We start from the raw sequence: 72,089 nt of genomic DNA on the forward strand, positions 1-72,089 counted from the left end.
TTTTGTATTATTTTATACTTTTTCGAACTTAAGGTATTATATGATGAAAAAGGATTGTTGGAGTTTTCTTTACGTCCCTTTTCAGACTCTCTAAAATTGAAAAGGACCGAGTTATCTTTGTCGTTAAACTCGTTAAAACCAAATAGCGACAAACTTGTCCATACAAACAAGAACGAGTTTCACTATCGCTAGGCTCGTTAAAACATAGCGATAGGTTTGCCTGAAGGGAAAATTATAGAACAAGCATATGTTATCCTCCTCAAGCTTGAAAAAATAAAGAGGTACTGGTCAGCAATGACTGGGGAAAATTGGGAAGAAAACTTGAAGAAACTTTATTGGTGGCAAGTCGCTCTTGAACATGACGCTTTCACTCCGCATCCGAGTCAGGTTGGGTTGTTCCGTTCACTGGTCATATCACCATTGGTCCATCACACCATCCACATTTGGGGTTAACGCTACCAATCCATCATGTCAGTGTCACCGATATGTTCAAGAGAAGTCGCTCAGAGAATTCACCTGTGTCTCATCCACTGCAATACATTCACGCTCCATTCTTTCATGACCACCACCCTGAACCCTGTATCATCAGATCGTTTTCACCTCCAAAATCATTTACTCTGTTCTGTGCCGTAGATGTGGGATTCATTAAGGCCCTCCTACGGCGGGTCGCTTCTTGTCGACATCAGCTCATTATCCAAGAAGTCGACTTAGGGACAACCCTTTCAGTACTTTGAAGCTTGCATGCCTCAATGGCAAGTTTCTCACTTCCGGCGACAGGTTTACATCAATGGCCTTCGACCGAAAGATTTTGCATGGTGTTCGATGCCAAGTCCCTTATTCACACCACCTGAATTGTATTGTAGTACCTTGAGGGTCATCATCATTATCGGTGATTCCTCTCGCGCTTGTTAACAGCTTACATCATCGACTGGTAATCAGGTGACGTCTTTCCATGTTCGACTCCAGAACATCTCTCACATGGATCGACTTGTACTTTGAGTGAAGATCGAACGAGATTGAAGACCTCGGATCTAGTTTCATCCATCCGGGCTGCGATATATATTCAGGAAAATAAAGACATCAAATGTACATCATTGCTGCACAGTTAATCATCCAACCTAAGGGATGATGGCTCTACCAGAATCATCAGTCTGCACGCAGACGATTGTCTATCTTATGTACATGAAAATAAATTTATAAAGCTGAGCATGGGAATGCCCACCTCAGCTAGATCATGAAAATATTATGAAGATAATGTATTTTATTGTATCTTATTACAGGTCGCCTTCCAGCTCGAAAAGATTTCAGATCTTCATGATAAATCATTTCACCTGACATCAAAAGATTAACAACCTCATGCTTTAGGGGGCAACTGTTATATACATTTTGAGCACTGCAACCCCAATCAAACATGTCCATAAACCAAGGGCTCCTAATTCCCTAAAAGTGTTGTTCCATCCCCTAAAAGAACAAGGTCAGCTGATTACATCATCTCCCAGAAGTTCTCCATGAAAAACTACTCATAACTGGTCAAAACTGGACCATCTCACCTGCTCCATGGTCAAAGTGCACTGCATCCCACCTAAATGCACACGGGAGGTGCGATGCATACTGAAAATCCCTTCTATGGGGTGCGATGGGCGAGAGTGGACAAATGGCAGAGTCAATTTGTGAGGTGGATGATCATGGAATCTTCCAGAAACTTCTCCTGTAACACTTGCCTCTCTACATTCACCCAGGGATGAGTAAGAGATCATCAATCTCCAAGTGGAATCAAGAACTATCAGAGAGAGGACACTAATCAAATCTCAGAAGCTGACTCACCCCCCTTACAAACATCTATATATGGATCGCTCATCCCAGAGATCCAAGAGGCTAGAATTTTGTATCTTGTAAGGAAGTGTTGCTGGTTTCTTGGTGTAACATCATAGTGTTGGGTGATCTAAGCTTTTCATGAGGTGAAGAAGGGCTTTCTTGCTGAGAGGATGACACTGGGTCAGAACAATTGGTGGTAATCCTCTTTGCTTTTCTTGATATTAATAAAGCTATTCAAGTTTTCCTCCACATTCTTGTATCATTGATGATATATGCATTTGTGTGGTCAATATATATCTGGTCCTATATTGTTTATGATAGTAGATCTCTGTTCTTGGATAGTGTTATGCTGCTTTGATTCCACAGGTGCTCTTTGAAGCTGGATAGACAAGGAAGAGAGTGGCAAAGATCTATCAGAAGGGAGAGGAATCAAGCAAGGAACCAAGCGCAAGACAGAGGTTGGTCTCCTTTATTCCCCTCTTATCTACTTCTCATAAAGGGAAACGAAAGTAGTTTTAGTTTGTTTGTTTCTAAGATAGCTACCAGTCTTAGTGGGACTAGCAACTCTACATAGACACTAGATTTCCTGATAACAGCACTGTGTCATAGATACCTTTGAATGATGCCTTCAAGTCTTCTACCTATGCTCCTACACTTATGATGGCGTGGCTGGCTACAGCCTTATTTGCAACTCTCATATCTGGACTTCATACTTGAATTTTATCTTCACCAATGTTCTTTGATTCCTTAATCGTGAGGGTGAGCTGCACAACCTTTTTTGTTGGTGGTTCCTCCTCACCAACCTTCACATTTGGGACTATGTTGCAACTCTCTTCGATGGATTTTTCCAACTTTTCTTATCGCTGATATGCTTCGTATCTTTTCTTAGCCACCTCCTTTAGCTGCTTCTTCAGTGCATCTTTCTCCTTTTCCACCTGCATCGTCATCATTGAGGTTCGTTGTTCCCCCTCCTATAGCTTGGTTGCTAAAGTTTGATGGAACTCATGAAGTATATAAATGGGAAGCGCAACAGTATTTATGCTAACGTTCTTCCATAACTTGGCTCGTTTTTTTTCCTTCGGTGAGTACCAGTGAAGTTCCCTATTTGGCACCTACAAAATTCTAACATTGAATTGTGTTTCTATTCTTTGCTCTACCTATAGTGGTTGAGCTCTTTGTTCTGGTTTTTTTTCTACTTACAGCAATGCCTTCAGCTCCGTGATTCCCTTATGTACTTCAGTCAATATTTTTCTATATCGATCATCAATTCTATCCCAAGTCTCCGCTGTGATCTCCTGGAACTTCTCTCTGATCTCGTCAATGTCCCCATTAGTGAGGACAAGTGTTTATATGCCTTTGGACTTATCTGCCTTCTCCTTTTTCCTCTTGCCTGCCATAATTGTGGTGTCTCTCCTTCTCACAATAAAAGGTGACTCCTCTAATACTCCTGCATCACTGAGGGGTTCCTCATGCTCCTACTTTATTTCCTTTGTTTCCACCTTTACATCCTTTCCACTTGTACTTGCATCCTTAGGGGTACGCTTCTCTGTTCCAACCACTCCACCAAGTGAAGTCATCCATTCTTCCGACCATTGCTATAATACGACAAGAAGATCATCTTCAGTTACAAAGTATGGAAATGGGTGTCATGTCTCAGTTGGGTCCTTCATTACCTTCACATAACCTTTTTGGAAGTCTTCTTTGAAGCTTGTAATGTGACAATATTGATTATATAAACTAGGTGACAACCTTGGATGTTGGTTCACAACCATGTGTAGATCCATTTCCATCACCACAAAGAAAATTCTATTCTATGTTGCACACATCATCTCCTTAGTAAACAGAGGAAGGCATACCTCGCTACCTCACAAACATCCACCTCGACAGATGGAAACTATGAATCTTCTAGTTATTTCCACAAAATTAGCATGATGAGTATTAACAACCAAATGTGGTGGAACATCTCCCCCTTTTCCTATGCTTCCCTGCAATCTATCAAAAATTCCTTGCACGGATAGCTAGCGCAATTAAAGTAGACCCCTACGATATGCTGCACAACTAAAGACACTATAGTTGTAGACACATCATTGGCCATGCACTTCCTCATTATCTTACCTGCCAAGATGTGCATGGAAAAATACACCCCTTGGTAAACAATGAAATTGATGTCATATCCCTGTGAATTCTTCACTAATCCAAACTTTTCCTTCATCATTTGTGTCATCTCCTTGTCATTATTCTTGCCCATAAATTCTTCTACAGGGTATTTTCTTTGATGAGGCAATGCTATGATTTTTCTGATTAACATCTCATCAATCGGGATCCTCATCCTGGGTACCGAACCTGCTTTAGATATCTACTTGGTTCACATTGAGGGTATTTTCTTCAATCATTAAAGTCCCAGTCTTCCATCTTTAGCTAGGGTATCCTCCCCAACACTTCGCCCTCAAACTATACTTCCTCTGACAACAACAAAGTGAACATGTCAAACGTTCCATCCTTTGGCTCCTTAATCAGCTTGACATTTGGTTTTATTGGTGGCATTTAAGGTCGGAGCACAATGGGAATCTCTTCATCCTCTATTTACATGTGTTGAAATTAGACCTCCTCTTCGCTATTATTGATCTGCTAAGGTGCCTTCTATTGCATCAATTTCTATCCTTTCTACACAGGCTTCTTCCCCTTATCTTCTTTATTCTTCGTACAAACTTATGTTTGTGTTTTCATCCTCAGGGATGTTCTTAGTTCTACCCAGAGACCTCAGTTGGTCTCTTCTCCTGCTTCTTTTGTGGTTGTGGTTTTGTGGGTACCTGCTTTCTTGGTGACCTCTAGCGTCTTGGGGACATGGGTACCTTTGCTTCTTGTGCCTCCATAACACCTGTTAATCCTTTCTATGTGCCTCTCAGACATACAATAGTTATCTTCTATGTAATTTCTCAACTTCTCCAGAGAGAAAAGTTTCAAATGTTGTGCGGGATATCGTTTTTATAACAAATTTGAATTCTAGCCTCATGATTACTTCAATATTTTCTCATTTACTTCATGTGTGGGGCTAGATACAACTAGCTATGCTTCATAAATTATCTTTTCCCGTGTCCCTTAATGATGATTTCCTTCTAACGGTAGCTTTTTCCTTCCAATGGTTATATTTCTGGAGAACTTCGATGAACTTTTCCTCGTGACATAGACACCTTTTCTTTTTCGCAGTTCCTTCTAAATTTGTTATACTCCTAAGTATCGTGCAATAATCTTGCTTCAACAAAGTCTATTTCTACAAAGTATTTTATAGTCCCGTGCCCACTTTCAACTGCAGGTGGCACTAAGAATTCCTTCACTTCAATTTTCAGTGTGAAGCTCCAGGGACAGATTCGTCCCTATATATATTCAATCTGCTACCATTCACTCATCCTAGAATCAACTAACCATTTAACTTAGCGAGCTAAATTGCACCACCATCAGAGATGTGCTTGATGATATATGGTCCTAGCCAATGTGTTTTAAATTTTCCTGGGAACTTCATGAACTTGTTGTCATATAAAAATACAAGATCTCCTTCCCAGAATGTCTTCTTTTTTATATGCATGTCATGCCAAGATTTTTCCCTTATTTTTTGTACTTGTTGATGGAACCCTGCTACGAACCTGTCTTCTTCTGGAGCTAGTATCTGTGACATCATTTCCCTCATAATTTCAAGGTCTACCATATATGTGACAGTTGCAATTCTTAAACTTTGTACAATGTATTCCATAGGCATAACTGCCTCTTGTCCATATACCAACCTAAATTATGTCTTTCCTGTCAATTTATTGCATGTTGTTCTATATGCCCACAATACCACTAGAATTATCAAATCCCAGTCATATATGTTCACAATGCATACCTTGGTTAATGTATTCTCCAAAATTTTATTGAAATCTTCCATTGTTCCATTTTCCTAAGTATGATAAGGTGTGCTCTTCTGGTGGTAAACCTTAAATTCCTTAGTTAGTGATTCAATGTTCTTGTTCAAGAAATGTGTGCCTTGGTCACTCATCAATATCTTTGGATAACCAAACCTAGATAATATATATTCAAAGATGAAATTCGCAGCAGTTTTTGCGTTGCAATCCTTCAATGGTGTGCCTCATACCATCTTTTCAAATAATTAGTTGCAGTGATTATATACCTCACATCAATCTTCTTTCCTGGTAGACTAATAGGTCCAACAAAGTCAATCGCCCATTTTTCAAAACCCTGTATAGTTACCTATGGAACTAGTGGCATTTCGTATCTTCTAGATGGATTTTTTGTTCTTTGACATCCATCACATTCTTGAAAGAATCATTTTCATCCTTATGTACTATGGGCCACCATAACCTAGCTCTCAAGATTTTCTGTGTAGTGGATTTTCTTGCATAGTGACCACCTTTAACTCATCCATGAGCTTCTGTCAGAATACTTTGTCATTCATGTTTAGGGATGTATCTGCTCAGTACTTCATTCGGTCCCATTTTGTACAAGTGTCCAGCAATCAATGAGAAATCAGCTGCTCAAATGACAAACTCCTTCTTTTTCTTCATAGTGTACTCTGCGGGCACCATTCCTACTTAATAATATCCACAAAGTGATCATCTATGACTCTAATTGCGAATAGTTTTGCATTGGGTAGGTTATCTTCGATATTTGGGGGTTCTTCTACTGTCTCTATCCTTAATAGATGATCAAGTCCAACATTCAATTTCCCTAGCTTCACTATCACTTCGAGGTCATACTCCAGAAATAATAACAACCATCGACAGATCTTTCCTCCTAAAATAGGATTATTCACCAAATATTTTACTGCGGAGTGATCAATAAACATTTTGAAATGTGTCCCCAACAAGTAGTTCCTGAACTTCTGTAATCCATACACCATAGCTAATCCCTCTCTTTTTGTCGTTCTATATTCTTTTCCATGTTGGAAAGTTTCCTTCTTGCAAATGCTATGGGATGATCAATTTCCCGTGTGCCTAGTTGCACTAGCACTACACTCAATTCCATGCAAGATGCGTCAACATGTACTTGGAACTCCTTCTTCTAATCTGGAAAAAAAAGAATAGGCGCAGTTACGATATTCTCTTTCAATACATCCAGTCTCTTTTGGCACTCTTCGCTCCATTAAAAAGTCGCATATTTCTTCAGAAATTTCTCCATCGGTGCAATTATCTATGCATACCCCTTTATAAACTTTATGTAGTAACCATTGTGTCCCAGTGTCGTGCGTAGTTATCTCACTTTTTTTGGTGCTGGAAGGTTCACAATAACTACGATATTCATGGGATCCACCCTTAATCCATGTTTACAAACTACATGTCCCAACAATATACCAAATGGTGCACAAAACATGCACTTTTTCAAGTTCAATGAGATCTAATACTACCTACATGTATCCAGCATCAACCTTAAGCTTGCCACATGCTTCTTTAGTAGACCAAAGATTGTCCAATCGTCGAAGTATACTTCCAGAAACTTGTGTATATATTATTTGAAGGCCACAATTACAACTTTGGAAAATATAGTAGGCACATTCTTTAATCCAAAAGGCATCACTGTGTACTGATAAGAGCCCCACTTTGTCACAAAAGTCATTTTATGTCTATCTTCTGCCGCAATTCTGATCTGAGGGTATCCTGAAGAGCCATATTTGAAATAATAGGCCTCCTGTCCTCCTACATTTTCCAATAATTCATCTGTAAATGGTGTAGGGAAGGGGTCATGTAGGCATGTGTCATTCAATTTCCTTAAGTCAACACAAATTCTGATTTCCCCTTTTGCCTTATTTTCCTGAACCGCCATGGGACTTACCCATTTAGACTCTTTGACAAGTTCAATTACCATAGCTATTAACATTTTGTCTAATTCTTCTTTCACCGTCTCCTTATATTTTGGATTTAGTCTATAAGGTCTCTACTTGACAGGCTTCGCATTGAGATTCAGAGAAAGCCTCATGACTCCCAAATCTCCTAATATGCCCTTCATATCTGAAAAATTAGTAGGGAACAACTCCTAATATTCATGCAAGAGATCTATTATATTACTGACTATATCTTCGTCCCAGTAATATCCTATTGTTGTGTACTTCAATTTGGCCTCTGACCCTATATTCAACTTCCTGTTCTTCAATGGCTTCGTTATATTAGGCATCTTTACATCAGGTCCATTTACTTTGCAATGACCTTCTGATTCTTTGATGTTAATATTGAGAGGATATTCATCCTCTTCGATAGTGAGATTATAGCATTCCATTACGTTGTGTATCTATGCATCCCAATTAGGTTTCTAGATAACTCGAACTTCTTTCTAAAAAATCTTCCTCTTAACTATATTCAGAGTTGCATCTATATGTGGATAGCCATATTCAAACATGAATTTCATTATAAATCCATCAACCATCTCTTCCCATCTAGTAGTACCATGTCGAAGCTACGTTTCCATATACCAATTTTGAGGAATTGTCTCCAAGGTATGGATGAAGCCATGCACCCATTCTTCTCGTGAAATTTCTCCCCAAGCTGCCATACAAAGTTGTATGTGGTCTCTAGAATCATTTTGGCCATCATACTTATTTGCAAGCTCTGTTTATACTTGACCAAATCTTACCCACATCAACCTTCTACATTTTTTCCAAACTCCTATATTCTTCTTATGAGTACCCCACCATCTAGCAAGTGTAGCCCTCAGTTCTTGATCCAGAGCTAACAATCTTTGACATTAGGATACCCATCTTTCATAATATCTAAAGAAAGTATTTACATCACCCAAACCATCATACAAAGGTAAATCACATACCTCAGTTGTCATACAATGCACTACTTTAGTGATCCTTGCATATCACTTTGTAGACACTTCATGCAACTTGTTCTACGAGTTTTCCAAATCCTCTTATGAATTTGAAGTGCATGAACTATCTTTCTACCAAGTCAATTTTCCATCTGCAGTAGGGTTAATCCATTCTTCTTCTTTTGTTTTTATCTGATAAATTTTGTCGATGTCTTCCATGATGTATTCTTCTATGGTAGTTTTAGTATATCTCGCTCCCTCCGATGGATCTAATGGCACAATAAATCTCATATTATTGCTTTAAAATAGCATTTGTGTTTTCTTCAAGTTAATTATAGCCATGTTTTCAAATTCCCAATCCAATCCAAGCAACACAGGGTATGGATTAATGTCATCCACAATCTCAATCACTTCGAAGTTAGTGGTAGTGCACACTCCATCAATGTCTACTGTGATACCTGAAAATCTTCCTAGAGGGACAATCTTCTATTGATTTGCCATCTCTAGCTCAATAGTTGACCATTGCAACTTTGGATTACCCATGAATTCCCAAGTTTTTTTCGGCAACAGATTGGCATCAGATCCTAGATCTTAGATAACATGATCCATGTCGCATTCCCCAATCTACATCGTAAGCCTCATTTACTTTCTAATATGCTTCTTTTGTCTATGCATATTATTCACCACGTGCATTTCACTCCGTGGTACCTCTTTAGGAGCATAAGAATCTATTAATTCCTACAACCCCTCTACGTCCTTATGATTTCTCAACAACTTAATGCAAGTTTGTAGAAAAGACTTCAACATATTCGGATCCACATCTTGTGTCGTAATTAGTACTATCTCATAGTTATCCTTCTAATTTGGTTGTGTGGTAGAGCTTGAGGCCCCATTATCCATAAATCTCTGCCTTGCCACCATGAATAGTTGCTTTTCTTTTAGGATATGAAATGTAGGATATTTTTTAGTAGTTTTTCTTAACCATGTGGTTTTAGCTTCCTTTTCTCCTTTGGCTTTATCATTTCCAGTCGCAGCTTCGCTTCTTGTTACAATGTCGATGTGCGGTTGATCCTCCCTTGGCTCAGCTGTCATCATTTGGATATTTTCTACACGTTGCTAGTTTCTTTTCTCCTGCATCTTTGCAATAAGGACGTAGCATTCTTCTATCACATGATCAAAAGGCTTATAGTAACTGCAAGTTATCGTAGGGTTTTGACAGTCTCTTGCGAGGTGTCCTGCCTGTCCAAAGTTATTACAGATAATCTAGCCACGTCCTCAACCAACTCCTCATCCTCGTCCTTATCCTCATCCTTGAAATCCTCCTCGACCAATGTGTTGGCCTGGCTCCTCGTGTGCATGTCCCTCAGCTTGTAGCTTGCAGTCTATAATTATCGATAGTGTACTCCATCATCAAGTCATAACTTCGAGATTTTTTCTCATCATGGCCTACTGATATATAGAAGTTGCAAAATAGCTCCTTCAAGGTCTATACATACTTCTTTAATAGGTAGCAGTATTCAGAGCGATGTTGGACTCTCATTCTACAAATCTCGCACCATAGACCTGAGTTTATTGGATTAGGCACTCCACTTGCCAAATACTTTGTGAACACAGGGCACTGATCCTTATAATGACCCTATACTTTGCATTTTGTACACCATACTTTTGATCTAGTCTCTTTACCTTTCTTGAGATCCTGAAATTCCAAGGTCAAGTTGGCTAGCTAACCTATATCTATTGTACTCCTTCATAAGTATCTCTAATCAGCGAAGCTTCTAGCTTCATCGCAATCTCCAATGCTTCATCTTGAGTCATGATCTTCTGTTGTGTTCAAGGCAATATAATATGTGGTAATCGCATGGATATGAACCATTGTTTATGCCTTTCTAGGGGTATATTAAAGGTTACTTGACCCATCAACACCTTGAATCACTAATCCAATTCCCACATAGATTTGGTCATTGTCTGTTTGATTTATTTTAGCTCTGTGATGCACTATGATTCTGATTTCAGCTTCTTGAATTCTAATACCAATGCTTTCTTAATTTCATCCAACAAAGCAGACATGTTAGTCACATAGTATTTCATATACCAGGTTAGCACTCTTTCACGTAGTGACATGACAAGTCACACCTTCTTTAAATCATCACTAGTGATTTGTCTTGTTGTCCATACTACATCAGCTACAAACTAGAACTAATCAGGATCCTCTGATCCCAGTCCTTTAAAACTAGGAAGCTTAATGTGATCAGACATTCTCCTTCTTAGGGGGTTAGTTGGAAGGGGAGGGGATGGGGTGTAAGGGGGGTGGATGGATGGGGAATCTTGGATATGCCCTGATTCTTCTCAACTCCTAACTTCAACGTGCCTTCAGGACAGGCGGTGGAATGTCATGGGGTTGTAGGGTTACTTCTTCCTTCTTCACTCTCAGATCCTCCTAACAAGGGGTTATAGTCAGTCTCAATAAAATTCTTTGGATCTGTTCTATATCATTTTCCACTTCACGTACACCCTGCTTCAAACTTATTTCCTCTTCATCCAAACATTAATCTGATTTCATTCATAGAATCCCCTTTTCATACAATAACATCTTAATCCAGAGTATAAAGGGTCTTAAGAACTTACCTCGTGGTCCTTTGAAAAATATTCGTTCAACTTCACTATAGGACACGATCCCCTCTATCATGAACTTAGTGATTAATCCTCCCAAAATGTTATCGATCCATAAATCAACAGCCCTTAAGATATTTTTACTTATGTTCTTGAGTCACCGTATCAATTCAGGGTTCCACTCCTTAGGTTCGTCATTCTTGAAACAATTCTAGTGCTTGGTCAACTTAGACACCCACTTGTACAATTCAATTTGGAATGAACCAAAGAATATTTCATATTTCTCTTCGAAGATATACTTTTGCAACCAGTCTTTAGTTGATAATTGAGGGTTTATGTTCTTTTTTTCCACAAATTCTCTCTCTCTTTCTATACAACCCACTCCTAGGTTTATTTCTTCGATGAACACCAAAACATATCCCTTAAGAAGATCCTAGTCTTGGAAATGGAACCATTTGTTGGTTTAAGGGGGCTTGACCCACGTTTAGAGTGTGCTAGACACCAACAAAACCCTCAACCACTAGCCCTTTCAGCAACAACCTACAAGTAGATCACAGTGTCACCCGAAGCAGTTATGGGCAGTTGCAGAACCAATTTTTTGTAGCCAGAGGGATATGTGTGTTGTTGTGTCTGTGTATTCACTTATGTCTTCTACCCTCCTACAAATTTGCATACATGATTAACTTTGTGATGACAATTAATCTTATAGATTGGTACTTAACACATAGACATAACAGAAAATAGTATAACATGTATTCTTTCACATATTTCAGTAAACCGTATGCATAACGTTATCAATAACAATAGAGAATGAATACAAAAAGGTACACAATACTTCGCCAATTTTTTTTCTTTATTAATAAGGATTTTCAATACATGTTCTTCCCTGACCTATGCACCCAGCTACAGGTGGTTTGTACACTCAGCTATAGACTCTTCAAGGCCTCCGCACACTCAATTGTAGAGCCTTCCCTAAAAATATAGGCTCAAGGCAAAGAATATGAACAATCTATGCTTATTTCTTCTATATCTTATTCGACAAAGTATTACACCCTTATATAGACTTCCCTACTACAAGACCACGGTCCACATACCATGGATTCAATAAAATAATGACTAAAACTCAATACCAGTTACAAAATAAGGGGCTTTAACCCACCCTAAATCCCTTAAAACACCACACGGTGAATATAACTTCTTCAGCTCTGCGCTTCGCAAAATGCGGAGTCTTTGACCCAAACCTTTGACTAAGTTGGGTTGCACCCAACAAAACAGCAATAACCATCTGCAAATATTCCCTCCTAAAACAGACTTATTAACCAAATACTTTAATGCAAAATGATTTGTAAACATCTTGAAATGTGATCCTAGCAAATAATGTCTAAACTTTTGCAAGGCATATACCATTTCCAATCCTTCCCTTTCAATAGTTGTCTAATTCTTCTTAGCTTTAAATAGATTCCTTCTTGAAAAATCTATAGGATGATCAATTTATCCTATACCATGTTGTGTTAGTACCACCCCCAAAGCTATACAAGAATCATCCACATGTACATGAAATTCCTTTTTCCAATCTGGGAATACTAGTATAGGAGCAACTACCATCTTTTACTTCAATATGTCAAGGTTCTTTTGACATTCTTCATCCCATTGAAAAGTGACATCTTTCTTCAACAATTTTTCCATAGGCGTAGTAATCTAAGCATATCCTTTAATAAACTTTATGTAATATCTTGTATGTCCCAATGTAGTGTGCAGTTGTCTTACTATCTTTGGTGGAGGTAAATTCAAAATGATATCAATTTTCATGGGGTCCACCATTAATCCTTTCTTGCAAACAATATGTCCCAACAATATACCAAAAGGTACACAAAATATGCATTTCTTTAAGTTCAGGGAGATCTAATATTGTCTACATGTATCAAGCATAAGTCTTAAACTTCCAATATGTTTTCTTAACAACCCAAATATTGTCCAATCATCAAAGTATACTTCTATAAATTTGTGGATATATTCTTTGAAAGTTGCGACCACCACCCTTGAAAATATAGCAGGGGCATTCTTCAATCCAAAAGGCATCATTATGTATTGGTATGAACCCCATTCTATAGAAAAGGTGGTCTTATACCAATATTCAAGTGCAATTATAATATGATGATATCCTCAAATCCATCTATAAATGAATAAACTTTTTGACCTCCTACATTGTCTAATACTTCATCTATGAAAGGGGTAGGGAAAGGATCATGTAAGCATGCATCATTCAACTTCCTCAAATCAACACAGATCCTAATTTCTCCTTGAGTTTTCTTTTCTTGTACCACCATAAGAATTACCCATTCTGATTCTTCCATAGGTTCAATAACTCCTACTACTATCATCTTATCAAACTCAACTCTTAATTTCTCCTTATACTTCAGATTCAATATGTAAGTTCTTTTCTTGACTGGCTTCACATTAGGCTTAAGTGGGATCTTCATAACTCCTAAATATCCTACTATACCCTTCATTTATGAAAATGTAGTAGGAAACAAATCCTGATATTCATGAAGAAATTATGTCACTTTGCTGACTGTTTCTTCATCCCAATAATCTCCTATAGTTGCAAACTTTGGTTCCTCTTCTGATCCTATATTTACCTTCTTTGTTTTTACTGGATTTCTTATATTTGATATCTCTGGCTCAGGTCCATTTACTTCACGATGTCCTACTAATTCTTCTATGTCAATGTTGCAAGGATATTCTTCTTATTTTGCAATAAAGTTATAGCATTCTAGTGCATGTTCTATCTGCGCAACCCAATCAGGTTGTTGCTATGTCCTTGGAGCTGTATTTTCAAAGATCTTCCTCTTAACTATCTGAAGGGTTGAATCTATATATGGAAAATTGTCTTCAAAGCTAAATTTCAATATAAACCCATCAACCATTTCTTCCCAGTTAACAATACCATGTCGAAGCTCTATTTCTAGGTACCAATTCTGAGGAATTGTCTCCAATGTATGAATGAACCCATGTACCCATTATTGTTGTGGAATTTCCTTCCATGTTGTAGTACATAACCAGATATTCTCCCTGGGACTGGTTTTACCATCATATTTCAACTCCATCTCTATGTTTAACTGACCAAATCTTATCCACATCAACCTTCAACATTCCTACCATCCTTCTACATTCTTCTTATGTGTACCCCACCATCTAGCAGGTGTAGCTTTTAGGGCTATATCCAAAGCTAACAATATTTGCATTTCTAGAACTTGTTCCTCATAATCATTAAGAAAACCATTCACATCACCTAAGCCAACATAAGAAGGTAGGTTACATACCTCAAATGTCATGGAGAAAACTGATTTAGTAACTCTTGCACAAAGCCTTGTAGATACTTCATGTATCCTGTTCTGCCAATTCTCCAATTCTTCTTCTGAGTCTGATGCACAAGAACTGTCTTGTTCATAGTTTAACTTGCCCTCTGCAATAGGGTTAACAAAATCATGTTCCTTTTTTGTCAATTGATAGACATTATCTATATCAGCTGCACAATGCTCTTCTCTAACTGGCTCTATATACCTTGCTCCTTCTGATGGATCCAAGGGAACAATTACCCTCCTATTATTTCCTTTGAATATCATTTGTATCTTCTTTATATTAATTATAGCCATGTTATCGAATGCCCAATCAAGTCCAAGAAATGTAGGATAGGGTTTCATCAAAAAATTATATTACTTCAAAGTCAATTGTAGTGCAAACTCCTTTAATGTCCACTATTACACCTGATAGTCTTCCTAAGGGGAAGATCTTCGACTGATTTTCCATCCTCAGCTGAATAGTTGACAACTATAACTTTGTCTTACCCATTAATTACCATGCTTGCTTCATCACACCATTAGCCTCAGGCCCCAGATCTAAAATAATGTGATCCATCTCATAGTCTCACATATGCACAGTAAGACTTATTTCTCTTCATGTTCTCTTATGCTAATGAAAATTGTTAACTGTACGTAACTCACTTTGAGGTATTTATTTAGATTCACGTGAATCTATCAATTCCCAAATTCCTTCTACAACCTTTTGATCTCTTAATAACTTCATATAACTTTGTATAAAATACTTTAAAATACCTTCTTGGTTCGTTGCCTCCTGATCTTGTGTCAAAGCTTGTTTCTATGTCAAAGCTGACACTATGTCATAGTTACTTTTCTATTTTGGTTGTGCACTCGATGTCAAAGCTCCATCATCCATAAATATTCGCTTTTCTTCCATAAACACCTCTTTTTCCTTCTAAATATCAAATACAAGATTTTTTTCAGCAGTCTTTCTTACCCATGCAATTTCAAATTCCTTCTTTTCATTTACTTTGTTATCATTGGTCGAAGCTCCACTTCTAGTAACAATATTGATTTGAGGATCCACAGTTCTCCTTTCTGTAGTCATCATCTAGATATTATGTTTCGGCTACTGGTTTCTCTTTTCTTTAATTTTTTCCATAAGTACCAGAAATTCTTCAACTACATGATCAAAGGCTTTATAATACTTACATGTAATAGTGGGATTTTGGCAGCCTCTCGCAAAATGTCTTGGCTAGCCGTAGTTATAAAAAATAATCTTTCCACGCCCTCAAACATATTTTCCACCTCAACCTCTTCCTTGATAACCACCTCGACTACTGCGTTTTCCATTATCCTCATGTCCATGTTCTTCCACTTGCATTCTTTAAGTGTCAGCATCGCACTCCATCATTAGCTCATAAGCTCGACAATGGTTCTCATCATGTCCTACCAATTTACAGAACTTCCAATACAATTTCCTATTAGTCTGCACATATTTTTGCAATAAATAACAATATTTTGATATATGTTTGTAGCTTTTCATATCTCACACCATAAGTTGGATTTGACATTCAAAGGATTCAGTGCTCCATTAGCCATGTAATTTCTGAAGAGAGGGAATTGTTCTTTAGAGTGGCCTTCTGATTTTCACTTCATACACCACACTTATTCTCTAACTTTTTTACTTTTCTTCATATCTTGTAACTGCAGAGTCAAATTTTCTAGCTGACTCTGAATTTGTTGCATACCTGCATTGGTATCTCCTATAGGCAAAGCTTCTAATTTCATCATCAGCTCTAGAGCTTTAGCTTGAGTTTCTATCTTCTGTTGCATCAAAGGCAATATGATATGTGGCAGCAGTGCAACTATGAACCATTCATTTTGTTCTTATGGAGCTATGTCGAAGCTCACCTGATCCAATAATACCTTGAATCTTTGGTCAAATTCTCAAACAGACTCAGTAGGCCTTTGTTTGATTTCTTTTAACTTTGTGATACACTGCGATTTAGACTTCAATTTCTTGAATTCTCTTATCAACACTGTTTTAATGTCTATGAATGATCTGATCTGGTCACTATATTTTGTCATGTACCATCTCAACACTTGATCTTGGAATGTCATGAAAACTTGTGTCTTCTTTATATTTTCATCATGGACATGCTTCGCTGTTCATATTGCTTCGCATAAAAACCATAATTGTTCTAGATCTTCCAATCTAGTTCCTTTAAAAACAAGTAGCTTAATATCATCGACCATATTTGTTTTTGGAGGGGGAGGGGGAAGGGGGAGGGGTATTCATAAGGGGATGGGGATGGGGAATGGGGAGAACCAAAAGCACCTTGATTATTACTTGATTCTGGATTTGGAAAACTTTTAGACTGGAAGGGTGAATACTGCGGAGTTACATCAAGGTTTTTAGGAAAGCTTTCTTCACTTTCAAATTTGCTCAAAAGAGGGCTATAGTCAGTTTCTATGGAAGTCTTCAGATATTGGCCATGATATCTCTTTATAGTGTTTATTCTATATCTTTTTCCACTTCACGTTGTTCTAGTATCTTCTTTGGATCTTCTCCTAAAAATAAGTAAGATAATAGTCTGGCTGCATTCGTAAGACTCCCTTTTCACACAAAAGAATATTAATCCAAAGTTTCATACATCTCAAGTACTTACCTCACTGTCCTTTGAAAAAATTTCATTCTACTTTGTTGTAGGAAACAGTTTAGTCTACCTTGAACTCAGTAATGAATTATGCCAAGATGTTATCAATTTAGAAATCAACAACTCTTGAAATTCTATTGTCGGTGTTCTTGAGTCGTTGTATTAGTTCAGGATTCCACTCCTTAGGTTCGTCTCCTTTAAAACAATATTTTCTTTTGGTCAACCTTGATATCCACTTGTACAGCTCCACATAAAACAAATAGAAGAAAATTATGTATTGATCTTCAAAAATATACTTTTGTAACCACCTTTTAGATGACACATGAGGGCTTGTATTCTGCTTATCTGCAAATTCTCGTTCCTTCTATTCTACCCAGTCTTGGATTTCTTTCTTTAACAGATGGCACATAAACATATCCCTCAAACAAATCCTGGTCTCAGAAATGAAACCATTTGTTGACTTTGGTTAGGCTAACCCAGGTTTAATTCTTTTACTGTGCACCAACAAAACCATCAATCACTAGCCCTTTTGGCAGCAACCTGCAAGAAGATCACAGTCTCACCTGAAGTGATTATGGGAGGATGCAGAACTAGGTTTCTGTAGCCTTGAGAGATAATATGATGTGGTATTTTTACGTTTTTCGATACTTAACATGCGTAGATTACTTCACATTCATATATTATTTTGCCACATTACATTTATTACTTAACACATATCATATAAACCCTTAGTCATTACTGCGTTGTAATAAGTTGAAACTGTAATAAAACTACTATGCTACAACAAATAATAAGCAAAGACATACATGAAGACACATATTTTACTATGGTTCATCTCAATGTGGGTCTATGTCCACAAGAATTGTTTATCATAATAGAGAATGTGTACAACAAATAGTTCTTGTCTTGCACACTCAGTTGCAGGCAGTCCACACACTTAGCTGCGGACTTAGGCCTCTGTGCACTCATCTGCAGAGTCTTGCCTTCTTGCCTGAAATCCTAATTCACAATGATACAACCATTCAACACATGTTGTGATTCTTCAAGACTAGGCTCTATTCTTCTTTATTAGTCATCCCTATATATACTATTACATCGTGGAATATATCATTGGAATACCATAGTCCATATACTATGGATGCTCCTAATACAAGCTACTATGGCCTAAAACCCATTCATCATATACAAGATACTATTCTTTTAGAAAAGGGGAGGGGCTTCGACCTGCTCCGAAGCCCATATACAACGTGGTATATCTACTGTGTGGCCCACTTTGGCACTCGGCTACTCCACTATGTGGTCCACTCTGCGCTCTGGTTGCATCCTTTACTTCACACTCTGCTCCCAAAAATGCAGAGTCTTCATCAAAATCTAGGCCAAGTTGGGTTGCGCCCAACTTGGAATATGACTACAAATAAGTGCTCTACAAACCTATCATATACACCTCTGAAGCTTGATTCTAACAACACTCTATAGTGGAAGTAGATTGGAAACTTATTCTCAGGGGTCCAATTCGAGTACATTCCTGGAAAATCATATTGTGCACATATTCCATCTAACATAAATGTAGACAGATAGAACTCCATTGCCTGGATTTCCCTCAAATATGTCTTTTCCTACCCCACATGGTGGTGTAACTCAAATGACAATATATCTGCCCAATTGAAGATATTACCCTAGCTAACTACCATGTTGAGTATATGTATCCAATTTTCTTCAAACACCTCAACATCCTTTCACCCATGTAGATGAAAACACATAGCAGTCAAATATTGATATACATCCTTGAGAATCTTGGTTGGGTAAAAAACATATGGGCGGTAATGAAACTTAGCAAGCTCTCAACACTAAGATTTAATGATCTCACTTGTGTCGATATCGTCCCATCTAGTCTAAAAGCTATTATTGACATATTCTATGGGCCTACATATCTTATAGTATGTCTACATGTCTTCTCCATAATAGGTGGTGAGTTGACCACTGCTTTCACTATGAAGCATGAGATGAGAATCATACATTTGTGTATGAATCCACTCAATCACTTATGCACAAGGGATGACTGGGAATCTGCATGTGATCATATGTATCCTAGACCTCTTGATATTGGTATATACTTCTAGATCCTCAAGTTTTTTGTGAATTTATTATGCATGAATGTGTATTTTATGTTGTTCCATGTGACCTTGATAGACGTATCTATGAAGCACTATGTATCTGCATAAATCGGAATAGTAGGCTTTGTAACTTCAATGACTTCCTCAATGCTCACCTCTAAATCTTGTTTGTAGGCCACTTTATGTGTAGTGGGAGGAATTATTCCAACAAATGATGAAAGAGTAACAATACTTATAGCTTGAACACCTGTTTGTGGAAGAACATTCATGGCGACAATGATTAGCTTTATGAAATCTCCTATCTATTACAATAATTAGCTCATCAAATCATGTTCAAAGAACCATTAAATGTAACTGAGAATGCAAGCCTATCAATGGCAGCACATAGCTACTTGCTTGGGTAAGAAGTATGCATGCAAACAAGAAAGGTGTACTTCCAAAGCACAAAAGGATTTCAAAGGTCATTCGAGGCTTTGACGTGCATTCATGCACTCAATCAAGAGAGGGAAAACATCAAGGGCATAGGGCGCATTGAAGAAGCATGAAGGATAAACATGCAAGCCTTCAATGTGTGCTCATCCACTCAAGGAGGTTAATAGGGTGCAAGGTCACACTCTGAAGAGATGAAGGAGTGAAGCTTCGGGCCTTCAAGCCTTCAAGGTGCACTCATGCACTTAAGGACAAGGAGGGTGCACTGGTGCATGCTGGAGAGACGAAGGGAAAATACTCAAGCCTTCAGGGTGTTCTCATGCACTCAAAGAGGGCGAAGTTCTTCATTACGAAGGAGTGCACTCAAGAGGTAAACTTGTATTTTCTAGGCATAGTTTTCTAAGTTAGTAGGGGTTTTAGGTTCCAGAAGTGCGCTCTTTCATAGAATGGCTCAAGGACAAGTATAGAAGCAATATTGCATCATATAAATGTGGAGAGGAAATATCTATAAGTTTTTATGGGTGTTTTCACAATCATGACTAGAATACAAATAGTTAAGGAATATGTAGAGTCACATCTTGTGAAAACAAATTAACACTTGTAGAGGCATGAATCAACAAAAACACCAGTAAATAAATTGAAAAGAAAAGAAACGATGGTAAGGAAATCCAAATGAAAATAAAATTGACAACCAATAGATTTTACATGCAAAACTTACTTCGAATGGAGATCGACGAAGCATTTATTTATCCAAAGATGTGCACCCAACCCATCTAAGAATGATCATGAGGATGAATGATTAACTGGGTTAATTTAAAAGAGATTACATGCAAATTTTACTCATGCATGCTTGCCACTTTTTGATAAGTGATTGAGTTAGTTAAGAGAAGAGAAGTGTGCTCCTATTTTATAGGAGTGCACCCACATGCAACAAAGAGGCTTATGCATGCATTCTAGAAGGGTGCATGTCTTCGTGTTAAAGGAATGCACTCAAGGAGGGCACACTTGCTAAGCATGGAGGAGTGTGCTCAAGGTGGGTGCACTTCTTCGGCACGAAGGAGTGCGCTTAACAAAAGAGCAAGTCTTCGTCAATTTTAAGAACGCTTTTTCCTTAAAGGGTTCTTTCTCTAGCTTTTGTTTGCTTTTGTGAGCTTCTATGCGCTTTTCATGTGTGTGCATGATGAAAAGGCTAGTTACTAAGTCAAGAAAATTCATGAGTTCGCCTAACCATGGGCTAGATAACACAAGTGCTTCTAAGGGTTAGGTGATGACACTTAGGAAAAATTAACGTAGGAGTATGCGACACTTAGAGAAAAAACATAACAAATAAAATAGTGTGGCAACACTAAGGGGCTTAAAACAACAATTCATGTAAGTTCCAAACTTGTGTTAGGAAAAATTATTGGAGGGTCATTATTGTAGCAACAACATGGCTCAATTTGATTTTGGAAACTAATTTCCATTGGCTGGGAGGAGCATTATTTTTCCATTGTGGTTCTCATAGTAGAACAAGTTAACTAATCAGTTATATGTTGTATTAAAAACGAATTTTCTTTATGATTGTGAAAGAATTTTATGTACATCTTGACAGGAAAGGAGCCTAGTGCTCGATAAGGAATTATTGGAAGTGTATTTCCTTTATTGTATTACCAATCTTATGAATGTATTTAGCAGGGGCTAATATAGTATGCACTTACTACAAAGATTAATCATTTCAATTATTAAAGAGATAAGTTCTCTTTGAGTACTTTTAGAAGTATTTTATGGATGTCTTTAGTAGGGGCTAAGACATTGTGCATGTGGTGCAATGATTTATCATTTTAATTATTAGAGGGTTGGTTCTCTCTAAGTACTTATGGAAGTATTGTGGTTAAAATATCACTTGGAATCACATGAATGAATGATAGTTAAGATTATTTCATTAGATTGAAAATTTTGTGACTAATGTGACTATGTTGACTTTGTTGATCATATATTACAGGGTGCTTACCATGGAAGTTGTGAAACCACCTGCAATTGAAATTATTGACAGGAAACCATGATTCACAAGAGCAAATGGTAACTAATGGTAAGTTGGTATAGATATTTTTTCATCTTTATATGAATTTGAATATTTGCTAAGTTATAAAAGGTAGAAATTACTTATTTCCGTAGTTGTAATTGTTTATGATTATTGATAAACATTTATTGTTTTTGTTTATTGCTATTTCCAAGAAATGAAATCCTTCATTCTGAAGGGGAATGAGCCCCTTTTGACTTGTTTAGATTGATATCATGAGCATAACTTCATGATAAACATTGAGGATGGTGTTTACTTCAAGGGGGGAGTATGTAATAATGCTAACCGTATGAAATGGTACTTGAGCTGTATATGTTTAGTCTTGGAATGAAATGCAGAGTTCTTTGCAAGTTGTATGGCACTCTGGCTGTCACTGTATAACCTGCCCAACTCCTGCTTCTTACCCAATTCATCCAGAAACCTATGTAACCAAATCATTTCTTTACTAGCCTCTATAGCAGCAACATACTCTGCTTCTGTTGTTGAGAGTAAAACAACATTTTGCAGTTTTGAGACCCAACTAACAGTTGTTCCACCTACTGTAAACACACATTCTATTGTGCTCCTCCTGTTATCTCTATCACTAGCCATATCTACATTAACATATCCCTGTAGAGCAATGTTTGAAACACCAACGCATAATGCTTGATTTGTGGTACCTCTCAAATACCTGAGAATCCACTTCAACGCCATCCAATGTTCTTTTCCTGGATTGTTCATGTACCTTCTTACAACTCCCACTGCATGTACAATATTAGGCCTTGTGCAGACCATTGTATACATTAAGCTTCCAACTGCTGATGCATATGGAACTTTAGACATATGAGCCATGTCTTCTTAGGTCTTTGGGCACATATCCTTACTTAATTTGAAATGGCTAGCCAAAGGTATACTAACTAGTTTTGAATTCTGCATATTAAACCTTTTCAACACCTTTTCTATGTACTCACTTTGAGACAATGTTAAGTTACGATTCTTCCTATCTCTAGTTATTCTCATACCAAGGATTTGTTTTGTAGCACCCAAATCCTTCATTGCAAATGAGTTTGCCAATTTCCTTTTGAGCACATTTATTTCCTGCATGTTAGAACCTGCAAAAAGCATGCCATCTACATACAATAACAATATAATATAGCTACCATCATTTTGCCTTTTGAGATAAACACAATGATCAGAGTGACATCTAGTATAACCTTGTTCAGACATAAACCCGTCAAATTTTAGATACCACTGCCTTGGAGCTTGTTTTAAGCCATACAATCTCTTCTTCAACCTACACACTAGTTTCTCCTTCACTTTTACCTCATATCCTTGTGGCTATTGCATATATATATCTTCCTCCAAATCCCCATGGAGAAAGGTTGTCTTTACATCTAACTGCTCAAGATGAAAATCTTCAGCTGCTACTAGACTTAAAATAGTTCTGATTGAAGTCATTTTAACAACAGGAGAAAATATCTCATCAAAGTATATACCCTTTTTCTGTGCAAACCCTCTCACCACAAGTCTAGGTTTATACCTTTTTCTACCTCCTTCTTCTTCCTTCAACTTGTAAACCCATTTATTCTGCAATGTTGTTTTACCTGCAGGAAACCTGACTAAGTCCCAATTCTGGTTATGTGCTAAGCAGTCCATCTCTTCTTTCATGGCTTGCTCCCACTTCTTCTTGGTTTCTACCTGCACTGCTTCTTCAAAACATTCTGGTTCACCAAAATTAGTCAACAATACATAATATAATGAAGGAGAGTATCGTTCAAGGGGTCTACTTATCTTGGTAGATCTTTTAACACCACTTTCAGGTGTTTGAAGTGCTTGTTGTTGTTGTGGTTGTTGTTTTGGCTATTGATCATTATGATTTTCAGGCACCATCACTTTTCCTGTGATATCGTCAAGCACTGTGTATTCTCTGTTTTCTTTTTCCTGTTTCTTTTCCTATAGTTGATCCTTATACAAAACCCTTTCATTGAATATTACATCTATGCACCTAATGATTTTGTGTTTTTCAGAATCATAAAAGCGACAACCAAAATCATTAACACCATATCCAATAAAGGTACATTTCTTTGATTTTTCCTCAAGATTTGTTCTATTTTCTTTATTAATGTGGACAAAGGCTTCACAACCAAAAGTCTTTAAAAAAGAGTAGTTTACCTTTTTACCTATCCATGCCTCCTCTAGAATACCACCATCCAAGGAACTTGAAGGCCCTCTGTTTATTAGATAAACAGCAATATCTACAGCATATGCCCAAAATTGTAAAGGCAATCCTGCATGCAATCTCATGCACCTTGCACGCTCCATGATTGTCCTGTTCATATTTTCTGACACGCCATTTTCTTGTGGTGTTCCTGGAACTGTCTTCTCTCTACGAATTCCATTCTCTGAACAGTACCTTTCAAACTCTTTGCTGCAATATTCACCTCCATTATCTGATCTGAGACAATTCAACCTTTCTCTTGTCTCATTTTCAACCAAAGCTTTCCATTTCTTGAAAGTATCAAATACATCAGATTTATTTGCGAATACAATAAATCCAGGTTTTTCTAGTTGCATCATCAATAAAAGTAACATAATAACGAGAGCCACCAAGAGATGATACCTGACCAGGTCCCCATACATCTGTATGCATAAGCTCTAATTTTTCGCTCTTCTTTTCTTTCCCAACTCTAAGGAATCTGACTCTCTTCTGTTTTCCATAAACACAATTCTCATAGAATTTTAAATCAACATGCTTCAAAACTGGCAACAAATTTCTTGAGTGAAGAATCTGCATCCCCTTCTCACTCATGTGCCAAAGCCTATGATGCCACAATGTCGTATCTTCTACTGTAGAGGTTAAAGCATTAACAGAATTAGAAATACCATTGCATAAATACAATGTACCAACCTTTCCTCCTTTCGCTATTACCAGGGATCCTTTAGTGACCTTCTAGGTTTTATCTGTGAAAGTAGTTACGCAACCTTCACCTCCCAACTACCCTGTTGAAATCATATTTTTCTTCAGATCTGGAACATGCCTTGCCTCCTTCAATAGCCATTGATTTCCATTCTGCTTTTTTATGAAAACTGTACCCATTCAAACAATTTTACAGGGTTTATCATCACCCAATCGAACCTGTCCAAAATCTCCTTGAACATAATCATGAAAATGTTTCTTATTAGGTGTGGCATGGAATGAGGCCCCTGAATCTACCACCCAGACATCAATAATATTTTCTAATGAAATAATCAAAACATCTTGCAACACATCACCTGTTACAAACACTTCATGATTATTTTCTTGTTGCGCGTCTCCTTCTTTTCCCTTCTGAGACTTGCAGTCTTTCTTCAGGTGTCCTTTCTTCCCTCATTTCTAGTGCACTATCCCCGATATGGACTTGGATCTGCCTTTTCTTGACTTACTGCGATATCCAGGGCTCTTTCCTCTTTCCATTTTTCTTCCCCTAGTCTCTGCAGTCAAAGCATTACCTGATGTCTCACCAGAGTTTTTCCATCGCATTTCCTCGCTAAGGATTGCACCGACAACATCATAAAACTTTAAAGTACTAGATCCAGAATTAGAGTTACTTATGGCCATAACTAAACCATTCCAATTTTCTGGCAATGAGCACAGAAATAACAGAGCCCTAACTTCATTATCAAAAGTTACCCCTACAGAACTTCACTGACTTGTAACTGTATTAAAATCATTTAAATGGTCTGCAACAGATCCACCTTTTGACATCTTCATATTAAATAAATGCTTCATAAGAAATACCTTATTTGAGGCTGAGGGTTTTTCATATAGTTTCGCCAATGTCGACATTAAACCCTCTGTTGTCGTTTTCTTTGAAATATTAAATGCTACTGATGCCGCTAGGCATAGCCGCATTGTTCCAAGTGCCTTTCTGTTGAGAATATTCCATTCTGTGTTTTTCATACTCGTCAGCTTCTTTGTCTTTCTGCTCAATTGTAGGTACAGATCTCTCTGATACAGATAATCTTCCATCTGCATCTTCCACAGCTGGTAGTTTTGGCCGTTGAATTTTTTGACCCTAAACCTACCATCTTCCACCATTGCTCCCACTTGAACCAGGAACCCTTCTCTCCTATGAGTTTATCAGCCAAATAGACCTTCGGCTCTAATACTAGTTGTTAGTAAATTATATATTACATAGCAATGGAACACATAATATATTGCAGAAATATAAACACAGAAAACGCATAAAACAAGAGAGACACAGATATATGTGGTTCACCAGTTTGGGCTACATCCATGGAGAAACAACCAGTCCTTCTTTTATTATATTATCCAGCAAACTGAAGAGATACAACCTACATCAGATCCACTGTAACTCCCTCTTCGCTCTCAATCTCCTCTCTCTTCCTCACTCAGAATATAGATCTACATATATGCAATACAATTCCCTCATATATAGTGAGGGGTTGCCTTCTAGGGAAAAAAACCCTAAATTAAACAAAACTTCTACCATCAGATCTCTGCCTAATGAACGGCCCAGATTGGCTACGAAATTACAACATTTAACAAGGCAATTTTACATCTATTCTTAGCTTCGGGGGGGACTCCCAAAAGGTTGCAGCCCCCCCCTTGGACCCCCCTACAGTGAATATTTTATGGGCGGTGTTGCCACCGCATTTCGAACTAGGGTCTAATGCAATGATACCTTTGAATACAGAAGATAATCAGGCTCCACACCCAACAATCTCCCACTTGGGGACTGATTATAACAACTCCACTGCTGCTTCATTTGCTAGACAATGACTCCACTTTGGACCTGGTTGTTTCTCATCTTCTTCATCATACTTGAAGACCAATTGAAATTGAGCAGATTCTCAGTTTATCCCTGGTTACAACTTTTGTTAACATATCTGTAGGATTCTGGCTAGTGTGTATCTTTTCCAGCTTCAACTGTCCATCTTCCAATGCTGACCGTATGAAATGGTACTTGAGTTGTATATGCTTAGTCTTGGAATGAAATGTAGAGTTCTTTGCAAGATGTATGGCACTCTGGCTGTCACTGTATAACCTGCCCAACTCCTGCTTCTTACCCAATTCATCTAGAAACCTTTGTAACCAAATCATTTCTTTACTAGCCTCTGTAGCAGCAACATACTACGCTTCTCTTGTTGAGAGTGCAACAACACTTTGCAGTTTTGAGACCCAACTGACAGCTGTTCCACCTACAGTAAACACATATCCTGTAGTGCTCCTCTTGTTATCTATGTCACCTACCATATCTGCATCAACATATCCCTGTAGAGAAATCTTTGAGCCACCAAAGCATAATGCTTGATTTGTGGTACCTCTCAAATACCTCAGAATCCACTTCACTGCCATCCAATGTTCTTTTCCTGGATTGTTCATGTACCTGCTTACAACTCCCACTGCATGTGCAATATCAGGGCTTGTGCATACCATTGCATACATTAAGCTTCCAACTGTTGATGCATATGGAACTTTAGACATATGAGCCATTTCTTCCTGAGTCTTAGGACATGCCTCCTTACTTAATTTGAAATGGCTAGTCAAAGGTATACTAACTGGTTTTGCATTCTGCATATTAAACCTTTTCAACACCTTTTCTATGTACTCACTTTGAGACAATGTTAATTTGTGATTCTTCTTGTCTCTAGTTATTCTCATACCAAGGATTTGTTTTGCAGCACCCAAATCCTTCATTGCAAATGAGTTTGCCAATTTCCTTTTGAGCACATTTATTTCCTACATGTTAGAACCTGCAACAAGCATGTCATCTACATACAATAACAATATAATATAGTTTCCATCATTTTTCCTTTTGAGATAAACACAATGATCAAAGTGACACCTAGTATAACCTTGTTCAGACATAAACCTGTCAAATTTTAGATACCACTGCCTTGGAGCCTGTTTTAAGCCATACAAGCTCTTCTTCAACCTGCACACTAGTTTCTCCTTCCCTTTTACCTCATATCCTTGTGGCTACTGCATATATATCTCTTCCTCCAAATCCCCATGGAGAAAGGTTGTCTTTACATCTAATTGCTCAAGATGCAAATCTTCAGCTGCTACTAGACTTAAAATAGTTCTGATTGAAGTCATTTTCACAATAGGAGAAAATATCTCATCAAAGTATATACCCTTTTTCTGTGCAAACCCTTTCACCACAAGTTTAGATTTATACATTTTTCTACCTCCATCTTCTTCCTTCAACTTGTAAACCCATTTATTCTGTAATGCTATTTTACCTGTAAGCAACCTGACTAAGTCCCAAGTCTGGTTATGTGCTAAGGAGTCCATCTATTCTTTCATGGCTTGCTCCCACTTCTTCTTGGTTTCTACCTGCACTGCTTCTTCATAACATTCGGGTTCACCAGAATCAATCAACAATACATAATATAATGAAGGAGAGTATCGTTCAGGGGGTCTACTCATCTTGATAGATCTTCTAACACCACTTTCAGGTGTTTGAAGTGCTTGTTGATGTTGTGGTTGTTGTTCTGGCTATTGATCATTATGATTTTCAGGCACCATCACTTCTTCTGTGATCTCGTCAAGCACTGAGTATTCTCTGTTTTCTTTTTCCTATTTCTTTTCCTGTATCTGATCCTTATACAAAACCTTTTCATTGAATATGACATCTATGATCCTAATGATTTTGTGTTTTTCATAATCATAAAAGCGATAACCAAAATCATTAACATCATATCCAATAAAGGTACATTTCTTTGATTTTGCCTCAAGCTTTGTTCTATTTTCTTTGTTAATGTGGAAAAAGGCTTCACAACCAGAGGTCTTTAAAAAAGAGTAGTTTACCTTTTTACCTGTCCATGCCTCCTTTGGAATACCACCATCCAAGGAACTTGAAGGCCCTCTACTTATTAGATAAACAACAGTATCTACAACATCTGCCCAAAATTGTAAAGGCAATCCTGCATGCAATCTCATGCACCTTGCATGCTCCATGATTGTCCTGTTCATCCTTTCTGACACGCCATTTTCTTGTGGTGTTCTTGGAACTATCTTCTCTCTACGAATTCCATTCTCAGAACAGTACCTATCAAACTCTTTGCTACAATATTCACCTCCATTGTCTGATCTGAGACACTTCAACCTTTTTCCTGTCTCATTTTCAACCAAAGCTTTCTATTTCTTGAAAGTATCAAATACATCAGATTTATTTCGAATACAATAAATCCAGGTTTTTTTGGTTGCATCATCAATAAAAGTAATATAATAATGAGAGCCACCAAGAGATGATCCCTGACCAGGTCCCCATACATCTGTATGCACAAGCTCTAATTTTTTGATCTTCTTTTCTTTCCCAACTCTAAGGAATCTGACTCTCTTCTGTTTTCCATAAACACAATTATCACAGAATTTTAAATCAACATGCTTCAATCCTAGCAACAAATTTCTTGAGTGAAGAATCTGCATCCCCTTCTCACTCATGTGCCCGAGCCTATGATGCCACAATGTCATATCTTCTCCTGTAGAGGTTAAAGCATTAACAGAATTAGAAATACCATTGCATAAATACAATGTACCAACCTTTCCTCCTTTCACTATTACCAGGGATCCTTTAGTGACCTTCCAAGTTTTATCTGTGAAAGTAGATACGCAACGTTCACCTCCCAACTGCCCTGTTAAAATCAGATTTTTCTTCAGATCTGGAACATGCCTTACCTCCTTCAATAGCCACTGATTTCCATTTTTCTATTTTATGAAAATTGTACCCATTCCAACGATTTTAAAGGGTTTATCATCATCCAATTGAACCTATCCAAAATCTCCTTGAACATAATCATGAAAATGTTTCTTATCAAGTGTGGCATGGAATGAGGCCCCTGAATCTACCACCCAGGCATCAATAATATTTTCTAATGAAAGAATCAAAGCATCTTGCAACACATCACCTGTTACATTCGCTTCATGATTAGTTTCTTGCTATGTGTCTCCTTCTTTTCCCTTCCGAGACTTGCAATCTTTCTTCAGGTGTCCTTTCTTCCCACATTTCCAGCGCACTATCCCTGATCTGGACTTGGATATACCTTTTCTTGACTTACTGCGATATCCAGGGCTCTTTCCTCTTTCCATTTTTCTTCCCCTAGTCTTTGTAGTCAAAGCATTACCTGATGTCTCACCGGAGCTTTTTCGTCGCATTTCCTCACTAAGGATTGCACCGATAACATCATCAAACTTTAAAGTACTAAATCTAGAGACAGAGTTACTAATGGCCATAACTAAACCATTCCAACTTTTTGGCAATGAGCACATAAATAACAGAGCCCTAACTTCATCATCAAAAGTTACCCCTACAGAACTTAACTGACTTGTAACTGTATTAAAATCATTTAAACGGTCTGCAACAAATCCACCTTCTAACATCTTCATATTAAATAAACACTTCATAAGAAATACCTTATTTGAGGCCGAGGGTTTTTCATATAGTTTCGCCCATGTCGACATTAAACCCTCTGTTGTCATTTTCTTTGAAATATTAAACACTACCAACGCCGCTAGGCACAGCTATATTGTTCCAAGTGCTTTTCCGTCGAGAATATTCCATTCTATGACTGTCATACTCATCAACTTCTTTGTCTTTCCGCTCAATGGTAGGTACAAATATCTCTGATACAGATAATCTTCCATCTGCATCTTCCACAGCTGGAAGTTTTGGCCATTGAATTTTTCGACCCTAAACCTACCATCTTCCGCCATTGCTCTCACTCGAACCAAGAACCCTTCTCTCCTGCGAGTTTATCAGCCAAATAGACCTTCGGCTCTGATACCAGTTGTTAGTAAATTATATATTACGGAGCAATGGAACACATAATATATTGTAGAAATATAAACACAGAAAACGCATAAAACAAGAGAGACACAGATATACGTGGTTCACCCAGTTTGGGCTACATCCATGGAGAAACAGCCAGTCCTTCTTTTATTATATTATCCAGCAAACTGAAGAGATACAACCTACAGCAGATCCGTTGTTACTCCCTCTTCGCTCTCAATCTCCTCTCTCTTCCTCACTCAGAATACAGATCTACATAGACGCAATACAATTCCCTCATATATAGCGAGGAGTTGCCTTCTAGGGAAAAAACCCTAAATTAAACGTAACTTCTACTGTAAGATCTTCACCTAATGAACAGCCCAAATTGACTACAAAATTACAACATTTTACAAGGAAATTTTACATCTATTCTTAGCTTCAGGGGCGTTGCCCCCGATCCCCCTGCCAGGGTGGGGCTCCCAAAAGGTCGCAGCCGCCCCCCCTAGACCCCCTTGCAGTGAATATTTTACAGGTGGCAACGAACTGGGGTCCAATGTGGCAATACCTTTGAATACAGAAGATAATCAATCTTCACACCCAGCACCTAGTGCTCGATAAGGAATTATTGGAAGTGTATTTCCTTTATTGTATTACCAATTTTATGAATGTATTTAGCAGGGGCTAATATAGTATGCACTTACTAAAAAGATTAATCATTTCGATTAGTAAATAGCTAAGTTCTCTTTGAGTAATTTTAGAAGTATTTTGTGGATGTCTTTAATAGGGGCTAAGACATTGTGCACGTGGTGCAATGATTTATCATTTTAATGATTAGAGGGTTGGTTCTCTCTAAGTACTTATGGAAGTATTGTGGTTAAAATATCACTTGGCATCACATGAATGATTGATATTTAAGATTATTTCATTAGATTGAAAATTTTGTGACTAATGTGACTATGTTGACTTTGTTGATCATATATTACAGGGTGCTTACCATGGAGGTTGTGAAACCACCTACAATTGAAATTATTGAAAGGAAACCATGATTCGCAAGAGTAAATGGTAACTAATGGTAAGTTGGTATAGATATTTTTTCATGTTTATATGAATTTGAATATTGGCTAAGTTATAAAAGGTAGAAATTACTTATTTTCGTAGTTGTAATTGCTTATGACTATTGATAAACATTTATTTTTTTTGTTTATTGCTATTTCCAAGAAATGAAATCCTTCATTTTGAAGGGGAATGATCCCCTTTTGACTTGTTTAGATTGTTATATCATGAGCATAACTTCATGATAAACATTGAGGATGGTGTTTACTTCAAGGGGGGAGTATGTAATATCCTTGCACCACTGGCATTAACAATTGTATTTGTGTGGTGATCATTTAAAAACCATGTTTTACGAATTGGTTGAACATCAAGAACGATTGTGAAATCTATTACCAAACCAAGAAAATATTTCACATATGGCATGAGAGCAAATGAATGAAAGTGGAGTTTCATGGGGAGAAGAGAGGATACAAAAATAAATATCTTTGGATACTTCCAACCATTGGTTTCAGTGAAATCCCATTCCTTACATCCCTTGATTCCCATGTCTAATTTGCAGCAAACTTAAAGTGGGGATGAAATATCATCTTCTTAACATGGCATTGGTTGCTTCTGGGTTTATCTTAACTCGAGGCTGAGCTTCAACCTGAAGAGATTGAGCAACAATACCCAAATGATAGGTAGAGGCAATCCATTAACGCTCCATAAAAAAGGGAAACCAGTGTGTTGAGGTAAATACTTTATATTTATCTCTACTCCCCATGTGAAAGACAATAGGTAAGATCTATGCTACCAAGTTGTAACAATTCAAAGTTTACCAAAATGACTACTAAAATTAGCAAGCATTTTATACACAAGTTTCAATTTGTTAGGGAAACAATGTTTTGATTTCTTAATGGATCAAGAAATCAATGTTTATGAGTACATATTTAATGTTTGATGATTATGTAAATAGCAGTTTAAATGGCTAAATATTTTCAATATTTTTTGTTTAGTTTCAAATATTTTTAACCAATGAAGAGGTAGTTTCCAAACAGGAAGATGTTACATGCAACATAAGTTATTCTTAAAAAATAATCTGAGTGATGTTAAGATCCAAGGATTGAACATAGAACAAGGGCAAACTTCAACAAAGAGATAAGTAGATATGACCTATTTGTTTAATAGAATGGATAAGTTTTGTGGTGTTCTTTCAAAGGGAATACATTCTTTGTTCTTAGTTATGGCTATTATTGCATGAAAGCATGGTAAAGGTAAAAATTGACTATACTAATCTTTGGGAAAATAATGCACATGGATATAATCATTTGCATAAAATATTAGCCATGTTATTTTAGAAACACTACATGTTAAAACATAAATTAGTTTTACTAATCCTTTGAAGAGAAAAGCATATGGAATTCTTGTGCATTAAACAATAAGAACCACGAGATAAGAACCCATGTTTGTTGGTGTGGTAGTGTTTTTGTTGCTATGGAGTACCAAATGCACCTTCCTTGGAGTAGGTTGTTCCCTAGAAGGAGATCACAAGAAATTGGTTGTTGTTAGTGGACAAACATGGGTAAATAAAGCATTATAAGTAATGAAAACAATGCATATATCAACTTCAAACTAAAAACTAAGAAATAAAAACTTAAACAATGGTCAAAGGATAAACATATGAACAAAGTAATGGAAAAGGGTTCCCTTTATTGATTGTTGAATGTAGAAGGAATACAATAGATCAATTAAAGAAACTTGGAGAGAATTATTTGAGCAATGGTGATAAAACATAATCAAACAAGAGGTTCCTTTGCTCAATATTTTTTCAAGATTCCTTTATCTCTTAAAGAAGTATGAAGACCCTCTCAATGATTTAATCCTCTTCTCAATGAAATGTTTGATTGCTTAGGGAGAAATTTTGATATCATAACAATCTTTTTCCTCTTCTCTTTCTTGGCTCTCCTAGAACTTGTATTTTTAGAGTTTCTTGGACACTCCTCCTCCCCTTGGCTCATCAATGTGCCAGTTCACCTCATAAATGAGATGAGAGCTACCAATTCCTTGCCTTTAAGGCTTCTTGGGGCTCAAGGCTCGAATTTGTTAGCCCATAATGTTAAGATTTTGAGTGTTTCTCAAGAAATTTCATAGCCCTAGGTGTTGACTAGATGTTTCAACAACCGCATGACTATTGAAATAATAACCGCACAATTGCTAATTTCCGGTAATGGTGCACCCGCGTCGTCCCATTTGTTAACTTGAACCTTACGAATGCTTTTTATTTTTGGTGTCCATGGTCTTTCCAACTGGAAATGCCATCCCTGTATGTGTTGATCACTAACTTTGAGTGTCTCTCAATGCATACATATAAGTGTACAATTTCCATATGAGAAGAGTTCCCCCCTGATGTATGAGGTTAGGAACAAATGTATAGTCGAAATACATCATGTTTTTCTGATCTGACTGAGAATCTTAATAACTTTTTTAGAGATAGAGAAACGTGCGGTGGAGATGAGTAGGGAAAATCCTTAACTAAGAATTAAATATAACCATGCTTTGAAGGTCTATGTTTAGTCAAGGTTGTGATCAACTTTTGTGAAGATCCTACAAAAGGTAACACGTCATTAGGGGTGTTAGATGCCTTTTTCTCATAGTACATGAGTCAGTCAATTGTAATGATATTCCCATCATGAGAGAACATCATAACCTGAATTATTGATGACACAATTGTAGTCATTGCGTACATGTAGTTGCAGACGAAAAGGATACTGTAATCCAACTATTCATCAAGGACTTCAATGTATATGATCACCATTTTATTGGTGAGATGCATTGATACATCCTAAAATAGGTCGACGGGAGCAGAAGGGTGCCCATCATATGCTCTGAGATTTATGTCTGATGGTTTAAGCTCGGGAGATCCTAGTTTCTGCCAAACCGATCTGGACATAATACATGTGGATGCTCCCTCATCAATTATGTAGTGATGGATGATAATATTCTCAATTGTGACAGGAGTTTGAAAGGAGACTATTGATGGAAGACGTGGGGCGAAGTTATCCAAGACAGTCAAAAGCCATCAGATGATAATTGACTGGGTTCATTGCACCTAACATGGAAAGAATGGATTTCCGTTGGGTTTAGCATGTCTGTAAAACTTCCAATGCTCACATATCGAATGGAGACTGAGCTAATTCATCAACTATGTTGTAGCTTTGAGCAGCCTTTGAGTTATGGCCTACTCGATGGAGAGGCCCTTTACCCATATAAGGGATGGATTCTATAAGGGGTCAAGAGATCGTCAAAGGTGTTGTAGGTGCTATAGCGGTCATGGTGGATGGGTTGGTTTCTGGTGGAGTTCCGTAATCTAGGTTTTGTGTTTGCAAGAGAACTTATTCCCCTTCCATGTAAATGTCTGGATTTGATATGTTTTGGGAATTTCCTCTGGGAGGTTTTTGATACTATTGTTTGGAGGGTTCATGTTAGGTATTTACCACTCCTTGGTGGGGGAAAGGGTTCTACATTATTGCATTTTTTTAGTTCCCCCCCCCCTTGCGCTCTAGTATCTTTCATCTTCTTCAACTTAGGTAAATGATGGGTATAATGGCCATATTCTATGCAAATAGCATAAGAAATGTTAGTCTGTAGACTAGCGTTCATGTTTAGCTATTATGGGTTATTATTGGCCTAACCCTGATTTTGATTCTAAGTGTGATTTCCCCTAATCTGCACCCACGAAGGTTGTTGTCGGTTACTGCCCCCTTTTTCAGGTTCCCTTTTTGTTTGTTCTTTCCTTTCTTCTTAGTGGAATTAGGTTTGTTTTCCGTTTTCATTTGTTCACATGACAAATACTGTTGAGAGAAGGATGGTTGAATGAAATTCACCCAGAATTAGGTTGGGTTGATGGGTTATTCTAGTCGGGTGCTAGAAAGCGAAAATAGGGATTCCCTTGTCATTGGTTGGCATACGAGCTTTGGGATGTGTAATTTTCTTCCTCGGACTTAGGAGGGTACCGAATTCCTTGCGCGGGAGGCTACTAACCACCATGAATGGTAGGGTATTGACCACCCTGGATAGGAGGGTATTGGCCACCCCGCATGGGAGGGTATTGCTTGATGTGCATAAAGGGATTTTTAATAGGTGCAAGTTGATAAGGGTAATATCCCGCATTGGATGGTGGTTGTGCTACATGTGTGGGACCATATTGTTGGTAAGATGTTTTGCCACCATACATGTTTCTAGGTTGTAGGTAAGTGTTTCAAGGTTGATTTTGAGCTATGGTTCCAATCAACCCATTTGCAGTGTTTGATGCTCCTAGTACATCTGGTCTAAAAGATGGGAGGTGAGGAGAATTTGGGAGGATATGGTAGAGGTATCCTAATTGAAAGTATATGAATTCATATTTTTGAGCTTTGTAGATAATCTCTTCCTCGTTTTTAGGCCAAGAGGAGGTGACATCTTTTGAGATTTCTAATGTGAGGGATCTCAAAAATAAGTCTAGGATGAGTCTTTCATCTACATGAGCTTTGCGGAAGCTATGACATTTCTGCCATTTGTGTATGTGGTCATAAATATGTGTGGTCGATGTTTGATTGAAATGGGTTAAAAGATCCAATCCCAAATCTTGGTGGATTAGGAGTTGGAAAATGGTGAGAAAATACATGGCAAGAGAGTCAAAGGTTGCATGGGAACTTGAGGACTTTCCTATATACCATTTCACTGTTGGCTCTATGAGGGTATGTTGAAATAGTCAAAGGAGAATAGTGTCATCAATGTTGTTATGGGATGAGCACCATAGGTGAAAATTCATAACATAGTTTCTCGAGTCTTCCCCTTGTTTCCCTTCAAGTTTTTGGATATGCGACGGTAACTTTGTAGGCATGGGTGGCCAATTCAAGCCATGTGCAATGGGGTCATTGTTTAACTTTCTCCAATCTAGAAGATTTAAGGAAGCTATAAATAGAGCTTAGTTGTTATTTTCCATCACTAAAAGATTTTGGACAACAACGTTTAAAGGAGTTCTTTATGCGGAAGTGAGAGAGGGGTTACCCTAGTGGGAACTACGTGGACTCTCTAAAGGGGTGGTGTGTGAGATTCCCAAAGGGATAGCATGTGGAGACCCACAAGGATTGGTGAAATATCTACTTTGATGGGAAGGGTCGTGATCAAAGTTGCACCGATAAAGGATGATCCTATAATGGTGGTTGTGTCATTTCTTCTGCGCCTAAATGGCGAAAGGCCAGGCATACCTCCCAGTAATGGGGGGAGATTTTAGAAGCACCTAGAGTGACAGGGAACCATGGGGTCCCTTATGGTGTTAATGGTGTGCTACATTTGGTGATTTATGGAAGGGGGTATGTATTAAAGAAAAATCACATGCATAAAACAAAACAAAAAATAAGTGGTTAGTTTTTCCTTTAAGTTATTCTATGTGATAAATAAAACAAAAAATGATTTTTTTGTTTTCTTTTGCATCTGATAAAAGATCCTATGAATACATATTTTTCCTTTTCAATCTTAAAGTATTTGGGCCTTGCGGAGATATATTTTATAATGAGTACTGGGGCCATGTCCTAAAAGAACTGGCAACGCTTCCAACAGCCAAAATAATCAACCAACGTAATGAATGAGGCTTTAGTGCTTCAAGCAACTCCACCTATAGGGAAAGGATGCCCTAATTGTTTCTACTAAGATACTTTCGTCCCACATGAGCAGTCGAGTCTTTATATTCTTGGTAATTAGTTACCATTATCGATCACTATACAGGTCGGGTAGCCACATATAGTACTGCATGCACTGGACCTAAGCTGAACACCCTTTGAATCAGGTCTCTAATGTGCTCATGCAGTCTTTTTCATGGGATTATGAAGTATTTGAAGCACCCTAAAAGTCAACTTAGATGTTTCAAAAAATGTTGAATGACCATGGCAACTTATGGGATGCCTACCCCCAATGGTCCTAACCTGAACTATAAATTCTTTTATGGCCTCTGTGGGGAGATTTTAGTTAGTTCAAGTTATTGTTTCTTTTAATAGCCTTGCTTCACTTATGGTGTGAGAATTTAGGAAAAAATAAACTAAGTACAAAAGCTCCAAAAACTAGATGCCTTTTGTACAAAGCTTATAAAATCTTAGCATGTGATGTGTAATGTGTTTGCAAGTGGAAAAGTGAATGTACAAAGTGTGAGAAGATGTGGATATGTGATGATCCTTTACAATATCATTTAATTACACTAAGTTTGTGGTTGTTCCTTTTATGAAAAATAAGTAATATGTGGATAGTGGGCCACTTACTATTTTCCTATTACACTATGTGTGCCTAAAGAGAGATGGAAAACTCAAGTGCTTTAAGAAAGGTTTCATATGCAAGTTCAGGATTGTCTAAAATATGCAAGGGAAGTAGGGGATGCTTACTTTATTTAGTAACACTTGGTCCTAGTCCCGAAAACTAATGAAATAAAAAATGCTTTGGCTAGTAAACAAAATATGTGGATGATGGGGCACTTACTCCTTTACTTATTAAGCTATGTGACTTTGAAATATAGCAAAATAAATTGAAAAAGATGTGTGGAATGTGGCCACTTACTTTTGCACTTAATTAATCTATGTGATAAGTGAAAATTTAAAGAAAATACTATGTAATTAGTCTATTAATAACGATTAGTAAAGAAACTAGGCAATTCAAGCTAATAGGAAAAAACATGCAGATGTGAAGGAAATTCACTAAAGGCTACCAATCATCTAGGAAAGAAAAATTACAATGGTTTTTTCTTCTCTCTATAAACAACATGGGTTATCCTATGCACAGGCACAAGCACCACATGTTTGTCTATGAAAAAACACACACGACCGATAGAAGAAATTGAATAGTCAAGTTTCTCGGCCGAAAATAGGTCCAATAGGTCTTGCAAAATTTCCAAAGAGGTGATAGAAGCACAATGGAATGAAAATGCAGAACAAGTTTCATGCAAAAAAAACCCTTAAATCAAAGAAAGGAAACAAGTGGATTCACCATCTTTTGGTAGTGTTTTGTTGTTACTGAGTACCAATACACCTTCCTTTTAGTTAGTTGTTCCATATAAGGAGATCACAAGAAATTTTTGTTGTTAATGGATAAACATGGGTAAACAAAGAACTGTAAGTAATGAAAATAATGCATATATCAACTTCAAATTAAAAATTAAGAAATAAACACATAAACAATGCTCAAAGGAGAAGAAATATCAACAAAGTAATGGAAAAGGGTTCCCTTTATTGATTGTTGAATGTAGAAGGAATAAAATTGATCTATTAAAGACACTTGGAGAGAATTATTTCAGAAATGGTGCTAAAAAATCCTCAACAAGGAGGTTCCTTTCCTCAATCTCTTTGAAATCTTCCTCTTTATCTCAAAGAAGCATGAAGACTCTCTCAATGATGAAATCCTCTTCTCAATGAAATGCCTGATTTCTTAGGGCAATTTTGACAACATATCAATGATTTTCTTCTTCTCTTTCTTGTCTCTCCTAGAACTTGTATTTATAGAGTTTCTTGGACACTCCTCCTCCCTTTGGCTCATCGATGTGGTGGTTCACCTCATAAATTAGATGAGATCTACCAATTCATTGCCTTTAAGGCTTCTTGGTGCTCAAGGCTCGAATGTGTTTGCCCATCATGTCAAGATTTGGAGTGTTGCTCAAGAAATTTCATGGCCCGAGGTGTTGACTAGACGTTTCTGCGACCGGGCAACTATCAAAGAAATGACTATGCGACTGCTAATTTCTGGTAATGGTGCACTCTTGCGGTCCAAATTTTTAAACTTGAACCTTAGGAAAGCTTTTGATTTTTGGTGTCCATGGTGTTTCCAGTTGGAAACTTCATCCCTGTATGTGTTGTTCACTGACTTTGAGTGTCACTTAATGTGTACATATGATTTTACAATTTCCATATGATAAAAATTGGAAAATATTATTTGTTTGTATGCACAAAAAGAATGACTGTTGTGTTATAGAAATATATACTTTCATGTAGGCAAATGATTAATTGTTTGATCAAAGTTTTGTAAATAAAAACATGTTATTGCATGCATGATACAAATAGTTATTGAGCTAGATTTTCGTGAAAGAATATATGATTATTTTTATTAGTTTCTTGAAAAGAAAATGTGCTTCTATGCACATAGATAATCATTACTTTACTAATTTCCTTGAAGAAAATGTGTGTTTTGTAGACAAAAAGATAATAGCCATTAAGATAGATTCTTTTTAGAACAAGAGCACATAGTTGCATACTTGAGGAGAATGACTACTAAGTTTTCTTGTGGGAAAGAAAAATGTTTCACATACATGGAAATAATAGTTGATTAAGATAGATTTCTTGGAAAGAAACACATTTTACATTCATGGAAAAAAAAATATTGAGATAGATTTCTTGGGAAAAAATGTAGTTGCATACAGATTAAGATTGATTATAATGTTCATTTTTTTTGCAAAAAGGTTATGTTACACTAGTTCTTTTGGGAAAATATCATGCAATTTGCATGTATAAGAATAACACCTATTATATTAGCTCTTTAGGAAAAGATAATATTATTGCATTGATCTAGGTGGATATTAGTGGATATTGGTGGCCACCCACCTATTCAACCTAGACCTCCAATATGTTTCATCCATTTCCTTGATTATAGAAACCTTTACTATTTTTAGCAGTTTTTTGGGTCCTGAACCTTTTGGAGATGTTTTGACCCCCTAAACGACATTTTTTCAAAGTCCACAGCGGGACTATAGCTATAGGCAAGGACCTGTGGAAAATCGTGTAGTACTTCAACAAATATTTCCAACAAGGTATTGTACACGCCAAACAGTGATCATATGACCAAGTTAAAACCCTGGGAAGTTGGCTACCCAACTAACCCCAACAGGGCCCACAAACTCTTGGTAATTCATCTCTTAGGTTTAGGGTTTTGGTTGTTTAGGGTTTTCCTTTGTTGTTCAATAATAAAAAGGCCCTTGAGCCTCATTGTAACACAGTTCAGAGGCATGTAGCTGCCACATCTCTTCTTAGAGATAAGCTACCATCACTCGGGCTAGTTTATTTCCATTCTATATGTAAGCATATTTCAGTTATTTGTTATTAATGAAATGAAGTTAATTTTATGTTGCATCTCTGTGTTTATGTCTATATCTGCATTTTCTTGCATTCTTGCATAAGTCTAGATGAATGGTGATCCAGGTGGATATTGGTGGCCACCCAACTATTCCACTTGGACCCTCAACATTGTTTCTTTCATTTTTTTAGTTTCCTTAATTGTAGCACAGTTTACTATTTTTGGCAGTTTTTCGGTTATGAACTTCCAGAGCTGTTTTGAGTCCCTAAACGACATTTTTCTTTTTTTGAAAATTTCAATTATTGATTGCTATTGAAATAGCATCAGCAGCTATATTCCTTGGAAATATCTTTCCAACGAGGTATCATACATGTCAAATAGAGATAATATGACCAAGTTACGATCCTGGAAAGTTGGCTGCCCAACTAACCCCAACAGGGCCCATAAACTCTTGGTGTTACATCTCCTCAGGTTAGGGTTTTGGTTGTTTAGGGTTTTCTCTTATTGTTCAATAATAAAAATTCCCTTGAGCCTCATTGTAACTCAGTTCGAAGGCATGTAGTCACCACATCTCTTCTCTGAGATAAGCTACCATCACCTGAGCTATCTTATTTCCATTATGTTTGTAAGCATAGTTCAGTAATTTTCTATTATTGAAATGAAGTGTTTTTCTACTGCATCTTTGTGTTTATGATTCTATCTATAAGTTGTAGTTTTCCTGTTTAATTTTAGATCAATGTTATTAGATCGATCTGCTCTTTCTCTGTTTTTCTTTGCATGTCTCCAATGAGGTTAGGGTATAAGGAGTTAGGGCTCAATCTAGTTGAACCATTGCAGGATCAGCCTCGCAAAACCCGACGACCTCCCATGGCAGAAGAAAAGAAAGATGAGGGGACATGAGATCCTTTCAAAATGTTGCTCGAGGAAGCCCTCGAGCGACAGAGGGACGCAATGATGGATAACTTTTCCCAGATCCTTCAATGGCTACCCACAAGCAATGCATCTTCATCCAGCAGCCACTCTGAAAGTGCTACTCCTTTTAAGGTACAAGTTAACTTCAATATTCCCATATTTGAAGCCCTGATAGATGTAGACACTATAGATAAATGGTTAAATATGTTGGAAGGATATTTTTCAGTTCATGACTTTTCCAATTGGGAAAATATTACTTTTGCACTTCTCAAAGCTGCCCCACATGTCAAGGACTAGTGGGAAACCTACTATGAACAAAAGGATGAGGGTGAACCCTCATTGTTTTCAGCAGCACACACTTAGAATTCTTTTAGAGATGCCATCAAGGAACAGTATTACCCTGTTGGGAGCTATGAAGATAAATACATAAAGTGGACCACACTACGGCAGGGAAGGGACCAAGATGTGCTAGAGTTCACAAATACTTTCCATACCCTTCACACTAAGTTGGGTGTCAAGGATACTGAGCGGCATTTGGTTCTCAAGTACCATGGCTATCTACACAAGTACATCAAAGACAAGATGGAGTTCCTTGATATCTCCTCGCTCGACACTGTGTATCAATATGTAAATATTGAGCAAAAGTTTAAATGGAAGAAGCGAGACTTTGGATCTACAAATCCAAAGCAAGGAAAAGGTGCCCCCAAACCACAGAACAAAGGACTAAGTCAAGGCGGGGCTACCCAGGACAACCCGCCGAAGCTGCAAGTAAAGAAAAACACCACGAAGACGAAGAAGGACATAAAAAAATGGTGTGAGTTCCATAAGAGGTCCACTCACAATACAAGTGAGTGTCGGTCTAAGCAGTCACTAGTGGCCAAGCTAAAGGCTTCCGAATCAAACGCAATTTCTGACTCTAAATCAGAACTTGATAAGGGAACTAACAAAGTGAAGTAATCATTGATATGGAGCCCAATGCCACCATGGCCACCACAAAGATCCAGAAAATTGAGCCTGAAGATCCAGAGGAGGGGGAACACCTCTTCCACTCACAAATGTGGGTGAAGGGTTCTTCGTTGTAGTTCATTATTGACAACAGGAGTCAAAAGAACCTCGTTTTAGCAAACGTCGTGAAGTGGTTGGGCCTAAGTACTATAGCACATCCACAACCTTACACCATCGAGTGGCTTCACCAAGGACAAGATCTTCACGTCAGCCAGCAGTGTCACCTTCCCTACAGCATCAAGCCCTTCACGGATGAGGTACTGTGTGAAGTTGCTCCTATTGAAGTTTCTGATGTATTTTAGGAAAGAGATACTTGTGGAAACAACATATTGTATATGAGTATAGACCTCGTTCTATGATTATTACTTTGGCTAATAAGTTGTACAGGAGACTGGAGGTAGCCCCGCCTACCACCATCTCTTTGATCACTGCAAAGCAATGCAATAAGATCATTTCCCAAACTAGGAAATTTGTTTTTCTTATGATTTCCCCCAAGGCAAGAAGAAGGTTGTGACTAAAGCTTCCACGAAGGGATCCTGTGCACAACAACAACAGATGGACAAGGTCGTGGAGGAGAGCATGGATATTTTTGCATCACCCATAGGGATACCTCTGCACTGTTAGGTCAAGCACTCCATCAATCTGACCCCAGGCACACCGCTGCCCAATGGACTGATCTATCGATGATCTATTCTGGAGAACGATGAGATCAAGAGGTAGATTTAGGAACTACTACAGAAATGGCACATCAGGCCAAGATCATCACCCTGTGGGAGCCCGATTGTATTGGTATAAAAGAAGGATGGGACCTAGAGACTCTGTATTGACTATCGGGCACTGAACAAGATTGTTGTCCGGAATAGTTACCCAAACCTGTGAATCGATGACCCTCTAGACCAACTCAAGGCAAAAAAATATTTCAGCAAGATTGACTTGAAGTCAAGATATCACCAGGTGCCTATCGAACCCTCTGATGTGTGGAAGACTGCCTTTAAATCCAAGGAGGGCCTTTTCAAATGGTTGGTCATGCCGTTCGGATTGACGAACGCCCCTGCAACCTTCATGAGACTAATGGACAACATCTTGCGACCCTTCATCGATGAATTCGTGGTGGTGTATTTAGATGACGTCTTGATCTTCAGCCAGAGTTTCGAAGAGCACCTCCACAATATTCGACAAGTCCTTCAAACCCTTTGACAACACAAGATGTGTGCTAACTTAGAGAAATGCACTTTTGGCCTGACCTAGGTTCAATATCTAGGGTACATCATTGATGAGAAGCGTGTACATGTGGACCCATCCAAGATACAAGTCATTCGGGATTGGCTAGCCCCAACCACTCTAATAGAGATCTGCAGCTTTTTCGGTCTTCCCAAATTATACCACAGGTTCGTGTTGGGGTTCTCTCATATCACTTGGCCTTTAAGTCAACTCACCAAGGGCGGAGTGAAAGAAAAGTTCTTTTGGTTGGAAACCCAACAGCGAGAGTTCTCTGAGTTACAAATTGCCTTTGTTCTACACCAGTGCTCACATTACCAGACCTACAACAACCATTTGAGATTGAGACAGATGCCTTCGATTATGCTATTGGTGTGGTTCTTACTCAGCATAAGTATCTAGTGGCTTACCACAGTGAGACACATTTAGACATAGTTCGAAAGTACCCCACTTATGACAAAGAAATGTATTCCATTGTGTAGGCCTACCATCAATGGAAGCATTACATTCCAGGGAAGGAAACAGTCATCCACACAGACCACTAGTCTCTACAGTTCATATAGACACAAGGGAATTTGCAGAATGATCACGATAAAAAATGGTCCACCTATTTGCAACAGTTCCATTTGAACATTTAGTATAAGAAGGAAAGCACCAATAATGTCGTTGATTGCCTCCACTAACCACCGATCATGGCGCTAATCACTGTGTGTGACTCCTGTGGGCATGAGACATCGAGGTGGCCGCATCTCTACAAGAGCAATCCAAAATTCGACAGCATATACCAGCCACTCCTGGAAGGGAAGAAAGCTGTAAATTTTCACCTTTAAGACGCACTGTTATGCTGCTTGGGAAACATTTGTGTTCCTTCAAGTGAGGGTGCCAATATGATCTGGGAGGCACACTACAGTCAAATCACTAGAGATTTTGGCGTAGAGAAAATAGTGGTGGTAATGTAGAAGTATTTTTATTGGTCGAAACTTCATCAGGATGTTGGGAAGTACATTAGATCCTACACCGCCTACGTTATTGCCAAACCAACCATCATGAAGCAAGGCCTGTATACTCCTATACCTACTCCTACTCAGCCTTTGGAATCTGTCTCCATGGATTATATGTCGGGCCTTCCTTCTACTAAGCACGGAAACGATTGTGTTTTCGTGGTCATCGATAGATTCTCTAAGATGGCCATCATGGCGGCCTGCAAGAATAGTATCACAATAGAGGCCACTATTAAGCTCTTCTTTGAGTGAGTGTGAGTACATTTTGGGATCCCACAGTCCATTATCTCATATCGAGACAGAGGATTCTTGAGTTCATTTTGGTCAAGTCTCTGGTCGATGCTGGATAAAAAACTTACTAAGTCCACAACTTTCCATCCCCAAACTGATGGCCAAACAGAGGTTTTCAATAGGATGATCGTACATATTCTCCGCATGTACAACTCAAAGAATCCACACACATGGGATGAAAGTCTCCACTATGTCAAATGTAGCTGCAACAGAGCTCTCCACGGCTCAACATGCCATAGCCCCTTTCAGGTAGGGCTGGGATTTCATCCATTGTGCCCCATTGACGTGGCCATACCATTTGCAGCCACTCAGGTAGATTCGGCTCACGTGCAGTCTGAAGCTGAAAGGGGTAACAGATTCATTGAAAAAATTCAACACATCCACCAATAGGTCCATGATATATTTGACAGAGCTAATGCTAATTACAAGCAATGCCATGATCAGCAACGAGTGCCACACAAGTACAAGTTCCAAGTGGGCGACAAAGTTTGGCTAGATTTGCAAAAAGAGTGTCTTGCTGGACCCCACCACAAGCTTCACCCACACCGATATGGGCCATACACCATCACCAAGATCTTCGGTGATAATGCCTTTGAGCTCATCATCCCACCGTTCCTTGGTCTGCACCTAGTGTTTATCCTTCGACCATGCTTTGTGTTATCCTCCACAATATCCTAATGCTGAGAAAGGAGATTGACGGAGGTAACCTCAGACCACTTAGGGTTCAGCAGCTAGCCCTACTAAACCAGAGAGGGATCTCCCTATAAAGCTCACAACCAAATATGAATGGAGTTGGAAAACGATATTAGGCTAGATATTTCAGCTCATGTAAGGTTTTGAAATTTAGAGTGTTGCTGGATGAAGCATGAGTCAAGGAACCAAGGCTAGGGTTTTAGGAAAAATCATTTGTAGAAGTACAAAGGAGAAAGGTAGTTATGTCTCAATGGCACTTCAAGGCTTTGTCGGTGTATTGTAGGGTTGAAAAACATAGGCTCAAAATGAGAATGGCAAGCATGAGTTCATTCATCAGAAGATAGATAACATAAAGACTAAATTCCTATCAAAACATAGCTTAAACTTTAAGAATTATGTTCATCAAACTCATAGGAAGATCATTGAAAGCATAGAAATGGAAAGAATATACATTAAACATTCATAAAAGTGAATAAAAAAAAAAACATTGCCACAAGATCATACTACATGAATTCCTGAATAATAATTTCAACTGACTTGTATTACTACAAAGTGATCAAGTACAAAGGCTCCAAAAGGCTCTCAAGCATCTAAACCTCTCTATGGCGATTGGGTTACATATACAGAAAAATCTACATCCCCCTCTCTCAGGGGTCGAATTCCTTAGTATAGAATTAGTTTACACAAATCTCTCCAACCAAACCTAATGACTAGGGAGGTTAAAGCCAACTCCCAAATTGGCCTAAAATTGATTCATTTGACCATGGAAATATTTACAAGCATGAATATGCTCATTTCTTACCCAAATAAACATAATTACATCTCAATACATCCTTATCACATCAAACATGATTAGTTACATCAAGGAAACTCGAAATTGATGGAGAAAATTGGAAAAAGGGATTTCCAGGCAAAAATGTAGCGTATATGCAAAAACCATAGCGTGCCTACAAAAAACGTAGTGTGCATCTTGCAAGAGCCTTTTGGAGGGATTCCCATGCTCCAAATTATGATCTGTAAAATGATGGAGAATTATCTACATGTCTACTACACCATAGAACCCTCAAGAACTGAAATATACTGCTCCAAGGCCTCCAAAATTCAATTCTCCCACAGCTAGTCTAAAAACATAGTATGCTGCGGAAAAACTGGGCAGAAAGGTGTTTTTTTGCTACATTTTTGACTTTTTAACCTGCTAGAATGCGCTGAAGTGGAACTCTGGTAGGATAATTTTGATGTGGAGGTCAAAATAAATCCATAAATGTAAACATTTTATCAAATGGAGCCCCACAACAAAAGCGTAGCATGGGGCATGCCACCTTTTTGGATAAAAAACTATGTAAAATTTATGGGTTTTCTACAACAGTAGGCCTCAAAGATGGAGACATATCTCTCTAAACATGAAAATTTTTGCAAAAATGGGAGAGATTTTGTAGATAAGGATGTTTTGAAGAAAAATTTCTCTTAGGTTTTTGAAATTCATTTTCATTTTCTCGGAATCCGTGCCACAAAATAATGATTAAAACAAAAACTTAACTTGAAAAATTTTGATTTTCTGAAATATGTCTCCAAGAAAGTTGCATATCTCCCTATCTATGATTCATGTGTAAAAACTTAAGGAGGATTTTTTTCCTTGTTCTATTATTGATAGAAACCTCTTTCACGTTTGTCAAATTCATCATCCTTACTTCAGAAACTGATTTGGAAGTAAGATTGTCCCTATGTGTGGCAAATGACCTCAAAACCCTAAAAATTGTGCCAATCACCTCTGGTGATATGATGAAATTTACCCCTGATATTGTGGTTTTTCCTCTTTTCAATTTGGTGTCAAAGAGGCTTGTCAACTTGGCATGGTATCCCACTTGTTGAATTTGCTCACAAAACCCTAGGCAACCCACTTCTTCACATGACCTTTTGGAAACATTGTTTGGAAAATGCTAAAGACCTCAATTCGTTGGTATCAAGTGGCTCAAGACTTAACATCTGACCTCCTTTTTTGTATGGCTTTGTTCCTCCCTCCATTGTTTACAATTGCAAAGCAAAACCCTAGTGTAATAGATGGGAAAAAAAGGGTTTTAGAGGGAGCAAGGGATTGGGATTAGTGTATTTAAGTGGGGGGATTAAGGGGTTAGGGAGAAGATATGTTGGTAAGGAAAATTGGGGAGGTATGGAGGTGTGTTAGGAAACTTAGTGATCTAAATGTTGGGAAAACTTGTTAATGTTATGAAAGCTCCCTAATCAGTATTAAAAATGTGTTTAGGATCATCTCAAATTAACCAAAATGTGAAGGATTATGAGTCAAGTATTGAGTGTCTTTTATTAGAAATTTATAAGGTTAATTAGTTGTTTAAAACACATATACAACAAGTAAAAGCAAAGAAATAAAACATAGAAAACTCATAACACAAATATGATAAAGGAGTTCACCCCTCCTGGGCTACATGGCTAGGCCCTCTTTGGATTAATGGTCAAGTCTATGATTACATGCACCTGCAATGCTCCAATGGATTTGAAGCCTGCTCCATTGGATTCAAAAGACTCAAAAACCCTAAAAATGACTATCCAAGCTGTGCAATTGGACTTTAGTTGATCTAGGCTTGACCTCTTCTCCTGGTGGCCCTAGGCTTCCTTAAACTTCAACGTAGAAAAATTATGTAAAAAGATGCCTTTCTACCCTGCAAACTATTCCATTGTCTAGGAATGACTCTTTTTGAGCCAAAATTGGTTGACAAATGAAGATGTTATGATCTCTTCAGTTTTCCCTAGGAAAACTCCACCAAATCTGGAGAAACTCCAGTTAACCCCACCAAAATTGGAGTAAATGCCAAATTTAGTGGGCCTGCCAAACCGCCGCCAATATAATCCACCATTAATTAATGATAAGCATGGTTAATTAACATTAAACTTCCACTTAGTGTGTTAATGGGGCAGTTAGCATTAATGCTGGCTTATGGTTTCAAGGTTGGTCATGTGTTGGTGGTTACCCGATGGTTAGGCTACCCTGCCGGTTATGCAACTGGTAAAGGTTAAGGTTACGGCATTCACATGTTGAGGTTAAGGTTAGCGCCCATCTCAAAAACATTCAACGCTTTTACATGAAATAAAAATGGCACCCATAAATTGTTAAGTGACATAGTTTTGGCATAACGGTAAGGTATTGCGCTTGTGTGGGTGAGGTCACGAGCTCGATTCCCCGACTTGCTAAAAGAAATTTACCCAACCTTTGATAGGGCACGTGGTGGCCTCCGCGCTTGCCACATGTCAGCGTCTCATTGGTCCTCCAAAATTCCTTTGATCAATCCAATGCTGACACTTGTCACGACCCAATTGAGCCACCTATGGGAATGTTCTAGGAATATTCCCTAAAATATTCTTTTTGCTAACTGGGTTGTACAAATGCCTAGTCAACATCCCAGTAAGCATATACCAAAGATTTATCTATTTGATTAAATGGACAACATGCTCTATCTTTCTCAAGCAAACTATGTTTTGAATGAAACAAGTTGCATTGGGATCATATCGCCGAGATGAACGCGATCATTCAGGTTTTGATCGATTCTAAGCACTCTTATTTTTGAGAAAAAAATTTCCCCTAATCCAGATTCCAATCACTCCTTCCCACTGGTAGGCTTTTGGACCCAGAAAATCTGGTTATCTTATGAGATTTGAATACTCTTCTCCTTCCCAAGTTCTATCAATTTATTCTACCTGGAAAAATATCGATGACAACCACTTGGGTTCACTGACATGCCTTGCCTTGCAAATGGCTTGGAACTTCAACCAATGTTCTTGTTTTGCTACTGACCCAATCCAAGACTTGTTGGCTGCTTGTTGATTAAACACCCTGTTGTACCAAAGCAATCCCTCAGTGCTTGGAAAGTTGATTGATATCCTTCCCACTGAGAATCATGTTCCTCCTTTGCAACACATGCATTCGATTCAAGCTTCTCCTTGGAAACCACTTTTCCAAGTTAAGCCCATCTGAGTGAACTATAACAATGAGTTCTAATATCAGTAATAACAAGAAAGGAAATGACCATTTTTTTACCTCCATGGTTCCAAATTCCACATCTGGAAGAATGCATTCGCCATCTCTTTCGCTTCTTGGCGTCAACAGATCAATTGGTCTACAATGGTTGCAATTTTTTTTTTTTGCATTTTTGTCCACTTTCACTTCTTGATTCCATCATCCTCCAGTATTAACATGATTCTCATGTCATGATTTGAGAATGAAGGCTAATCATGAGCCTCTTGCTCAAGCTTGGACCTTCCTCATCCCATTTTTCCTTGTTCTGCAGCTAGTGTTCAACCTTCAGCTATACTTTATGTTATCCTCCATAATATCACAAGGCTGGAGATTGACAGAGGTAACCTCAGACCACTTAGGGTTCAGCAGCTATCCCTGCTAAACCAAAGAGGGATATCTCTATAAAGCTCATTTCCAAATATGACTAGAGTGGGAAATAGATATTAGGCTAGATATTTCAGCTCATGTAAGGTTTTGAAATTTAGGGTTTTTCTGGATGAAGCATGAGTCAAGGAACTAAGGCTGGGGTTTTAGGAAAAAATCAGTTGCAGAAATACAAAGGAGCAAGGTAGGTATGTCTCAATGGCACTTCAAGGATTTATCAGTGTAGTGTAGGGTTGAAAAACATAGGTTCAAAATGAGCATGGAAAGCATGAGTTCATTCATCAGAATATAAATAACATAAATATTAAATTCCTATCAAAACAAAGCTTAAACTTTAAGAATTATGTTCATCAAACTCATAGGAAGATCATTGAAAGCATAGACATGGAAAGAATATACATTAAATATTCATAAAAGTGAATCACAAAAGAAAAACATTGCCACAAGATCCTACCACATGAATTCATGTATAATAGTTTCAACTGACTTGTATTACTGCAAAGTGATCAAGTACAAAGGCTCCAAAAGACTCTTAAGCATCCAACCTTCTCTATCGAAATTGAGTTACATATAGAGAAAAAACTACATCCCCCTCTCTCAGGAGTTGAATTACTTAGTATAGAATTAGTTTACACAAATCTCTCTAACCAAACCTAATGACTAGGGAGGTTAAAACAAATTCCCAAATTGGCCTAAAATTGATTCATTTGACCATGGAAATATTTACAAGCATGAATCTACTGATTTATTACCCTAACAAACATAATTACATATCAATACATCCTTATCACATCAAAAATGTGTAATTACATCAAGGAAACTCGAAACTGACTGAGAAAATTTGAAAAAGAGATTTCCAAGCAAAAACGTAGCATATATGCAGAAAACATAGCGTGCCTGCAGAAAACATAGCGCGCAGCTTGCAAGAGGCCTTTGGAGGGGTTCCCATGCTCCAAATTAGGATCTGTAAAACGAGGGAGAAATATCTGCGTGTCTACTACACCATAGAACCATCAAGAACTGAAAAATACTGCTCCAAGGCCTCCAAAATTCAATTCTCCCATAGCTAGTCTAAAAACGTAGTGTGCTGCTGAAAAATAGGGCAGAAAGGTGTTTTTTCATTGCGTTTTTTACTTTTTAACCTGCCAGAATGTGCTGAAGTGGAACTTTGGTTGGATAATTTTGATGTGGAGGTCAAATGGCATCCATAAATTTAAACCTTCTGTCAAATGGAGGCCCCCAACAAAAACGTAGGATGGGGCACACTACCTTTTTGGACAAAAAAATATGTAAAATTTTTGGGTTTTCTACAACAACGAACCTCAAAGATGGAGAAATATCTCTCTAACCATTAAAAGTTTTGCAAAAATGGGAGAGGTTTTTGTAGATAAGGATGTTTTGAAGAAAAAATTCTCTTGGGTTTTGGAAATTCATTTTCATTTGCTCGAAATCCATGCCACAAAAGCATGACTAAAACAGGAAATTAACTTGGAAAATTTTGATTTTCTAAACTATGTCTCCAAGAAAGTTCCATATCTCCTTATCTATGATACCGGTGTAAAAACTGAACGAGGTTTTTGTTCCATGTTCTATTATTGACAGAAACCTCTTTCATTTTTGTCAAATTCATCGTCCTTACTTCAAAAACTTATTTTGAAGAAAGATTGTCCCTATGTGTGGCAAATGACCTCAAAACCCTAAAACTTATACCAATCACCTCTGATGATATGATGAAGTTTATCCCTAATATTTTGGATTTTCCTCTTTTCAAGTTGGTGGAAAATAGGCTTTTCAACTTGGCATGGTATCTCACTTGTTTAATTTCCTCACAAAACCCTAGGCAACCCACTTCTTCACATGACCTTTTGGAAACATTGTTTGGCAAATGTTGAAGACCTCAATTCTTTGGTATCAAGTGGATTAAATCTTAACACCTAACCTCCTTTTCTGTATGGCTTCTTTCCTCCCTCCATTGTTTACAATTACAAAGAAAAACCCTAGTGTAAGAGATGGGAAAAATAGAGTTTTAGAGGAAGCAGGGGATTGGGATTAGTGTATTTCGGTGAGGGGATTAAGGGGTTAGGCAGAAGATATGTTGGTAAGAAAAAATTGGGAGGTATGGAGGTGTGTTAGGAAACTTAGTGATCTGAATGTTGGGAAAAATTGTTAATGTATGCAGGCTCCCTCATCAGTATTAAAAATGTGTTTAGGATCATCCCAAATTAACCAAAATGTGAAGGATTATGTGTCAAGTATCGAGTGTCTTTTATGAGCAATTTATAAAGTTAATTAGGTATTTAAAACGCATATACAACAAGTAAAATGCAGATAAATAAAACACAACAAACTCATAACATAAATATCATAAAGGAGTTCACCCCTCTTAGGCTACATCTCCTTGGACCTACTTCAATGGCAAGGCCCTCTTTGGATTAATTGTCAATTCTCTGATTACATGCACCTGCAGTGCTCCAATGGCTTTGAAACTTGCTCCATTGGATTCAAAAGACTCAAAAACTCTAAAAATTACTATCCAAGCTCTGCAATTTTACTTCAATTGATCTAGGATTTACCTCCTCTCCCGGTGGCCCTAGGCTTCCTTAAACTTCAATGTAGAAAAATCACGTACAAAAGTGTCTTTCTACTTGTGAAAACTATTCCATTGTGTTCAAAGCATCCAAATCGTCTAGGAATGACTCTTTTTGAACCAAAATTGGTTGAAAAATGAATACGTTATGGTCTCTTCAGTTTTCCCTAGGAAAACTCCACCAAATTTGGAGAAACTCTAGTTAACCCCACCAAAATTGGAGTAACTGTCGAAAATTAGCAAGCCTGCCAAATCGCTACCAACCTAATCCGCCATTAATTAAGGATAAGCATGGTTAATTAACACTAAACTTCCACTTAGTGCATTAATGGGGTGGTTATCATTAATGTTGGCTTATGGTTTCGAGGTTGGTCACATGTTGGTGATTACCCAGTGGTTAGGCTACCCTAAGGGTTAAGTAACTACTAAACGTTAAGGTTACCACATTCACATGCTAAGGTTAAGGTTAGAACCCATCTCCCAAACATTCAGCGCTTTTACATGAAATACAAATGGCGCCCATAGATTGTTAAGTGACATAGTTGTGGCATAACCGTAACGTATTGCGCTTGTGTGGGTGAGGTCACGAGCTCGATTCCTTGGCTTGCCAAAAAAAAATTACCTGACCTTTGAGAGGGCACATGGCAGCCTCCAGGCTTGCCACATGTCAGCCTCTCATTGGTCCTCCAAAATTCCTTTGACCAATCTGATGCCGACACTTGTCACGACCTAATTGAGTAACTTATGGGGATATTCTAGGAATATTCTCTAGAATAGTACAGATGCCTAGTCAGCATCCCAGTCAGCCTGTACCCAAAATTTGTCTGTTTTATAAAATGGATAGCAGGATCTATCTTTCTCATGTGAACTATTTTTTGAGTGAAACGAGTTGCATTGGGATCATATCGCTAAGACAAACGCGGTCATTCAGGGTTCGATCAATTTTGAGAACTCTTATTTTTGAGAAAAAAAATTCCCCTAATCCATATTTTGATCACTCCTTCCCACTGACGGGCTTTTGGACCCAAAAAATCTAGTTATCTGATGAGAGCTTAATACTCTTCTCCTTCCCAAGTTCTATCAGTTTATTCTACCTGGAAAAATATCGATGACAACCACTTGGGTTCACTGACATGCCTTGCCTTGCAAATGTCTTGGCACTTCAACCAATGTTCTCCTTTTGCTGCTGACCCAATCCAAAACTTGTTGGCTATTTTCTTATTAAACACCCTGTTGTATCAAAACGATCCCTCGGTGCTTGGAAAGCTGACTGATAGCCTTCCCACTAAGAATCATGTTCCTCCCTTACAACACATGCATTCGATTCAATCTTCTCCTTGGAAACCACTTTTCCAAGTTAAGACCATCTAAGTGAACTACATCAATGAGTTCCAATATCAGTAATAACAAGAAAATAAATGAGCATTCTTTTATCTCCACAGTTCCAAATTCCACATCTGGAAGAATGCATTCGCCGTCACTTTCGCTTCTTGGCATCAACACATCAAATGGTCTACAATGCCTGCAATTTTTTTTTGGCATTTTTGTCCACTTTCGCTTCTTGATTCCATCATCCTCTAGTATTAACATGCTTCTCATGTCATGATTTGAGAATGAAGGCTAATCATGAGCCTCTTGCTTAAGCTTGGACGTTCCAAAATCCTGCAACATTTTGTCACAAGAAACACCATTAACCTTGAAACACTCATGCAAGAATATAATTTGACAACATCTTCCTTTTGCTTCTTCAAAGCAACAAATGTCACATCATGTGAACATCACGATGTACTCTTAAATCTTGGTGTATAAACCACCGACTAAACACAATTCAACAAAACATGCTTCTTCAAACAACTGACTTTCAAGTCAAGCAAAAGCATGCACAACAAGTTGACGATTTACAACAATAATTCCACATTCTCATGAAACAATTCGTCACATCTCCCTTTCATATTTGGAGACAAAATCAACTCTTCCAAGTCAATATAACATACATGTAACAATCAATCAACCACACAAGCCGACACTCATGCATGTGCAAATGATCAACATTCTCAAGTTGACAACATACATGTTAACAAAGCAATCAACCAACACAAGTCAATCACTCATGCATGTTCAAGCACAATGAAACTATACAAAATTACACTGTTCACACACACAAACTTTCATGCATGTATAACAAGTCTCAACTCTCTCACAAGTAAAAGAATCCCATTAGTATGTACGAGTACTTAAATATCTGAAATGACCAAATTTTCTGCAATAAAGTGAGTCAACATACTCCACTTTTGAACACCTTCTTGGCGTAAACATGCAAGCTTAAGAATACAACATGCATGAAAATTTGTAGTTGCAAATTGCCATCTTTGTTGTATCTAAGTGAGCCAACATAACTCTACTTTTCCAACATATTGCTTCATGCAATATGCAACATACTTTCAAGAGAAAATAAATGCATCCAAATAACAAGGAAATGCATCAATAAGGCAAGATTTGCATCAATTATCAAAAGAAATGCATGGCTTTAATTGGTTAAGAAATCTAACCATCTCTTTCCAAACCATTTCAATGGCACTTCTTTCAGTTGCACTTCATCATGTGTATCATCTTTACCCATATCAATTATGGAATCCTCTTTTCCATTCTTGCCAAAATCTCTCCCCACTTTCTTCAAATGTTGTGGATGACTTGTTGGATGCAAATTCCAACGCTTGCCTACAAGATGACCCTGCTTATGGCAATGAGTGCAAAATAATTGCATCTTCTTTTCAACATGGTTTCCATTATAAAATTGACCTTTGGCTTTTTGTCTCTTTTGTTTTGAAAGTTTCCTGTGTAAGGTTATCCTCTTCCAACACCTCGAAACAGTCTGGTTATTCAAACCACAAAAGGAACATGTAAATTTTCTCCAAATCTTATGTGAAGATTTACCATGTTTATCATAATCAAAAGAAACTTTATTAAAGGCATATTTATACCTCGCGCATTCACCTTTGTCACCTTCTTGAAGAGGTGAATTTGTTGAGGTAGTGGCTCTCTTCAGAATACCAACAATGGTTTCAATGACCCTAGGGATTTCAACATCCTCTTGTTTTACATTTCCACTAGTTGCATGCTTATGAGCATCTTCTTGCAAAATGGGTATAAAACTTTTTCATTCCTCATGAACACAAACTTCACAAGCTTGAGGTAATGAACATGTATTGAAAGTCCTTCTTGGAATACCTTCATGTTCCTCCTTGGCTTTGGATCATTCGCCATCATGTTGTCCATAACCAAGACCCAAATACTTATGCCTTTCCTCAACAACAATTGTCTCAACTATGCCTTGTACATGTTTTCCTACCCCTTTACCTTCATAGCCCATTTTCATCAATAATTTAGACCCTATTCCTCTAGTGTGTCTTTCAAAAGCACCAAAACATTCATTTTGAGAGGAAATTGAAGATAAACTTGAATTGAATACCTCATTTTCATGCACATACTTGGCTAGGGTTTCCTTGGCATCATGGAGTTGAATCTCCATCACATGCATCTTTTCAAGAATCTCTTTCTCCTCCTCCTTCATGGCCATCAACTCCTCTTGAAGTATAGTGTTCTCCTTCCTATCTTCATTCATCTCTTGCACCTTAACTCTCTTGATGATAAGCTCTTGCAACATGTCTAAATCAAAGAGCCTTGCTAAGGAATATGGATTAGAAACATCACTTGTTGAAGCTGTCATCACACTTGTAATGCATCAAAAAGATTCACAAAGCTTACACACATAAATTTGCACATAGTTAATTTCTCCTTGCACAAATACAAAACCAATAACTAATTTTCTAGCTAACCTTGGCAAACCATATTAGGGTTAAAACGAGCTAACAATGCTCTGATACCAACTTGATATGAATGTTGGGTAAACTTGTTAATGCTATGCAAGCTCCCTCATCAATATTAAAAATGTGTTTAGGATCATCTCAAATTAACCAAAATGTGAAGGATTATGTGTCAAGTATTGAGTGTCTTTTATGATCAATTTATGAGGTTAATTAGTTATTTAAAACACATATACAATAAGTAAAATGCAGAGAAATAAAACACAACAAACTCATAACACAAAGCTGATAAAGTAGTTCACCCTTGTTGGGCTACATCTCCTTGGACGTGCTTCAATGGCTAGGCCCTCTTTGGATTAATGGTCAATTCTCTAATTACATGCACATGCAATGCTCCAATGGCTTGAAACCTGCTCCATTGGATTTAGAAGACCCAAAAATGACTATCTAAGCTCTGTAATTGGACTTTAGTTGATCTAGGATTAACCTCCTCTCTTGGTGGCCCTAGGCTTCCTTAAACTTGAACGTAGAAAAATAACGTATAGAAGTGACTTTATGCCTCTGTAAACTATTCCATTGTGTTCAGAGCATCCAAATCATCTAGGAATGACTTTTTCTGAGCCAAAATTGGTCAAAAAATGAAGTATGGTCTCTTCAGTTTTCCCTAGGAAAACTCCACCAAATTTGTAGAAACTCTATTTAACCCCACACGTTAATGGCGCATTAATGGTGCGGTTAGCATTAATGCTGGCTAATGGTTTCGAGGTTGGTCACATGTTGGTAGTTACCTGGTGGTTAGGCCACCCTGATGGTTACGTATCTGCTAGTGGTTAAGGTTACCGCGTTCACATGTGGAGGTTAAGGTTAGCACCCACCTCCAAAACCTTCGGCACTTTCACATGAAATACAAATGGCACTGACAGATTGTTAAGTGAAATAGTTGTGGCATAATGGTAGGTATTGTGCTTGTGTGGGCAAGGTCATGAGTTTGATTCCCCAGCCTTCCAAAACAATTTTACCCGACCTTTGAGAGGGCACATGGCGGCCTTCAGGCTTGCCACGTGTCAGCCTCTCATTGGTCCTTCAAAATTCCTTTGACCAATCTGATGCTGACACTTGTCACAACCCAATTGAGCCACCTGTGGGAATATTCCAAGAAATATTCCCTAGAATATTCTTTTTACTGACTGGGCTGTACAGATAGCAGGCTCTATCTTTCTCATACGAACTCTGTTTTGAGTGAAACGAGTTGCATTGGGATCGTCTCATTGTTATGGATGCGGTTGTTTAGGTTTTGATCAATTCTGAGCATTTTTATTTTTTATCAAATTTTTTCCCCTAATCTAGATTTTGATCACTTAGGGAGATGGAAAATGATAAAGAGAGGGTAGGGATTAGTGTAGGAAATTTAAACATGTTCCTAACCCTAAAAACTGCCAAAAACGCAACATAGAAGCTAAGGTTAGGTCTAGGGGTTAGGGAAATGAGGGAGGAAGAGCAAGAAAGGTTGTGGGAAGTGTATTTGGGTGTGGAGAAGGGTAGAATAGGTAGTGAACTAGGTATATTTGCTTGCAACCCAAACTATGGAGCTCACCCACAAACAATATAGCATGGGGATAGTGGGAGGGTTTCTTCACTGAAAACATGAAAGAAATGTTGATAGGAGGTTGCAAGAGCTTTAACTTACTTGTCAATAGGCTGATGGAACCTTCATTGGCCATATAAAACCTCTGGAAATGTATTATTTGCCTCTAGGAGTGAAAACGTAGTGAAGGGTAAAAAACACAAAGTGATTAGCTGAAAACGCACATGGAGCTTTAGAGCGGGTGCCAATCACCTTTTGAGAGTGTCCTTCGATACTTGCTATACTAAGATGGCCTTTGCTAGTGAATTAGTGCTCAGTTCCAATGGAATGAGTGAAATAAATTCTTGTATGGTATCTTATAAGAGTTGAATTCACTCTTTGCATATGTCATGACATGACATCATCCTTCATTTTGAAACCAAAAGTGAGAAGTTTTGCAGTAATACCTTTATGAACTAAAGTAGTACCTTTACCTTTATTACATATGCCTCCTAAGATGCTAACTCCCTTATGTGTGGACTCAAGACCATAAACATGGCTTTTTAGCTTAAAACTAGCATAATGATGACAATTACAAGTGATAACCTAGACCAAGACCTATATGATTATTTGATTGATCCATGACCTGTAACACTTGAAAAATGACATGACCATGATGAATAATGATAACCATGAATGCTAAAGGGAGTAGCACTAACCTAGACACACCAACCAATGATCAAATTTTTTTATTTGAAGACCTACTGAAACCATAAAAAAACTTGACCTAGGACCCTAACAAAAACTTTGAAAGAGCACATTTGATCACTGGTGACTGGCAGGACTGACAAACACTAACACTTTCCACCACTGTTGGACACATCTGACATTGCGTAACAACTCACACCAACAGAGCTCAACCTAGACTGCATGGAACATGCCACAACTAATCAAATCATGGACACATAGATCAAGAACACTCGGAAATAGATGATACAGCTACATCGAGTTGTCAAAGAAGGTCAACTCCTTCACCAAGGAAAATGGCTCATCAGGGACCAAGTCCAGCTGAATTTTCCTCATCTCATGGAGGAACTCAATGCAATGGGGACCATTTCTTCCTAAGGGGGGAGGACTGATCCAGGTGGATATTGGTGGCCACTGCCTATTCCACTTCGACCCTCACCATTGTTTCTTTCAGTTTTTAAGCTTCCTTAATTGTAGCACAATTTACTATTTTTGGCAATTGCATCGAAAGTTGTAGTCCAAGGAAATATATTTCCAACAAGGTATCATACACGTCAAATGGAGATAATATGACGAAGTTATGATCCTGGGAAGTTGGCTACCCAACTAACCCTAACGGGGCCCATAAACTCTTGGTGTTACATCTCCTCGGGTTAGGGTTTTGGTTGTTTAGGATTTTCTCTTATTTTTCAATAATAAAAAGGCTCTTGGGCCTCATTGTAACTTAGTTCAGAGGCATGTATCTGCCACATCTCTTCTCATAGATAAGCTACCATTGCCCGAGCTATCTTATTTCCATTTTGTTTGTAAGCATAGTTCAATATTTTTCTATTAATGAAATGAAGTGTTTTTTTGTTGCATCTATGTGTTTATGATTATATTTGTAAGTTGTAGTGTTCATGTTTAAGTTCGAATCAAATGGTATCAGATCAGTCCTCTCTTTCTTTCTTTTTTATTTACATGTCCTAAACGTGGTCAGTGTATAAGGAGTTAGAGCTCAAAATGGTTGAACCTTTGCAAGACCAGCCTCACAAATCTTAATGCCCTCCCATGGCGGAAGAAAAGAAAAATGAGGGATTTGGAGATCCTTTTAAAATATTGCTTGAGGAATCCCTCGAGCAAAAAAGGAACACAATGATGGATAACTTTTCCCAGATCCTTTAGTGACTACCCATAGGTGACGCATCTTCATCCACCAGCCACTATGGAGTAACCACTCCTTTTAAGGTACAAGTTAACTTTGGCATTCCCATATTCGAAGGAAAGATAGATGCAGATGTCATAGATAGATTATTAAATTTGTTAGAAGGATATTTTCGGTTCATGACTTTTCGAATCGAGGAGAGATTACTTTTTCACTCCTCAAATCCAACTCCCATGTCCAAGACTAGTGAGAAACCTACTATGAGGAAAAAGGATAAAAGGGAATCCTCACTATTTTCAATTGCACCCACTTGGAATTCTTTCTGAGATGCCATCAAGGAATAGTATTACCCTATCGAGATCTATGAGTATAAATAGATAAAGTGGACCAAGCTGTGATAGGGAAGGGACCAAGATATGTCGAATTTCACAAATATTTTTCATACCCTTCGTACGAAGGTGCATATCAAGGATTCTGAGTGGAATTTGGTACTCAATTATCGCAACTATCTACACAAGTACATCCAGGATGAGAAGGAGTTTCTGGACATCTCCTCGCTTGGCATCGCCTATTGATATGCTATCAAGATCAAGCAAAATTTAAATAGAGGAAGCAAGAATTTGGATCTGCGAATCTGGAGAAAGGGAAAGGTGCCTCCAAATTGAAGAACAAAGGGCAAAGCCAAGGTTGGATGACATAGGAAAATTTTCCAAAGCCACAAGCAAAGAACAACAGCACAAATACAAAGAAGGACATAGGGAAATGGTGTTAGTTCCATAAGATTCCTACTCACAACATAAGTGAGTGTCGAGCCAACCAATCACTAGTGGCCAAGCTAAAGGCTTCTGAATCAGATGCATGTTCCAACTCTGAGTCAGAAACCAGTAAGGGGAATGATAGAAGGAAGAATATTATTGATGTGGAGCCTAATCCCACCATTTCCACGATCAAGATCTAGAAGATTGAGCCTGAAGATCCAAAGGAGGGGGAGTGGCTCTTTCACTCACAGATGTGGGTGAAGGGGTCTCCATTACAGTTCATTGTTGACAACGGAAGCCAAAGGAACCTTATTTCAGCAGAGGTCATGAATTGGTTGGGCCTACCAACCACACCACATCTGCAAACATACACCATTAGGTGGCTTCACCAAGGGTGATATCTTTGTGTCAGCCAAAAGTGTCACCTTCCCTACAGAATCAATCCCTTCACAGATGACTTATTGTGTGATGTTTCTCCTCTTGAAGTTTGTGATGTATTATTAGGCCAACCATACTTGTAGAAGAATCATGTTATGTATGAGTCTATGCCTTACATTATCAATATTTCTTTGGGAAATAAGTTATACAGGATACCAGAGGTAGCATCGCCTACCGTCATCTCTTTGATCTCTACAAAGAAATGTAGTAAGATCATTTTCTAAACCAGGAAGTTTGTCTTCCTTATGATTCACCCTCAGGGAAAGAACAAGACTATGGGCACATCCATAGCCTCCAGATAGGCCTCCTCCACACGGTGATAACAGATGGACAAGGTTGTGGAAGAGTATAGGGACATCTACGCCTCACCCATAGGGGTACCCCTACACCATCAGGTTAAGAACTCCATCAAATTGACCCTGGGCATGTTGCTACCCAATGGACCAATCTACCGACACTCTATTCTAGAGAATGATGAAATGAAGAGGAAAAATTCAAGAGTTGTTGCAGAAAGGGCACATCAACCCAAGTTCATCACCCTGTGGCAGCCCAATCTCATTGGTACAAAATAAAGATGACACCTACAGAATTTTTATTGACTATCGTGCACTGAATAAGATCATTGTCTGGAACAGGTATCCAATCACACAGATTCATGACCTTCTAGACCACCTCAAGGGGGCCAAATATTTTAGAAAAATTGAGTTAAATTTTGGTTATCACCAAGATCCAATTGAACTGTTTGATGTATGGAAGACTGCCTTCAAATCCAAGGAAGGCCTTTTCGAATGGTTGGTCATGCCTTTTTGGTTGACGAGTGCTCCTGTAGCCTTCATGCAACTCATGGACAACATCTTGCGGCCCCTTACCAACTCATTCATGCTAGTGTACCTAGATGACATCCTAATTTTTAGCCCGAGTTGGGAAGAGCACATACACCATATCCGACAGGTCCTCCAAACCCTTCGACAACACAAATTGTGTGCCAGTTTGGAGAAATTCACTTTTGGTATGACCTAGGTTCAATATCTATGGTACACCATTAATGAGCAGGGTGTGCATGTGTACCTAGCAAAGATACAAGTTATTCAAGATTGGCCAACCCCAACCACTCTAACAGAGCTCCGCAACTTTTTGGGTCTTGCAAATTTCTATTGCAGGTTTGTGTTGGGATTCTCTCATATCACTTGGCCTTTGAGTCAAGTCACCAAGGGCGAAGTGAAATAAAAGTTAGTTTGGTCTAAATCCCAATAGAAGGAATTCGTCGAGTTGATGCATCACCTCTTCCCTGCACCAGTTCTCACATTACCAAACTTGCGACAACCATTTGAAATCAAGACATATGCCTTGGACTATGCTATTGGTACAGTTCTTACCCAGCAAGGGCATTCTTCGGCATATCACAGTGAGACACTTTTAGATACAGTCTAAAAGTATCCCACTTATGACAAACATATGTATTCTATTGTGCAGACCTATTGGCATTGGAAGCATTACATTTTGGGGAAGGAAACAGTCATCCACATAGACCATTGACCCCTGTAATTCATACAAACACAAGGGAAGTGGCAGAATGATCGCCGTCAGAAATGGTCCACATATCTGTAACAGTTCCATTTGAACATCAAGTACATGAAAGGAAACACTAATAATGTTGTAGACTATCTCAACCAACCACTAGTTATGGCATTCACCACTGTGCTCGACTCTTGTGGACACGAGACTTCCGGGTGGCTGCATCTTTACAAGAGCGATCCAGAATTTGACAAAACATACTAGATGCTCCTGGAAGGCAAGAAAGTTCCAAATTTTCACCTCGAGGGCACTTTGTTATGCCATGTGGGACACCTCTATGTTCCTACAAGTGATCATGCCAAGATGATTTGGGAGGAGCACTACAGTCAAGTCGCTGGACATTTCAGAGTAGAGAAAATAGTGGCAGTGTGGCAAAAGTATTTTATTGGCTAAGCCTTCAACAGGATGTTTGGAAGTACATCAGGTCCTGCACCATATGTGCCATTACGAAACCAACAATCAAGAATCAAGCCCTATATACTTCTCGACCTACTCCTCGTCAGCCTTGGGAATCGATCTCCATGGATTACATGTTGGGCCTTCCTTCTACTCACCATGGAAACGACTGTGTGTTCGTGGTCATTGACAAATTATCTAAGATGGCCATTCTGGCAACCTGCAAGAAGAATATCACAATAAAATCCAATGCTAAGCTCTTAATTGAATGAGTGTGGGTACATTTTGGGATAGCAGGTTCCTAAGTACATTTTGGTCAAGCCTCTAGTCGATGTTGGATACCAAGCTCACTAAGTCCATGTCCTTCCAACCCCAAATTGATGACCAAACAGAGGTCGTTAATAGGATCATCATGCACATTTTGTGCATGTACAACTCAAACCATCCATGCACATGGGATGAAAGCCTCCCCTATGTCCAACACAGCTACAACATATCTCTCCATAGCTCAACTAGCCACAACCCCTTTCAGGTGGGGTTGGGATTCTAGCCATTATGTCCCGTTGATGTGGTCATACCATTTGTGGCTACTCAATCAGATTTAGCTCATGTCCAGTCTAAAGCTGGTCAGGCTAAAAACTTCATTGAGTGCATTCAACACATCTTCCAGTAGGTCCATGACATATTGGACAGAGCCAATGCTAAGTATAAGTAGCGTCATTATCAACATCGAGTTCTGCATAAGTTTCAGGTGGGTGACAAAGTTTGGTAACATTCGCATAAGGAGTGCCTCGTTGGGCCCTACTTCAATATTTGTCTGCTTCGATATGGGTAGTACACCATCACCAATGTTGTAGGATAAAATTCCTTCAAGCTCAACATTCCATCATTCCTTATTTTCCACCTAGTATTTAATGTGGACTAACTACGACCATACTTTCCTCCATTGTTGGACACATCCGACGTTGTTGAGTAGCTGACACCAATAGAGATCAACCCAAGTTGCATCAAGCAGACCAAAATTGATAGGATCATGGACAAACTAATCAAGAACATTTGTCAGTAGAGGATTTAGCTATATCGAGTTGTCAAAGCAGGCAACACCTTCACCAAGGAAAGTGGTTCACTTGGGAGCAGGTTCAACAAAACATTCCTCACCTCATGGAGGCTCTGAATGCAATGGGGACCATTTCTTCCTAAGGGAGGAGGAATAATCCAAGTGGATATTGGTGGACACCTGCCTATACCACCTATACCTCTAGTTAGTTTCATTTTTTTCCTTGATTATAGAAACCTTTACTATTTTTAGCAGTTTTTCAGGTCTTAAACTTCTGGAGTTGTTTTAACCCCCTAAACGACATTTAGTTTAGGTCTAATACAAGGCCATAGCCATACGAAGGGGCCTACAACAAATCCTGTAGTACTTAGAGAGATATTTCCAATGAGTTATTGTACACACCAAACAGAGATCATATGACCATGTTACAACCTTGGGAATTTGGCTGCCTAAATAACCCCAATGGGGCCTACAAACTCTTGGTTTTTCATCTCCTGGGGGTTAGGGTTTTGGATTTTTAAGGCTTTCCTTTATTGTTTGATAATAAAAATATCCTTGAGTCTCATTGTAACACAGTTCAGAGGAACGTAGCCACCACATCTCTTATCATAGATAAGCTACCATCGCCCAAGCTAGTTTATTTCCATTTTGTATGTAAGCATATTTCAATTCTTTGATATTAATGAAATGAAGTTTATTTTATGCTGCATCTTTGTGTTTAAGTCTATATTTTCATTTTCTTGTGTTCCTTCATAATTCCGGATCATGCATATAAAAAGAAAGAGTCGGGGGGGATGTCATTTTCTTTGAATAAAGTTCATATAATTGTATGCACTAACTATGGTAATAGTTTCCTTTTTGAAAGAAGTATTTGTTTACATACTCTAATATGATGTTCATTGGGCTAGATCTCTTGAAATATTGTTATGTGATCATATGCACAATAATAATATCTTGTATGTTAGCTTTATTTTGGAAACTTTATGCACTTGCATGCAAATTATGTTAGCTTCCTTTAGAGAAAAGATTATGTATCTGCATGTAATTGTGAAAAGTTTATGTATTCCCATGAAAAACCATAGATAGTGTGCTAGTTTCCTTTAAAAGAATAAGGATAAACTCACTAGGACCTAGGGGCATGATACCTGAGTGGTTGGGATGGCTCTCAGGTGTGTTGTTGATGATGTGGAAGGTATGTTTGATGTGTTTCTGTCGATTCCACTTCCTTAAGGTCACCTAGGAGGTTGAATCATATCATAGTAGCTTCTCATCACATGTTTATCCTGGTTGGTCAGTTGCTTGGGTAGATGTGGGAGGAGGGTGTTACAAAATTTTCTACCTAGAAGCTTGTATAGAGTTTCAATCTGAACTCCCCTCATCAATACCAGTGCTTCATGAACCATCTTGCAAGTATCACTTCTCAAGCACTATTTTAACACTTGTAACATCCATCTTTCTTACATAAATTGGATTTCTGGCCAATCCAGGAATGTGCATAACACTAGGGAGTGTTTTAATCCTTCTGCCTTAATATTCAATTTAACTTTTCTAGGTCCTATGATTATGGTCTTCCTTTCATCACCTAGGAAGACATCACCACCATCATATTTCTCATACTTGTAGAACCACTCCCTATGAGGAGTCATGTGAAAGGATGCACCTGAGTCTATGAACCATGCCTCATGATCTACATATGTACTTGAAGAAGAAGCCATGTACACATCCCAACCTTCATCTGAGGTGGTTTTTGACTCTACAAAAGGAGCATCATTAGATTCATTTCCTTTCTCAGGAGTTTTAGATCTACAATCCTTTTTGTAATGCCCTTCTTTTCTGCATTTCCAACATACCTTTACAACTTTTCTTGGAGATTAATATCTCCCTCTATATTTAGATCTCCCACTTGAGTACTTATTTCTATTTATGTTCTATGATACTCTTCTTACAAACAAGGCATATCCATTCTGGCTCTCCATATTTTTCCATATCATCTTCTCCAACAACAAGGATGAGGCTATGTCATCAAATTTCAAGGTAGTTGTATTAGTACCTATGGAAACAACCAAACTATCCCATGAGTCTAGTAGAGAACAAAAGAAGCTAATGCACTTATATTCAGCTGAAATTTTAATATAAATAGATAACAATTAACTTATCATAGTATTGAAGTTATTCAGATGCTTTGTCACCAAGTCTCCATCTTTCATCCTTAGGATAAACAACTTTTTCTGTAGGAAACAATTGTTCACCAAAGACTTAAGTCGATGCAAAGTCCCTAAATTTTCCCACAAAGGCTTTTCCATAGCTTCCCCTAATACATTCAACAATACTGAATATGAGAGACATAATCGTAATGTTCTATTTGTCTTTCAATGTAGCTTTCCTAGTCTTTTATTGAAATTCCTATTGGTGTCATACCTAGATCTACAATAATCCACCGATATTTTTCCACCAATAGATCCTCCATCTTGAGCTTCTGCAACTCAAAAATTTATCCATTGAATTTCTTGATCTCTATCTTTCCACTATTTTCCATATCCCTTCACTGCAAGAATCGATCCCGTAGATCTACCACTATAACATGGTCTACGACAAGCCCGAGAAACAAACCCCTTTAGACGCAAAGGAATCCCCTTGAAGCTAAAATAAATTTCATCCCAACTATAGGTTTTAACTCTGTCAAAAAGTTACCTACAAATAAATTCTTAAAAAACAGAAAAATGTACAATGGAAAGAACGTAAAAAATATACACAAAGATTTACTCCTGGAACCCAAAACTGGGATAACAAGATTGATTTTTCATTATACTCCTTTCAATGTTATAATACATTATATACATGTTGAAGCATTCATAAAAACCAATCCATTAACCCTAGATTAGAAAATAACCATAGGTCCCTTCCCTAGATATACAAAATATCATGGGCAAAACCATCATGTACAAAACCATGTGCAAAAACTATGCACAAAACCAAGGGTGGCTCCACCCACCATCCTTGGGTCTTCCCCTCATCCTTGGGTCTGCTCCCCATCCTTGGGTTTGCCCAACCCTTATTGGACCCGTATAAAAAAAATTGGGGCACTACCCCGGGCACTGTGCAACGGGGTTGCTACCCCCCTACAACCCCCTCACTACACTCGACGCAACATAAAAACGCATGAAACCAATTGTGGAAAGAATATAAAACATACCCAACAAAAAATCTGAAGCGATATAAAATACAAAAGACAAATAAAAGAAAAAATTGCAAAAACAAAAAGAATGGTGGAGACCTACTTTGATTCAATGCTTAGTCACAATCGCCAATTATAGCGACATAAGGATATTTGTAGGAGAAATTTGTGTTGATCATTTAGAGGTCTCAGAGAAATTGGAATTGTGAAAATGAAATGGGAGGGTGCCCATATATATAGATTTTGTGCACATGTGTGGTGATAGGTGCAATAAATGCACTCTCGCAGAGAAAAGTGTGACTAGAGTTAAGGCAATGTTAGAGGTTTCTTTAGCTCAAGTTAGTCTTGAAAAATGTGATTGCGACAAGTTTGTAAAAATGCAGTAAGTGGAATATGAGTGAAAAGTGTGATTGTGACTAGTCGCAAAATTTTGAGTTAAGATGCAATTGAGATTTTGTGGAAGATTTTGCTAAGTATAGGGACCTAGAAGAATTGAGAAACTTATTCTTTTGAAAATTAAATATGGGGGCTCCAAATTTTAAGATGTCAAAAATTTTGGGGGTTGTTGTCTTAGCTATAACAGCACCCTAAATAAAATTAGTTTATATCTATTTATCTATTTTTAAAGTAATTGAAATTAAAACACTTATTTTTCAATGACCATAGATTGAATATTGCACTGTCCACTTTAAGTAAAATTATTTCAATATCAACTTTATATTTAAAATATCAAGAGTACCTCTTGGTTTTGTCTAGTGTAAAGAATAAAATCAAAATTGCTAAAATAAAAATAAACTTTCACAACTTGAACTAGGCATTGGACAATTCCCAAAAAGTTGTGGGATGAAATAATATGCAATCTTTGTCACACAGATTGCTGAAGGTGAAAATCACTTTCTATTAAAAATTCACTCCCAAATTAGATCCCAATTTTAAAATAGCTGTCACAATATCGACCTTGACGACCTTTTAAGTCATCAAAATTATGGTGGACACGTAACTTTTTTGTCAGTGCTATTTTAGCATAGAAATAAAGTTTTAAACAAATCCAAGTAATCTCTAGTGTATCTTAAGGTTTAATAGACCAATTCTAGTGTTAGTGGATGTTAATAATCATCATCATCAATAGCATTATCATATATAAACAAAGTGAAAGTAATTTTTGTAATGGTTAAGACACTTTAATGGTGTATTGTTTAGTTTAAGGGTGATGTGTAATTCCTTCCCTACACAACATGAAGTTGACAAGTGTCATGTGTGTGTTTGTGTGTGTGTGTGTGTGTGAGAGAGAGAGAGAGAGAGAGATGGTGTATTGTTTAGTTTAAGGGTGATGTGTAATTCCTTCCCTACACAACATGAAGTTGACAAGTGTGTGTGTGTGTGTGTGTGTGAGATAGAGAGAGAGATGGTGTATTGTTTAGTTTAAGGGTGATGTGTAATTCCTTCCCTACACAACATGAAGTTGACAAGTGTGTGTGTGTGTGAGAGAGAGAGATAGAGAGATTTTCACCATAGCAATTGAACCCTCTCATAACATGATAGATCCAAAATTAACATAACTCTTGGAAGAAAAACATATAGAAAGATAAATTCACTAGGGAAAATTTACACTCTAGAATAATTCTCATAGAATTATTGTAATTATAATAATCTCTTAATTTCTACCAATATAATTTGAAATGTTTCTTTTAAACTCATGGATTGATAAATAAAATAAAATGATATTTTAAAATACTAAATGAAAGTGTCACATTTTAATTCAATAATAGTTAACCATGGTTAAACCCAACCAAACCCTTAATTACTTATTTAATAAAAATAATAAAATATATTACAAAAATAGTTAAATTTATTTCATGTAAACCTTGAAATATTATTAAAATCCTACTATTTTTTATTATATAACCATTTTAATATATAAAAATTATGATGTTTAATAAATTTCACATTGCTGGTATTTTACTAGTATTTATTATCCTTTATTTAGTGTAAAAATGAGTGATTTATGTTCCCTTTAATTTAAGTTATTATTATTTGTAATTAAATACATCATTTTCAAACATTTATTGTTTAACTAAAAAAATAAAACAACCAAAGTTTCCCATAACCATGATCCAAGATACAAAATTCAAGTAGGTGTGGAATTGCACCATGATCCAAGGTTTGTACACAGGAAACAATACCCTTATGGGTGTTCCCTAATTCTACATCTATCTTAGCATCAAAACCGAACTTTGATTAGTGATACAAATAGATTATAACTCTAACTTTATGTTTAGTTGGATTTCAACAACCACAGCGAAGTTTTTACAATGATCCATCTTAATTTGGAATCTATCATGGACTTATGGGGATTAAATCCCTAGGTGTGCTCACCTTTTCTCAAATTTTCATCCCTATTTTCACATGATAAATGTTAGTTCTTAATATGCCACGTTTTATCTCCATGTTGTGCATGAAAGGAGTTACACATCTCTCTTATACTGGACAACATGCCAAAATGTTTTAACCATGATGCACAAAGAGGGATCAAATTCTTATAGGTCCAAACTTTTTCTTAAATTTTGATCCCTGCACATGAGAGCTCTGAAAGTTAACATGGATCTACATTGATAGTTAATATGTCATGTTTAAACTCCATGTTGAGCGTAGAAGGACATACACATATCCATCATATTGAACAATGCACCAATTAAATGTTTTAATGGTATGTTGTTCAATATGATATATGTGTGTGTGAGAGAGAGAGATATATTTTAAATGCCATGTGTCAACTTCATATTAATAATTGAATAAATTGCACCTCCTTATATTGGGAAGTAGAAAATATCCATTGGTAAAATAAGAATTTGTTTACTTTCAAGTACTTTTTCTCTACATATATTAAGTTGAAATATTAAAACTATTAGGCCAATAGACATGTCTATTTTGGAATAGGGCTTTAGAATTCTAATTTAATTATCAATGTTTATTAGGTGGATGGTAGGGATTTAACTCCTAGAATATTCTTAGTAGTATCCATACATAAATCAAAGGTTAATATTTATCTCCAAAGGAGTGATCTCTTTTTTTCCCTTTTAATTTAATTTATTAATTAAAAAAATTTCATATGAAAAAGTGTCATATGAAATGAGTTATGATTTTTTGCATGTGTGGTATTGATAAACCATGGTATTGGTGTTGGAAATACTTAGAAGGAGGTGAATCAGTATTTCACTTCAATTAGTTAATCATTTAAAGTTTTAGAGCATTAAATGTCAATATCATCAAATCAAAGCATAAATCAACATCATATCATATGAACAATATAGAAGAAATTTTTAGGTGGAAAGTCTTCTAGAAGAAAAACCATTGAACGCTTTCTAATATAATTTATGAGTATAATATTTATCAACTCCAACTGAAGTAAGGCTCCATATTCCTAGTAATCTATTAGAGAAACATACAATTTATCAGGAAGCTCCAACTCCTGAAAGGATGCACCAACACCCTGTCAGCTCTAACTTTCCCTAGCACCACCCCACCACCCTGAAGTATGTTAAAACTCCAACCTGAGGGAGACTTCACTCTCCACCTTGCTTAAGCCAACCACCCTTAAAAATAGAAGATAAAATAATGTGGACTCCCATACTAGGGACAATGCACCACTTACAATGATATTCAATTAAACCCTTATTGTTGATATATGCCAAAATATACAATGGAGTCCTTAAAATATCAAGTTGTTGTTACACTTCAAAACTACTTTTGGTATAACTCAATGATTCTTGTACAAGTTCTTATTAAGTATAACTTTCAATTCATAACAAGGTGCAATATAACATATTGACAAATCATATCTCTTATTTCAATACTTGACGATATCACTGATTCCTTCAACATATGTTTAACAGGGCCAAAAACAAACTTCACATTTTCTTCGTATTTTAATTTCCTGAGATGGCTAAGACATGTTTCAATAAGTTAAAGATACTACTCCTTAACCTTGACCTTAACCTTTCCTTGAAGATGCAACAGTAATAACCCAAAATGAGGCCTGAATGGGGACAAAATTCTACCTTGTTGTTACTGACCTCCTTAAAAACTTCCTTCAAATCTGTTATAGAAAGAGGGCCTAGACAATACTTTTACCTAGTGTGAATTTCCCATAAAATTCTCCAAAATAGCCAGTTGAGATGGCCTTAGAATTAGAATGAAATTTTCCTCACACAAATCCTGAGGAAGGCCCTAGCTTCATAACTAGTGCAAACAGTCATCAAATTGATCCCTAGAATAGTGCGAATAAGTGTCATAGACGGGGCCTTAGGAAGGTCAGGTTTATGTTCTGAAATAAGCCTCAAGGGGGATGAAAACATCTCCCTCAAAAGATAATAGACCAATGACGAAATCTCCCAAGAAATTATAAAATTTAATCCCAAAAATCCTTTGAGAACTTGGCCTTAGAATAATAAGCCTTAGAAAAAATAACCTTTAGCCACGAGGGCTTCACTCAATGAACCTATGACATATCATGTGCATTCATGGCATACTAAACAATACCCCTAATTTGACTACATATTAAAAAATATCCCTAAAAATCACATTATTTAACCCCCTATCAATACGAACCCAAT

The sequence above is a fragment of the Pinus tabuliformis genome, chromosome 8, assembly GCF_031772625.1.
Source record: "Pinus tabuliformis cultivar Carrire ecotype Pingquan chromosome 8, CPIR1, whole genome shotgun sequence".
NCBI lineage: Eukaryota > Viridiplantae > Streptophyta > Pinopsida > Pinales > Pinaceae > Pinus > Pinus tabuliformis.